Source organism: Pyrus communis, chromosome 15 (genome assembly GCF_041283825.1).
Source record: "Pyrus communis isolate YQ-2024b chromosome 15, ASM4128382v1, whole genome shotgun sequence".
NCBI lineage: Eukaryota > Viridiplantae > Streptophyta > Magnoliopsida > Rosales > Rosaceae > Pyrus > Pyrus communis.
In genome coordinates, this window is record NC_142579.1 from 38,888 (window position 1) to 110,976 (window position 72,089).

Consider the following 72,089-nt stretch of genomic DNA (forward strand, 5'->3'; position numbering starts at 1 on the left):
GGGAGTTTTCCGGCTGCCAGGCCCATATATTGTAGAAAATTAATATGAATGAAATAATTATTGAATGAATGACAGACATATTAGTGATGACAGGATCTGAGGAAGCCAAATTAACCAAAAACAAACAAACATGATCCAGATTTGACAGTTACACTTTATGTTTCTGAGGGTATTGAATGAGTCTTGTATTTTTTGTAAAAAAAAGAAGCACCAACCAAAAATAGAAGGAAAAAAGAAACATACATCGCTGGGCGTTGAAGAACATTAGGGACTTGCGAAGCGCCAAAGTGTAGTTGTCGGGGGGAGGGCGGGAGTGGCGGTGACGCGGTACAGTCTTGACGATGAGCGTGATGAAGCCCGCCAGGAAGGCCGAGACCAGCAGCGTCCCGACCGTCCACACAAAGATCTTACGGCTGACGATGATGCATCCCAGATCCACATACTTCTTCTTCTTCTGCTCGCCGGAGGGACCCAGCAGCCAGCTCTGCTGAGTCTCGTCCAGAGGCCGCGACGACAGCGCCGCCCTGTCCAGATCCTGTAGGTTCCGGCTGCGGTCGTCGTCGGTGGCAGAGTCAGCCGTGTTTATCTCCAGCGGGCCCCCCCAGGGGTCCCTGCCGTACATGCTCATAGCTCTAATAGAATGCCTGCCGACCGACAGATGTTATTGAGTTCCACCGACACCGACACCCAAAGCAAAGCGATCAGATCTGATGAGTAATGAATGAACTGAATTCACAAAACAAACAAGCTAGTTGCTTTGTCTTGCTGTTGCTGGCAATAGAAAGGAAAATGTGGACTGAGTTTGGACTTTTTCTGTTGTATTATCTATTAATTTATTCAATAATTGGGAATGTTGAACTTGGATGGGTGACGCTGGGAGAAGCTCTTGTTTTCTTTTTCAACCCAGAAAGAATCACAGCAGATTACAGTTGTATTGATTTCCTCATATTCTTCGTACCATGTGGCTTCCAGACTTCCAGTTTTGTGATGGGATGGAATTTTTTTTCTTCCTTCCCCTAATTATTTTTCTTTTTATTTTTGTTGATTAAGTTTAAGTAATATAATCAATTTAATATTTATATTTATTTAGTTAATGACACTGACCACTCCACTGCTGCGACAACGACACCTTGCCTACTTTTTCCTATCCCACGCGCCTATGCCAATTTGCCATTGACTGGCTGGGATAATAATAGGAAAAGGGATCCACTAATTTGAATTCTTGAAATTTGATTAAACGGTTAAAATTATTATAATTTTAAAAAAAACTCTTGTTTTTAGCAGTTTGATTAAATTTCATAAATCCAAATTGATGGATTTGGTAAATTTGATGGAAGGAATTTGAAGATGATCTCTTTCCAATAATACCATACCGAACTTCTTTGCTTTGTTTACACTTCACCACTGGTACTATTCCTTCCATCCACCCACCCAGTTACAAACCCAAACCCAAACCCAACCAATGTTAGATTGAAATTCTTTTTCTCCACGAGTCCATGTTATTGGCTAAAGAATGTCCCTCTTCTATTACTCCTTACAATAAAACTCAAATTTCTAAGTTCTAAATTTATTTTAACTTACTCTAATCTTTGGGGCAAATACGAGTTTTAACCCAAAACTCAACTCTAGAGCAAATTTAGGCCGAAATTCATCCCCTGAGTTAGTATGGCTGACCAACCATATATGCGTATTTTTTTTTAATTTTATATTTATAAATTCATTGAATTCAATGGTTAAGATCTAATATGATCAAATCCTATGGTAAAAAAAAAAAGATCTAATGGTCCAAATTTAAATTCAACTTCTAAAGTAATTAAAAAAAATTGTTGTATGTGTTTTCATATTCTTTCATAGTGTTTTACGAGTTTCATAGTGTCGGTTTAATGATTTTTCAATATTTATCGGAATCTAAATATTTTTAGATTAAAATGTCCATAAAATTAAATTAGGATAGTCTACATAATTTTTTTTTTTTAAAGTTACTTTAAGAAGAAAAAAAATTATCCTAAATTTATTCTTTAATAATATCGGGCTAAAAATTTAACAAGAAGGGTTGGAAGAGAAAGAGTGAAGTGCCAATTTAGTACATGAACTATCACCTCAGTGAAAATTAGGTCTTGAATTATTTTTCAGTAAAATAAGTCCCTAAATTCTTAAAAAATTGCTAATTTCATCCTTACTACTATATTCAAAGTTATTTTATCTAATTTTTCGACAACTTAAGTCACTTGACACACTTTAGAATATAATACCGTCATTTTCTTGCTATAAGCCCTTAACATTTCATATATGTTATGAATTTAACATCTAATTTACCCTTTATACACTATTTCTTTATGAAAATTACCAATCTACCATCCAATGTGTATGACATGCAAGTAACATGACTTAAATTGACGAAAAATTGAATATAATAGCTTTGAATTTAATATTAGAGATGTAGTTGGCTGATTTTTATAATTCAAGGATTGATTTTTCTAAAAAAAATAGTTTAGAGACCTAATTTTCACTAAGGTGATAATTCAAGGACTAAATTGGCAGTTCACCCGAGGAGAAAAATTGTTTCTGAGTTAAAACCTAAATTTTTTGGGTAAAAAATTTTAGGTTTTAATCCAATGGTTGGAGATGGTAAAACAATCAATTTTTTTGTCATGTTTTACTTCAGTTTTATAGATTGGGTGTGGATTGTTTTGATGGTCATCCTCTATTGACTAAGATCATCTCTGGAGCTTTGCCTCCGGGATCGACAGATCCATTAATCTTGACCATTAAATTTAATCATGCAACCATGAAATCATAAGGGAAAGGTGCATGCGATGGAGATGGACAGGATGGGGTGGGATCATGGCAGTCATGGCGTGGGAGAGGAAAGAGGAGGGGATGGGAGTGGGATGACAGCAGTCATGGCGGTCAATGATCGATGAGTGGTGAAGATGTGAAAGTGAAAGAGAAAGTATGGGGAAGAACTCAGTTTGGTTGTCGAACTCTTTTAGCGCTGCGAACTTAGTTGGTGGTGGCAATGCTCTTGCTGGAACCACCATAGACAAGAAGGGGAAATAATTCTAGGAAGTGTTGTGTGTGAAAAAATAAAGAAAATTTCTAACCGCAAGATCAATTTTGAACAATTAGGATTTGTTGATCCCCTGGATCCATATAGAATTAACCCAGAGATGATGCTCTTCCATTCTCTACAACTCATTGGTTTTGAATTCAAACTCTCATTTTAATGTAATTTAAAATAATAATATTACTTGTAAAAAAAAAAAAAATATATATATATATATATATATATCTCTAATATTAGATATTAGAAAGCCAGCAATCAATTTTGGTGTCTCAAGCTTCACCAAAAATTTGAGGACAAAAACATCCCTAAAACAAAAAAAATCCAAAACTAATCCAAAATAACACATCAAACACAGCATGGGTAATTCTGTAAGAAAAGCATAACAAATAAAAGATAAAAAAAAAAAGGAAAAAAAAGAAATGAAACGTGCAAAACTCTGATGTCGTGGGACTCCAGAGAAAAAACCATAACCGAACAAAAAAACTGTATTGGAAATTTTCAAACTTCAGAAAAAAAAAAATAAAAAAAAAAATTATAATTATCCTCTAAAATTTAGCAGTATTGCGGTTTTGACAGTAAAACAAAGAAAAAAGTGCGTCCAGTTCCTCATTTTCTTTTAAGACCCTAAAATACAACATTTTAATTAAAAACAAAAATCAACACTTTAATAAAAACAAATCAATTAAAAAATAAAGTGGAGAACACCATTTTAGGAGAGAAATATTAAAAAATAAAGTGAAAAAAAGGCCACATGGTTAATAACTGCTCTCCATTTTAGGAGAGAGATATTAAACAGAAAAATTAAAATTTGTTATGTTGGAAAAAAAAAACAAAACAAGAACGGAATAACTTCTCCTCCATTTTAGGAGAAAATATTAATATCTATATTAAAAAAAATCTAATAAATTATACTAATATATGCATATGGTCCGACTAATTTAGACGGATTAGGATGTTTCAACTAATTTCTATCAATTTTAGGAGGAGATAAAAAATCATGATAATTATCCTCTAAAATATAGCAGTTATGGAGAGGAGGGAGAGATAAATGATAAAGGCAACAAAAACAAATTAAAAAATAAAGTCAAGAACATCATTTTAGGAGATAAATATTAAAAAATAAAGTTAAAAAAAGGCCACATGGTGAATAACTGCTTTCTATTTTAGGAGAGAGATATTAAACAGAAAAATTCAAATTTGTTATGTTGGGGAAAAAAAACAAATAAAACAACAAGAACAGAATAACTTCTCCTCCATTTTAGGAGAAAATATTAATGTCTATATTAAAAAAAGTATCTAATACATTATACTAACATATGCATATGGTCCAACTAATTTAGACGGATTAGGATGTCTCCAACAAATTTCTATCCATAGGACATACTAATATCTTATAAAATGATATATAGATTAAAAAAATAAATGAATAAAAAAGCGAAACCAACGTGGGAGAAAGAAAGGGGTAGAGGTTGCCGTGGGTTTTCAAAAAACCGTGAAGCTTGCCCACTACAAGCACTAACTTCCCCGTTCGTATAATCCCATTTTTTCCGTTCCTACTTATTTTCCCATATCCAAATTCAAATGTTAATTTTCCCCTCAGTTATACAACTGCTATCAACAGTTGTTGCTTGGTTTTACAGACTCTCACACTCCAACGTAGGATAAAACGGGTATTAAGCAACGCCCGAGTCATCATTCTTCTTTATTTCAATTTTTTCGCTTTTTTGCTTTGCCATTCTTCTCCCACTCCCTCTCCCCAGGCGTAAAAAGAAAATTAATCTAGGTGTAAGCTTCTTCTTTTTTCACTTTTTTTCCTGCATGGTTGTACTCATTTTACACATTTTCATGTAAGCATAATATGTAATTGTATGAATATCCAGGTTTAGCTTCATATGGGTTCTTTTAACTTCTTCCTTTGAAATCTTCATTGTGTGTTTTTTTAAATTTCGGTCAGATTATGAGTTTCACTTTTAATTATCTTAATGTGCTATACGTTTGCTATGGTAATTTTAAAAATTATTTGTTTTCATTCTTAGGATATTTACAAGAATACCCACAAAAAATGAAGAAGGAACCTATTGATAAGATCTCAAACAGACGTGTCTCTATTTTTACACCTGGTTGGGAGATATCTGTCGGAGTAAAAACTACTGATCTAAGCCAACTGATTCTCAAAGAGTGGAAAAAGAAGAAGCATGAGCAGTATGTATCCTAAATTATATACAAATTTGTTACAAGAAATCTAACATTATATATACCTTCAATATATAGGTGGCGCATGAAAAAGGCTGTGGAAGAATTAAAACCTTCAACAACTCCTCAGATCATACGTATTTGGAATAAAGTCCAACAAATTAGGTACAACACCATTTCTTACCTATTTATTTTTAATGGCATTCTCCATATCATTCTACAAATTAATTATCTCAAATTATAAAATAAAATAAAACAATTTATGGGTGCAGAAAAAAGATTAACATTGGCCAAAAAACTTTTCTAAATACGGTAAGTCTTCTCTTATTTTCATACAAAAGTATACTATAAATTCCAATTGCATTCAATTTTCAAATATAAATAAAATTGCATTTTTTGTCAGTTTTACAAGCATCACACCCGTCTCAAAGTACAAAGATTGAAGTACAAGATTAAGGTAATATTTCTTATTATTTAATTTTGTAAATATGGTTACAATTTGTTACCTCAAACTTGACAAATATATTTATCTTTCAGTATTCTACAAGTAACTGGAGTAAAAGTATTGCCATGAGAAAATTGTCAAACTTAAAGGTATTTAGGTTAAGTTGCTGTCAATCTTTATAGTTGGGATTGTGCATTATAGTTAGACTTCTTATTTTATCATCATTGCTTGCAGATTAACCATGAAAATCTAAAGCATCAAGTGCAAGCAAATGGGTGGCAAGCATGGCTTTGATTTCACACGTAGGCGCTATGTTTACATATGTACATGTTGTCCATATTTTGCTTTGCTTCATATATTAGGAGTTCATCCCTAGCTAGCCTATAACTTTGATTGAACTACGTAGCCTGGCCCATGCTCTAATGTTGAACATCTCGGTCCCAACCCAAAATGGCACACACATAATTATGTACTCACTCCTCTAACCGCATCAACTATCCCATTCACACAACCATTAAACAAATGATCTGCCAACCTGCTCGAATGACGCCAAATATTGCCCATAATACCTTTTTGTCCACCATAATAAAAAAAAATGTTGTTGTGCACCCTTTTAATACAGCCACTAATCCTCATGTTACAAAATATATTGATCATTTCATATTTTCTATACAACATTAAATAATTAAGCATATTTTTTAATTTTTTATATGAGAGTTTAAGGAACCTAACTCTTGATCTTCTTCTGTACAATATATAAGGGTAAAATGGTACTGATGGAGATACCAAAATTCTAACTAGACTAAGTAACTTAATTACCAAAGTCATAATAAGGATCAAGCATAGCTCATTTCGTGAAATCAAATTCTATCAACCAAACAAAAAAAAAAAACAAAAAGACACCATAATAATTAGCAAGCAAAAAAAAAAAAAAAAAAAAGGTGGATTGGTTAGTGTACAATTCATAAATTTCATTTTTTGGGTACAATGGGCAGGTGCAAAAAGACTAAGTTAGATGATTGAACATAATAAAAAATTGAAAATAATAAGAAATTGTTGTGATGGACACAAACACAATTTATAAAATAATCATTTAAGAAATATAAGAATATTTTAAACAACACATCTTTGGAGCGCGTAGCGCCCATAATGCAAAAATGCCTCTCGCACACACGCTAGTGCGTGCAGAGAGGCTAGTATATAACAAAATGTATTGATTATTTTTCCTACCTAGTCTTGATCGAAGATGTCAGTCGGAGATTATTGTCCGTATCGTCTTTTTCTCCTCCACTTCATATTTCACCGCCGATTGTAACTGGTTTCGAGGGAGGAAAAAGAGATGAATAGGTCGGGTAGATTTCATTGTTATGGCATTGATTCGTTATGACATTAATCGATTGCTGCTCCATCATTGTTTATTGGTATGTTTATTAGAAGTGTCCTTAAATCTAATCATAAAATGATTTTTTAATAGACATTACGTTATATATTAATTTAAAAAAAAAGAAGGAAAAATTTGAAATAGGTCCAATTTTATAAACTACCTTTTGAAATAGGTTCAATTTTTAGTGACTTTTGACTTTTGAAATATGTCCAATTTTTAGTTACTTTGACCTATTTCAAAAAACCCCTTAAAAGAACAAAGATTATTGGTCATAGACATCTCATTAAATGTGACATATGCTTAAACAATAAATCAAAGAATATTTAATAGAAAGAATGTAATCTAAACAAGTTGGATTTATGAGACTTTTCTCTTTCGTACACATATCTGAAATGTTTGAGGTCATTCTCTCTTTAGATAGTGACCGGTCTCGAGTCATTATGTGAAAGACAACAAGACAAATGTGTAGGTGCTTAATAGAGAGTGAGTTCACTGGACACACGATCAAACATGAGTTCTCATACTCATGTCACGTGATAACTCACTAGCTGGAATACCTGCAAAGTAGTCATTTGACTTAAGACACCGCAATTATCTTGTGGATGCATTTTTTGTCACGCCCCGATCCCATGATACGTCCAGGATTGACATGTGACGTTACCACGTACCTCTTCAACTATCGTGCATCGCTCACGAGACGTGACGAAAAACAAATTAACAGTTCAATAACGTAGTAACTGTTTTTATTTATTTATTTCATGGCTGCATCTAACCCTCAAGTTAAACTACCTACGTACCCTAGACAGAATCAAGTCATTCACAACTCACCTTTCTGTTAACCTCTTAATATTCTCAAGAAACTAACTAGCAAGAAACATATAATTCCAAACTACACCCAACATGCATGATGCACCTATATGCTATTTCATCACAAAATCACAATCAACAACATATAACATTTCAAGGAACCAACGATGCACAATATTAACCTTTAACCACCTTGATTAACCAATATGATCAAAATAAAATATATAAAAAAAAATCATTCATAAACCATACTTCACAAATTATAAATAAACTAGCTAGAATTCCTGAATGTCACCTAGACATCCATCGCCCTTCCTAAATCATACCACAAAGGTTCCCAAATCTTTCGTTCATAAGCATGCTGAAAACTAAGGCTAGCACAACACAATTCAGTCGAAACCTACAACTTATATATTTTCGCATTCTAGACCGAATCTAGTTCAGACCAATTCAGTGGAACCGAATGGAAAGAGGGTTTCTAAACCACTCAACGAATTTGAGACAAAGCAAGGTATCTGGACCACTTAACGGAACTACAGCGAAACACGATTCTGGACCACTAAACATAACACGTACGGGAAGGGATTCCGGACCACTCAACGAAATCCAAGCAAAACACGATTCCAGACTGCTCAATGAATCGAGATGAAGCAGGGTATCCGGACCACTAAACAAGACCCTAGCGGAACACGATTTCGGACCACTCAACGAAACCGAATAGAATTCAAGGAACTTAGTTTAGAATGGCTCAACGAAACAAGACATGACACGTTTTCGATGCGACAACTCCCCATGGCAATGGGTTAACGGTTCCTACTAACCCTCATGTTTCATAAACATTTCAATTATGCATTTCAAATCGCCTTTCATAAATAGAATGAAATTGGGTACTAGGCAGAATATCTTGCAAATAAAAATTAACTTTGCACTTGACTAGTCAAATGAGCTAGTCAACTAGTTACAAGTTAGTCAGTGATATAAAGTGCAATTGTAAGAACAAAACCTAACTGACCAATACGTCCAACTAATCACAAAGTCTGCCCAGATTAGTTTCACAATAATAATTCCTAAGCTTGAATACATTTACATATTGGTTCATTATGCAAACAGCAATAACAAAGCAATTATAAATAAAAGTATGCTGGATTGACTAGTCAAGCTCACTAGTCAACAAAGTACAGATTCGTCAGTTAATCAAAGGTAAATCTACGACAAACTTAGTTCACTAAGAGTTATTATAGTCAACAACAAATCAGTTCATTGCTCATAATATGCAATGTAAACTTAGTCTCAAACACATATCAAATAACAATTTATAAGATGCGTGAAACATATGCAAGTAAATAAGACATGTGGACAAGCTTAAGAGACAAAGAACGCAATAAGTTTTTGGCCAGAAAAAAAAACCCACCTCTAGGTTAAAAAACCCGAGACTCTCCACTGAGTCTAATCCACTAGTGAAATCAAGATTTTTACAAAGTAACCACACAAGCTCAATTCCTAGATCCTGATCTATGGAACGGCTTGTACCTTTGTGCAACCTTGCCTTTCACAAGATGGATTCCTTCGGTCTTCACGAAGTGCTGGCTCCTCCTAAGCACTTCACCTTGTGGCACCGAAATCAAATCAACTTATGCAAATGATGTTATGATGAAGTTGATGCAAATCTGGATTCGATGTCAAGTCAGTTTCACCAGTCAAACACTTGAAAGATGAAACTGATGCAAATCCAAAAGAAAAGTTATGAAGGTTAAAGAAATTGCAAGGAATGTAAATTAATTGCGAAATGATTTTTTCTCCCATATTTTGTCATGAAATGATTTAAAATGAGTGACATGCCAATTCAATTAAACAAAATAAATAATATGTCAATTGAGCTCATGAAAGAAATATCCAACCACAAACAGAAGTAAATAGGAATCAACAACAAGGACATAACATAACAATGAAGTTTAAGCACAAGGTACAATTCTCGGTACCAACAATTCCAAGCATAAGAACATGTCAATGTAATTAGTTCAAATCACCCATTTGTTTAGGATAACTAACAACAGCTAAACTAGCAGAACAACATATAAAAAAATGGAGTTTCAAATTACAACTTAAAGCACAATTGTCAAAAAGTAACCTAATAGAAGTTGAACACCCCCAAGATTAGTACTTTCCTAAAAACAACTCCCCGACAAGCAGTACCCCAACAACTTTCAAGTTAGAATGTATGAGAGACAGAATTACATAACTCTACAGAATAGAAATCGTCATCAGAGATATAGTCATCCAACCCAAATTGACCAGAGATTAGCACAAACAAAGTTCAACAGAAGAGAGGTTCAAATACAACAAGCCAAAATAGATCATGATTACCTATAAAAATTTGAACACCCCCATAATTAGCATTCTCCTAGACACAAACTTCCTTATAACCTTAAAGTTTACAAACTAAGTGGCAACACCAGATCGGAAATATCCACATTTGTAGTAAATACACAATACAAGTATAGCAAAAGCACATTGGATAACAAATAGTAATACATCATACGAGTACGCCCAAGCAAAGAAGCACAGGTAAGTGAACCAACTCCCCACAAAGGATGTATGCATTATAAATGAACTCCCCCATAAATGATGCTCTTCATACAAACAAACTCCCCCAAAAATCAAGACCACAACTTGAAATAAGCATTAACAGTGAAAACCTTAAAAGATTTCACTTTTCTAACGAGGGATAGGGACTCAGCAAAAAAGGAAGATGTCCAATTACAAATAGTTATGTGCAAAAGCAAAAAATAATGTACCCAAACATATTTTTGCAAACACATAAAAAGATAGATAACATGATAACAATTGTAATCATTGCACCAATAGATAACAGCAAAACCACAAGCCCTGAAAGGAATAAGTAAAACTAGTTTAAGACTCTTTTGGAAAGTATAGACCGAAAAATTAAATATCTAAATGGCACATCAGAGAGAGAGCATAGCATGCAAAACCTTTGGCAACATCAAGAATGAGATTTCCATTGTTCAAGATATGACTTAGAGGCTTGCCCTTTGGACAGAGTAACAGTGGGGGTCTTGATAGGCTTGACGTTGGTAGGCTTCTATGTCATAGCGACAAATGAACAACTCAGAAGGGTGCATAGTAGCAGCGGAGGTGAAAGTGAAACCCTAGAGATGTTAGAGAAGTTAAATGCCTAGGATACCATGGAGAAATTTGAACCAAGGGACACAAACGGTTGAGATGAGGAGGTTAAAAACATAAAGTGTAATAACATACATGCCCTTAAAAATCTTCACTTTTCTAACAAGAACTAGTGGCTCGTCAGAAAAGGAAAGTGTCCATTTTGAAAACAGATAGTGCAAGATCTTACAACAATGAAATCAACTAATTCGGACACCATACAAAAACCATGATAGATCACAAGAGAATAACATGATCTTAGCACCAATAAGCTGCATCTAACTAGACAATCCACAAAGAAGATGAGTGAATAAACAACTTCATTATCTATGCTTCCATGAGAGGGAACCAAAAAATAAGTAATGACTTGAAATTTAAACATGCAAAGCAATTCTCACATAACAGGTCTTTAAGGTCACACATGGACATTAAAGCATAGATTATGACAAGCTCATAGTGCAACTGTGATGTGTTAAGGTACGGGAATGGAATTGGTGATGGCCATCTTTAAATCAAAACTCCAAACCACTAAACTCAATATTAATTCGGAGGTTAACCAAACTTTTAGTAATTCATTGAGTTTAAGAAACAACACATAAATCGAATAAGGAGCAAAACACAAAACTACGCACAAGGAAAAAAGCCAAAGCCAGATGAAGATGTAAGATGAAATATGGCAATAAGGTACACAAGTAATTTGATATGGTTGGTGCAAAAAGTATTCGAAGCACCTCGAGAACCTTTTGAGCTTTTATGATAAATGGAAATAATTTGATGACCCATGACATTGCAATGGATAACCCTTTTGAAGGAATGAGAGATTGAGATTCCTTTTTTTATTTTATTTTATTTTTATTTTTTGAAATTTTTGAGAAAGTTGCTCATAACTAATAATTTAAAGGCTTATATTTATGATTTTATTTTAAGGATCCCTTAGCACGAATCTAAGAGATAAATAGGTGGTGTTTTGCACTGGAATTGATAATAAGTTCAATTTACAGAGTAAGTAGTGCCACTACACCTCAACTAAGACCAAAGTAAGCCTAACCTCTAAATCAACACAAGTTTTTGTTAAATGAAACTATGATTCTTTAGAGGCTATCAGCCACAGTAGGGAGAACCTTTGACATCACAATGTAAAGATTATCTAAGTTTAATCCACAAAATACTAGCAAAGTATGACATTTAAGATATGCACATAGAGAAAAATAGGATTAACTGATAAGATGTTTGACACGACATATATAATAACAAGTCTAAATAGGCAACAAGAAATTGGAAGCGTAGCTATTCAACCTGTTCAATTGATGGCACAAAGAACAACAGAGCTTAGATGATTTTTAAGCCATCGATTGTCCAAAGTACTTGTAAGATAGTTAGCCAGCTGTTTCTCAAATGGCGCTAAGATTAGCACATGCATTTCTTTCCATAAACTCACCAATGAAATCAAATTGAGTTCCAAAATGATTGGATGTTAATAGCTGAATAAGATTCTTCCAAAAGTCAATTTCTCACATATGGTCAAATTAAAGATGAATGGCCAATTAATTCACACCATGGTTATTGAACATATACAATAACCACAACATAAAGACACAAGTAATCATGACGAGAGCAACATTTGCATTCACATAAGAAAGAGAAACATACCTTTGATTTTCAATGCATCCAACAATCAAATTGTCTTCGTTTTACCACAAAACATCATCAAAGTTTGAGCACTAAGGATCATTTCAACCAGATGAGGAGTATTAGAAATTCTAGTGTAGGAGACTCCTATGTGAGACATCACAAAATGCATTCCGATGTTGCAAGATTCAAAAAAAATAATATTCACAGAAGTAGAGATGTGGCAGCCCCCTTATGAACATTAAATTATCAATTTCTTTGTTCCAATCTGAGCATTCACCACCTTTAGAAAAAAATCAAGAATGTAGCAATTGTCCTTTGATCTTGGAACAACCAGCAAGTTCGTTCCATTTTTATCAATAAGTATGCAACATTTCTTCAAGAAACACACTTCATCAACAATAACAACAGAAAGCTGGTCAATGCTTAGAAAACTTGTTGTCAAACTAGCCACTTAATAGACTTTTTAAAGCCAAGATCAGGAATCTTGACTACCCCATTTCCAGCAATTTGAGCCATGTATCATTCACCAAATTCGATTTCATCACTATTAACAGGTGTAAAAGACAGGAAGACATCTTTGTTGCTAGTCAGACGACAAGAACACCCACTATTAAGGCACTAAACATCTTGGGGACGTAAAGAGCACAATAAGTTACCAGACATTCGTTAGAATGTCTTCAAAACCATCTTGAACAAGACTTGATATTGTCAGAGCTACAGGAATTAACAATTTAAGTCATTTTGTTGACTTCCATGACTGGTTGATCTACTTAATCTTTCAAGTCAATTTTCTTTTCTGAGAGACGTTTTTTGCACTAGGCCATATAAAACCAAGTTCACCACAGTGAAGACACATGGGAATAAATATTGTCTTTGCAGAAGTAATGGCCAAATGAGTCATATGCAATGATTCCTCCATAATCTGTGTGCTTATGCTTATAGAACATGAACCACTTTCCACAAAACCAAGAGCATTCTTGGCATCACATGGAATTCCAACACTTAGAATTTTGTTGGATCTTTCAATATCAAGAGTTAGACAATCCATTTTGTATATAGCCTCAATCAACTCAGACGGTAGCTTCAAGTGTACCTCATGATACATTTCATTGTTAGCACTCATCACAATAACTTGTTGTAGTAGCCTTTCTTGAGATATCATCAATTCCTACACCTGAGCTTCAAGAGAAGCAATAAGATCATCTATTTCATCTTCATCATCACAAATAAGCGCCCTTCCGTTTAGTCTATAGAGTTGAGCATCAAGAAAAGTAACTTTCTCACTCAGTTCCATTCTGACTAGTTGGAAATACTCAACTTCTTTTTGTAGCTCAAAAATCTTCTTGGTCAGCTCATCATTGTCTAATTTACAAAAAAGTCACATCAAACAGAGAGTCATACAAGACAAATAGATCACGATGTGATATTTCTTTAGAATCATTAAACACGAGTTCATCATCACTAGGAGACACTTCTTCAGTGGTTTTTGCTCATCATCTGATGATCTGCCAGAACAAACAGATTCTTTACTCTCGTTTTCACATCAAGTAGCCACCATTGCATTGTCACATTTCTAATTTGGTTTCTTGTTGTTTGCACACTCAGCAACCCGATGTCTAATACCACCACAAGAGAAACAAGGTTTAGGTTCACCAGTAGAAGGCTTATCTGTACGACTTATTATTCTTCCCTACTTCCTACCAAAAGTGAAATTCCCTTGAGATTGAAACAAGGAATCTTTTGAAAACTCTCCAGCCTTTTTGACATCCCTTCCTTTGTTCCTGAGAATCATTTTGAATTGTTAACAAATAAAACTAGATTATCTTCAAAAGATTGATTAGATGAATCCTTGGTGACCAAAGCTTCTTCAACACTTTGAAGGGCAAACCTCCTTCCTCCTTTTTGAATCTCTTGTTTTGCCGTAGTGCAATATCAAATGTGGCTTAATTAAGTCAATGAGATGGCAGTGACGATATCATTCCTTGCTTTCCTATTAGCCATAGCTGATGTGACTTCACTGGGGTCTAATCACACTTTGCTTTTACAAATTAGTTAGTGATATAAAGTGCAGTTGTAAGAACAAAACCTAACTTACCAATACGTCCAACTAATCATAGTCTGCCCATATTAGTTTCACAATAATAATTCCTAAGCTTAAACACAGTTACATATTGGTTCATTATGCACACAAGAATAACAAAACAATTATGAATTAAAGTATGCTGGATTAACTAGTCAAGCTCACCAGTCAACTAAGTACAGATTCGTCAGTTAATCAAAGGCAAATCTACGACAAACTTAGTTCACTACGAGTTATCTTAGTCAACAACAAATTAGTTCATTGCTCATAATGTGCACTGTAAACTTAGTCTCAAAAACATATCAAATAACAATTTATAAGATGAATGAAACATATGCAAGTAAATAAGATATATGGACAAGCTTAAAAGACAAAGAACACAATAAGTTTTTGGCGGGGAAAACCCACCTCTGAGTTAAAAAACCGAGAATTCTCCACTGAGTCCAATCCATTAGTGAAATCAAGATTCTTACAAAGTAACCACACCAGCTCAATTCCTAGATCCTAATCTACGGAATAGCTTGTACCTTTGTGCAACCTTGCCTTTCACAAGATGAATTCCTTCGGTCTTCACAAAGTAGAAGCTCATTTTGAGCTCTTCACCTTCTGGCACCGAAATCAAATCAACTTATGTAAATGATGTAATGATAAAGTTGATGCAAATCTGGATTCGATGTGTAGTCAGTTTCACCAATCAAACACTGAAAAGATAAAACTAAGATGAATCCAAAAAAGGTTAGTTTGAAGATTTGAAACTTGAAAAACTTGACCACAAACTTCGAACAAAATCACAATGACAATGCTACCCTAATATGCAACTATTTGAGTGTTTAATGCATGAGTGTGATTTTGTGGCTAGGGTTTCTGATGAGGAACTCAAAGAGGCAACTCCTGTTAGGATGCCAGATGGCATCATTTTGTGGTGACTCTACATCTTCCAAAATTGCACAGAGAGATAGTAACAGAACATGAGGACAACAATACAATTTCATTAACTGCCTTTCTTCTCTTACAATGTACTATTTATGCTAATACTCAACTCTAGCTGTCACCACAAGATGATGCCATCTGGCATCCTAACAATACCCCTCCCTTAAAACCAATCTTACAAGTAAGATTTACAATTTCAAACTAAGTACAATTGAAAACCAGCAACAAAACCAAAAATAACAAAATCACAAGAATGTGTTAAAGGTTCACAATTTTTGGAACTTAAGCTTCAGTTCATGGTGTAGTCCTCTTCAAGACCCTTGAAGCAACGAAATCCCGCATCAAACATTACCCTTTGCCGCACCTTGAGGTGAAGATCATCTACACGTTGTTTTCAAGCTCAAAACTTGAAGCAATCATTTAACCGTTCGTCCAAGATCAAGTCATCACGACCCTTGGATCAACAATCACACATCTACATCAAATTTGAAGACTGAATTAGAGGAAAATTGTAAACAGAGATTGTAACCCTACAAATTCATCAATACAAATCTACTTCGTACACGTGTTCTCGTTTCATTCAATACATAATTTTTGTGTTTACAGAAATTATTGAGAGGGATTTGGTTTCGTGGAATTCCATGATTTCTGGGTTTTGCAAAATGGGATATGCTGGAAATGCGGTGGGGTTGTTCTGGGAAAATGAAGGGTGATAGATTTGAGCCTAATGAAACGACTTTGGCGACGGTTCTTGAGCATGCGGGGACACGGGAGATTTGAGTTTGGATTCGTGGGTGGAGTGTTTTGTAGTTGAGAAGAAATTGGAGATGAATTCTTATGTAGGCTCTATGTTGATTGGCATGATAAAAGTCCTGAGAAATTCATGAAAAAATTTATACAAATCCATAGAAATCTATAAGTGAAATCCATATAAATTTGTCAAAATCCATATAAGATTGTAGAATCTATTAAAATCCTTTAAAATATGTCACTTAAAAAGGTCTATTAAATTCCTCTGAAATCAAAGTTAACTACACCCCTAAATTTTTTGAGGTTTTAAGTACTTAATTTATAAAAAAATGAAAGTGTTATTGACACTTCAAAATTCTTATTCTACACTCCCTACAAATATATTTTTCTTTTTAAATATAAAAAATTTGGAAGTTAAATGAAAAATTTTGAGTGGCAATAACAATCCCCAAAAACAAAAGCGCAAACGGCGAGAAACTAAAGTAAGTCAAAGTAATAGAACAAACTGTGGCTCAACTCAATCCTCGCCTTGGTATCTGTCTGTCAGAACTCAAAACGTAATAGAATAATCTGTCTGTCAAACCTCAAAAGTTGAATACTCAGGGTGGGCTGAGGCTGATGCTGCTCTGCTGCGTTTAATTTATCAAAATGGTGAGTGAATTTCTTTTCTGCGTTTAATTAATATTCGGTTGATTGATTTGATTTGATAGATAACAATAACCCTAACAAATGATAACAAATGATAAGATGGAAGCACAGGAGGTGGAGGTGGAGGCGCAGGCGGCGACCGAAAGTGGCGATCAACAACTCAAGCTTTATTCCTACTGGAGGAGCTCTTGCGCCTACCGTGTTCGAATTGCTCTCAACTTGAAAGGTCAAAATTTTCCCCTTTTTTCTCTAAAAGAAAAAAGTAAGTATTCATTCAATTGTTGGTTCATTCATGCAATAATTTATTATGTACTGAATTAATAATAATTAGGGTTGAAATACGAGTACAAAGCTGTAAACCTACTGAAGGGAGAGCAATTCAGTCCGGGTTAGTTTAGTTTAGTCCCTCCCTCTCCCTCCTATGACAATTGACAAACACCTAACTCTTTTGTTGTAATTCTGTTTAAATTATTTACTATAATTTGGTTGTTTGCAAATTGCAAATTGTTGCAATAAAAGCAGAGTTCAGAAAGCTGAATCCGCTCGGGTATGTGCCTGTGCTTGTGGATGGGGACACCCTTGTTGCTGACTCATTTGCCATCCTAATGGTAATTGGTACCTCTTGTTTCTACTTTCTCCTTTATCTTCTTATTACTTGCTTCTCCTCCATCCAAATTCCAAATACCCAATATTCCATTGCATTGCATTAATCTTCTTCTTTATCTAGTATTTAGAAGAAAAGTACCCGCAACATCCATTGTTACCGCCCGATCTTCAGAAAAAAGCTATCAATTACCAGGTCAGGCCTAACTGCTTCTTTCTCTTCTCCTTTTAATTGTTCATTCCTTTTCTCAACTATTAGTATTACCAATGCAAAGGAGAAAGAAACCAAACAAAAATAGATGTATGCATATAGTCCTTGAAAACTCCCCTTCCGTTATACTATGTTTTTCCATTTAGAACTAATTGGGCGCATCATGCACTCAATGCCTTTAAAATAGGCGGAGTGACTCAATTTCTTGGTGCAATACAAGTAATTGTGCTAATGTCACAATGAGAACATAAATGCTTAACAAGTTGCGGCCACGGCTTAGCCAATTGGTAACCATACATCTCGTCCGATCATGAGGACCCCAGCTCAATTACTCTCTCTGCCAAATGTTGTAACTGATGAAGATATTGTCGTCAGTGTGCCTGTGACAACCCTCAGTATCATTGGCTGAGTTCATTAGTTATATTATGGTTTCCAATTTTATCCTTTTGACTTGGCAAAACATTTGCAACTTTCCCAGAACTGCACTGATGAGTACGCTATGGCCTACACGGCTACACACATGATGTGGATCAGTTGCTTTTACTGTCATTTTGAGGAATGGAAAATTAATTTCACCTGTAGTGGTGCTTAGTACTATATTGTGTTTAGCACACTGAGTGATGCTAATTCAACTAAGGAAAAAGCATCATGCCCTGCCCGTGGGATATATTACTAGTAATTTAAGTTTCCAATTATAACTGTGGAATGTTCATTATTCTGACCAAATAACTTATCTAAATTATGTTATAGTAAGATTCTTAAATGTATGTTCAAAATTCTAATGCTATTAGCATGTCCCTTATCACCTGATATGCAGGCTGCAAATATTGTTTCCTCAAGCATACAACCTCTACAAAATCTGGCTGTACTGGTAATTAGCTGGATCAAATATTGAGTTCACTTCTCATGATACTATTATAACCTAAATGATATAGATCTTGTTTTGCTGCTTTTCCAACTTACAGAAGTACATTGAAGAAAAAGTTAGTCCCGATGAGAAACTTGAATGGGTTAAAGTTCATATTGGAAAAGGCTTTTCAGGTATGATTTTACAAGGCTATCAATTCATCCCTCCCCTAGAATAGATATAATGATATTTCCACCTCAAACTTGCTTCTCTATTCCCCAACTCACCCCAAATGTGGAAGATTTATCAAATCATAATTTATGTGATACTTTCATGTCTTTCAGCACTTGAAGAACTGCTGAACAACCATGCAGGAAAATATGCAACTGGAGATGAAGTTTACATGGTCTGTTTGCTCATTTTGTCCTTTTTCTTTTATTCTTCCTTTTCAGAAAAAGACTCACAATCCTTTTCTATGTTGGAAAATAAGAAAACTGATAGAAACATTTTGAAATAATTTGACTCAAAAACTAGAGTCTAACCACAAAAAATCCATTTTTGAGGCAGGTCTCTGAGGGTACTGGTTTTTTTTATTTATTTTTTATTATGGTATGTTTTAGATTGATGGAAGTTTGGGTTTGGGTAACCAGAAGAGTTTATGGGGAATGAATGTTTTGGGGTTTCTGTGATTCTAGAGAAATAAAGAATAATAGAAGGTGAAGAGAGAAGAAAGGACATACCAAGGCACCAAAAGATATACATATTTATAGGCTTATAATAGGACTCCCAAATACTCCTAGAAGTACTAAAAGTCCCATTAAGTATGAGAGCATATGGAAATTGATGGGTTTTACAAAAAAGATGGTGGAGTAAAGAAGTTTAGGTGTATATGATGTAGACTTTTGAAAAGTCCATAGCAGTTTTGTGGTATTCAATCAGAATTTTTAGAGATTCCATATAAGTCTTGTGGTATTCATTGAAGATTTTTAGAAAATCTATGGAAGTGTAGTGATTTTCAAAAAGTCATTACGTGAACCCTAAAATTTGAGTAGCATGTTTGCACGGCAATGTCCACAGAACAAGTGTTAGTGTGAAATTACTTTATCTCTAACATGTTGACAAATATTTGCAGGCAGATTTGTTTCTGGCACCCCAGGTTTATGCAGCCATTAGGTTCCAGCTAAACATGGTACTTACCATTCGATTCTTGTGCAAGTTACAACTGTTGCAAATGAACATTTATTCACTTGATTCGCATGGTGATGGAAACTATCCGATTTTGTGGTGTTGTAATGTTTTCATCACATGATCAAGTTGTTGTCCTTTTGGTCAGAAATCAAGCTCCTTTCTGATCCAACTTTCAGGAGCAACCTGTCTTTCTTCTATTTTTAGCTATATTTTTTTTCATAAGAAACAGTAAGAGCTCGTTTTTGACATTCATATCTGTTCTTATGGTACGAACGGTAGCTTTTCACATTGAAGTGGAAATTGTAGTGTTCATTAATTAGGGGTATATATCAAGGTAGGTTTACCACAACTAAGGTACTTACAGGGACTTGGTTAAGAAAAGATACATGCAGAGAGTGCAACAAACGTCTCTTTCCTTCAGAATAATACAAACAGCTCATCATTCATATTTCTTTCTCCCTCGATATGTAAACTTAGAATAACCATATCTCTCTCTCCCTGATATGGGACTTTGTATCATTTGCTAGAAATTTTGACGTGGGTTGGTGCGAAGAACTCAATTCTACTAGTTCAAGGCCTAGGTTGACATTTGAAGTCTAATCGATGTGTTCAGTGTAGCAAGTCTCTGTTCATCTCTTAATTGGCTTGTTTGAGCTAAGGGGTTTCTCTTACCCTTGCTTTTTTGAGAATTTATGGTCCAACTTTCAAGTGGCATTCTCCATCTGCATCTTCTGATTAATTTCTTTATACTCAATGTTTGTGCAGACTCAGTTCCCCCTTTTGGCCAGGTTGCATGAGGCATACAAAAAGATACCGGCATTCCTAGATGCTATACCAGAAAAGCAGCCGGATGCTCCTTCTCCATAGTTAAAAAATTGTGTTGAAGAGGTTTGAATTAACATTTATTAAGTTACTCTCTTGGTTAGAGTATAGCATATATCTAATATTCTGGTTAAATCTGGCATTTGACGTATATGTGAGGCACCATACGAACGGAATGCTTATTGTTGCTTTTGTGTTGATTGGTGCTTCAGGGACCCTGTTTGAAATCGTCGGTTCCATTCTTCTTAAACTTCCTTTTTAAAATCAGATGAAGCTTGTCCATCCCAAAGTCCAGCATAAAGGGTCGACAATTAAGGTCTGAGTTGAGGCATTTGAAATGTTGTATATCACTCAGGTGTTAGTCCTGTCCAAATAAGGATTATCCCATGATGGAACAATGATGAAACTGTAGAATGTTGTGTTTGAAACGTTGACTGATGTAATGGTTTGGAATGTCTGTAAAACCAGTCTTTTGAAGTACACATCAAATGTACTTGGACGATACAGCTTCCTGTATTCTCGATACAATGACTTGTCAGTTGTTTAGCAATCGGGTGTGTATATATATACACACACACATACATTGGCTAAATGATTTAATGACTTGTCAGTTGTTTAGCAATCGCATGTGTATGATTTAAATGATTTTGTGTGCGTGCTCTTAACAAGGGAAGAATTCCCAACTACACCAACCCAACCCCAGGATGAAATGAAGTTCTTCCAATTCGTCCATCTCTCGGGTCTTCTGGATTGTGGACTTGAATTATATTTCGGTTTGTGTCTAGTGTCCCATGGGGAGGATACTGTTGCCAATGGCGTTGTTCAGTATTGTGTAGTGATAAAGCTGCGTTGACGATTGCGTGGGGTTCCAATGCAGGCTGAGAGATATTGAAGATTCTCTAATCTCTAATAAGATAAAATCATCTCAAATTTAATAAAGGAGAAGAGAGTGATGGGAATATGATGCGAGAATTATACGCACACAAATTAAACCCTCTTTTTGACAATTGTAGTAAGTATGTAAGTAAGGATTGTTCTGGACCGGGGATTAGGAGGGATTGTTAATCACTTGGATTTGACTCAAAAACGTAAAAACACAATATAAAACACTACACTAGATTCAAAGAATGCAAAACTAAACTTTAAAACACTCAAACAAACTAAAAGACTCAAAACAGCACAAATACACTCAAATCTGCCTAAAAACCACTTTCTGGGCAGTTTTGAGTCTAAACACAAATTTGGACGAAATTAAGTTGTAACTTGACTCAAGACTCTTAAAAACACAAACTAAATTGATTTCTAACTAATTTGACATTAAAGTAAAGGGGGATTTAGGTTTATACGAAATTAAATTAAATTGCACAAATTGTAATTAAAGGCAAAACGTAAATATGAATGTGATGAAAATATGGATGATGGAATAGCCAAGGGGTTCTTCTCCACACATGTTACACTTGCATACAAGATTGATTCTCAGTTGGTCTTTCGATAAATTATGAAACTCAACACCCCGGGTTAATTAGGTCCGCTTAAATTAACCGTCAAGTTCTCCTTTAAGTTAATGAATTGGATGGGTTTGCGCAACGCAATTCACAACATTCTCCAAAAGTCCTTTACGTGAAAAGCACAATAAAGATACAATCAAAGATCATTAAGCATTATGAAAACTATAAGTGTTGACGAGGCATTCGTTACTATGATGAGCATGAAACTCGTGCCAAGAATTCATTTAACGCGATTGTTTATAAGCAACCTCCACTACTTATGAATATAATTTCATAACGATTAGGTGAAACTCACTTATATTCTAGCGTCATATTCATGCATGAAAATTAAGCGCGCATTCTTAATAAACATTCATAAATAAGTTATCAATCAAATGGTTAAACAAATTGAATCCACAACTTATGAAATTCCAACGAAAGTTAATCAATTCATATTGCAAATATAAACATAGTTTCGAATCACCCCCTAGCTAAAGGGGGTTTAGTTCCTCATAACTTTGAAATCAAAGAAACACCTAAACATTCCAACAACTCAAACTTGAATTGTATGAACGTTTAGGCACTCTTCTCTTCCATTCCTCATACGTACAAAACAAAGAGAATTGAATTTAAACATTGAAATCAAAGAAACACCTAAACATTCCAACAACTCAAACTTGAATTGTATGAACGTTTAGGCACTCTTCTCTTCCTCGTTGTTGTAGCACAAGGTCTAAGGAGATGTTTAGGGCTTTAGGTGTATGTGGAATGGAGTGGCTGCAATGGAGGATAAAAACTGCACAGAAATGGAAGGAGATGCACGGCAAGGGTTGGTGTTGGTGTTGTGTGTTGTGTTGTGAATGGAATGAATGAATTGTGGCTGCAATGCATGCTTATTTATAGGTAAATAAGAGGGAACATGACAGCTAGGAAGTGGATGGAAATGTGGCTGCAATGTTAGTGAATGATTAAAGGGATTGCTAGGTTGGAAATGCATGTGGAGTTGTTGGAAATGGGATGGGAAAGCCACGGCAAAGTGTGTAGTTTTTGTGGCTGCATGTTTGGGTTTGTTTAAAGGGTGCATGTGGGTGAATGTTAGGTTGAAATAATGATGGAAAAATAGCTAGGAAAAGAGGGAATGCATGTGGAAGTGTGGCTGCAAAGAGAAGGAAAGCTGGAATGTGGAATGGGATGCACGGCAAGGTGTAGTAATGATGGCAGGTTGTGTATGTGATTGGTTTAGGGTGAATGTGCATGTGTTTTAGGTTGTGAAAGCATGTGGATTAGGTGGAAAGAGGTGGGTGTGCATGTGAGTTGAAATGCATGTGTTTAAATGGTTGAAATGTGTAGATGATTATGAGTATGATAAGTGATAAGTGTATGGTTATGATAAGTGATAAGTGAATGATATGATAAGTGATAAGTGAATGATATGTTAAGTGATAAGTGAATGATATGTTAAGTGATAAGTTTGGTCTTCAATTTCGTCCATTCCTTTTTTTCCAAACATAAGCTATCCATTCCAAGTCCGATTTTGCTCCAAAATGCTCCAAAATGCATCTTTTTGCCTCCTTAGCCATATAAACCTAAAAACACACGAAAGAAGCATAAAGGACTAAAATAACTAAAGAAACATAACGTAAATGTACGAGAACAAGCCATTTAAGTCGCATGAATATGCTCCTATCAGAATACCCTCAAAAAATGCACCCTTCAAAAATGCAGGCAGGCAGCATGTTAGATCAATCTTCATAAAAGTTTAGGTAAAACTAAAATTCAAATTATTAGTTAAGGAAACAACGTGGAACACGCGGAAGAAGGGAAGGAGGGAATAAGGTGGGCCGGCGGAAGCCATGGAACAATGGAGAGGGTCAAACGTAAGACGACAACCACTGGATTTCTTTGAACGGTGCCACAACCATCACTTCCGGTAGGAAGAGAGAAGATGGGTTGGGTAGGAGTAGAGAGATTATGCAAGGCATCAGGGTGATACCAGCCGATAAACCTTGGATGCCTACGCTAGCTAACCAAGTATGGAGGCTTAATGGTTGAGCGAACATTCATTCTCTTAAGAGCAATGTATTAAAAGGCGGAGGTGTGGGCGAGGCATTCTATAGATAGCCCCCACCTAGGCTTGAGGCGTGAGGCAAAGCCTCACAGAACTTAAATTTTTGTATATAAAATATTATACTTTGTAAAACAATTAATCAACAATAAAACAAGCAACCAAGACCAAATTGAGATTAGAATACTAAAAAACTTACTTGAATTTTAAAACAAATGTGGTGTTGTGGAGAAATTTTGAAAGAAATTGAAGTATAAGATTGGGGTAAAATTGAAGGGGGTGTATTCAATTGGAATTTTGAGAGAGTTTCAGGGAATAAATAATTCTAGGGATATTCAATTAGGAATTTAAAGACTCCATAAAAGTTTTAGGTGTATTCAATTGAGAATTATAAACACTTTTTAAAAGTCTCTAGAAATATAGGTGTATTCAATTGAGATTTCTAGAGACTTTAAAAATTCCTACAAATTGTGTATTCAATTGTGATTTTTTCGAAGTCTTTAAAAATTTAAGTGTATTGGTGGATTTTAGAGGATTTCAAGGTGAGACCTATAAATACCAAAGAGCCTGGGAAATCTCATCTCACCCCTAGAAATTTTGAGCGACTTTGTGTGCTGCTATCCTCTCCAGAGAAGGGTGCCTTCTACTCCAAAAACAAAGTAGCTTGAAGGTAAAACTTTTCACCTTGTACATGTTTTCTTCGGATTTTTCTTGTTTGGATACTGTAATCTTGTTCTAGGGTTAGGGTTTTCTAGTCTAGGGTTTATCTGGATTTGAAACCGTATTGTTGAATATGTGTGTGCGTTTATGGTTTGGTGGTTTGTTGAATATTTTTTGCTTTTGATTGTCAAAAAGATCAATTGGGGTTCATAGAAATTTTGAATTTTGAATGGAAACTTGCTGTTGGATATCGAAGTGATGTTTGATGTCGAATTGGCGTCAAAAAGGTTTTTCGTCTTTACAAATTCACGATCATTACTTTAGTCTAAAGAAAGCATTGTAATTGGCATTGTTCTTGATTGTTCATCCTGAATTTCAGTTTATTTACAAAATTGCCACTCGAATGCTTTTAACCCACTTTCACTTAATTTACAAAGTTGCCACTGAGGCTTAAAAACCTTCTTTTAGCCGTTCCCTGCATTTCATGTTTGACTCGGCAAGAGAAAGAGGAAGAGGACATCACGCCTGACAAATTGGAGAGAGACAATCGCTCCCATTTTTGACTCGGAGAGAGAGATGGGAGCTATGGGTTTGGACTGAAAGAGAGAGATTTAGGTAGGTGCTCTGTCAGGATCTATAGGATTTTCTCCCATTTTAGAGAGAGAGATGGGCAGGGAGAGAGATACAGAGTGGAAAGCATGGGTGTGTGTATTCTTTAGGGTTAACATGTTACGCATAGAGGTGGTGAGGAGAGGATGGGTGAGGGACGAATGGCAGGGTCTGGGTTTTCAATTTTCTCCATTGATTGAAAAGGTAATGCACCACTTTTTTTTTTCATTATTTAGTGTCTAATTGCCATTTCCTTTGTAAAAAATTTCATTTATATTTTGTTCTTTCATTCAAATGGTAATGGATGTTTATAAATTGTTGAGTTGGGTGCTAGGATTATGTCTCTATTTTTGTGAATTAGGGTCTTCCACTGCTTTAATTTGTTTGTTTCTTGATTACTTTTTGTCTCATTGATCCTTTTTCTGTTTTAGAATTGTTACAAATTTTTTGTTCTTTAATTAAAATTGTCATAGATCTTTGTAGATTGTTTAGCTCATCTTAGGGTTAACTCTTTTTCAGTTTATTGTTTTTAATTGTTGTTTACTATTTGATTAGCCATTCCCTTTATTAAAATTGTCATAGATATTTTTTCTATCATTAATGCTATCATAGATATTTTATATTGTTTACTTAGCTATTAGGGTTTGCTCTTAGTCTTTGTGAATTAAGGGATTACACTGTCTTCATATTTGTGTTTTTCAGATATTTTTTTTCCCTTTGCTTATAGGTAAACAAAATTCAAACTCCTTTTTAAGTTTATTGTTTTTAAATTTGGGAGTTTAGATTGTTTAGTTCACTGTTCAGTTCACTGTTACAGTCAGATTTCTGTCTTTATAAATAAAGGGGTTGCACTGTGCTCATTGTGTGTTTCTTCATACTTTCCTACTAATTGCTTCTCACCAAATCACCTTCAGGTTCTTTTTCCATTTCACATCATTCGAATATCTCTATGTTGCAAGGTTGTTTTTCCATTTCTTGGTTGCTTCTGTATTTGTGTGATGCACTTTTTAATTTTATTTTTCATATGCATGTAGATCCAACACAAGCATAGAGATCAAACCATTCATTCACACAACAGCCACCAAATCAACCATTACTAAGGTATTTGTCTATCCATTTTAAAATTTTGTTAAGTTTTGTTAATTGTACGAACTAAATTATAATGCAAATCTCTATACTGTGTTTGAAACTTTCTAACAACCAATGGACAACTTTGTGGGGATTTCAAGGTCTTTCTGAGAGGTGAATGTTTTGGAAGGTAATATTTTGTGTGTGTGTTTATATATTCTCATTGCCATGTAATATTTTGTGTTTAATACTTTTGATTCTCCTTTATTTTTTAGTTGATTCTTACCCACTATCACTCTGCCCCAGATGTAAAATGCTTAAAATCAAGTCAAAACTTATGAAAACTCACATATATCACTATCTTTTTTTGCTATGTTAATACCAATCTGTGAGCATTTAACAAATACCTTACTCGCTACCAGTTTTGATTGTTGTTCACTTTTTGCACCAGTGCATACCTAAAGTACCATAAAGATTAAAATTTGAATATCTTAACCAAAGGCATCCAAGGTATGATGGGTGCATAACTCAAGATTTAAAATCATAAATAGGGGAGAGCGGGGAAAACAGAGGGTGTATATCAAGTTGAAAAGGGTCGACAAAATAGAATGCAGTAGTTACCAAGGTTGTGGCATGAATAAACTTACCAAATTTATTACCATAGAAGTTTAGTAAATAAACATGCTCATAAAAGGATCAGTCCATTACCAAATATATATCTTAAGCATCAAAATTTAGGAACACTGATGCTTGCTTTTTAGCTCTTGAAGTATTGACTTCAGGTGGTTCCACCTTTAGGGCTTGGGTTAGCAATGAAATAGATGAATAATAGCTTGAGTAATTACAAGAGATAATGTTAGTGGTTAAGACGGGTTAACATGCAAAAGCTTCCAGTCTTTACAAACGTGAGATTTTTCAGTAGGTGTGTTTTGTAATTCATCATATTTGTAAATTTCCTTTTTTTTTTTTTTTTTGGGCCTGTCTTTGGTCATTTAGCTAAAATTTCTTTAGATTTGCTCTTCAAATTTGAAAGTGTCTAAGTTGTTAATTGATCTACATTGTTTGCAGATTTTATAAATTTCGATCTTTCAAGGAAGAAGTTGGTTCCATGCTGTTTTGAGGTATATAATTATACGCCATCATTTTTGTTCAAAGCCTATTTAGCTATCTACCTTTTTTAATTTATATTTGTGAAGCTTTGATGCTTATATTTTAAATATATAAATCAATTTTTGTCATTTGAGCTTATATTGGAAATGAGTTTCTTTCTATTTAGTGTGCGTATCTGTATTGTTCATTAATGTCAAGGCTGAGATAACTAAGCATCCATTGAAGTTTCGGATTGCTTCAAACCGTAGAGTGAACGCTTCAGCCAAATTGAGAGTGTGTTTCAAGGTTTGGAAATATTTGATCCAATCAATGTAAGTCATTTGGGAACTTTCATATAGATTTTCGTATCAAGATCCCTATAAAGATACACAGTTACTATGTCCATTAGCTACATACTCAGTTTTTCAGAAACTACCAAACTGTTAAGGTAGTGAAAAGTAATCACATCCATAACGGGTGAATAAGTTTCATCATAGTCAATCTCGAAGCATTGTGAGAAGCCTCGTGCAACAAGATGAGCTTTGTAATGCACAATTTCGTTCTTCTCACTACGCTTCCGAACGAAAACCCCTTTATAGCCAACAAGCTTCACATGTAGAGGAGTAGGAGCTACAGGTCCAAACACCTTACGTTTCGCAAGAAAATCGAGTTCGACTTGGATTGCTTGTTTCTAGTTTGACCAATTGGTTCTACATCGACATTCATTAACGGAACGAGGTTCAATGTCATCGCTCAACATGATCGGCCAAAGTGGCATCCTGGGTTTCCAGGAGTGAAGTCTGTCTTACATTTGGTACATCCATCTTTGCAGGAACATTCGCAGCTAGAATATGTGATCTTGTCACTCATGCTAGATCGGTGAAAGTATTTGGCATGCTTTGAGCTATGCTCTGAAGATCTAATATGCGCTGCATTTCAATCTCAGACTGAGCGGTGCGGGGATCTAAATGAGACAAAGTGGGAGTCGTCCACGATAATTCGTGTCGTTCATGTTGACGTTCTTATCTCATTCTAACGACAGGAAGATTGTCTTATAGAAGTGACAATCCGCGAAACGAGCGGTAAACAGATCACCTGTCAAAGGTTCTAAGTAACGAATAATCAAAGGAGATTCATATCCGACATAGATTCCCATCCTTTGATGAGGCCCCATTTTGTACGTAAGGGCAGCGAAATCGGCACATAAATTGCAAAACCAAAAACGCGTAGATGCGATATGTTGGTTTCGTATCTGGTAACCAACTAAAAGACGCTATATGGTTGGGTCGTAACAGGCCTCAGGCAGACTAACATGGCTGTGTGCAATTTTGCATGGCCTTAAGCAGCGATTGGGAGCTTGGTACGTATAACCAACGATTTGGGAGCTTGGTACGTATGACCAATGATTGAGCAATCATTTGTAAGCGCTTAATGAATACCTCTGCCAGGTCGTTTTGGGTGTGAACATAGGGTACATGATGTTCAATTCAACCCCAATCGACATGCAATAGTCATCAAAAGTTTTAGATGTGAATTCTCTAGCATTATCCAATCAAATAGATTTGATCGGATAATTAGGGTGGTAAGCCCTAACTTTGTTAATCTGAGCCACCATTGTGGAGAAGGCAACGTTCCTTGTGGACAACAAGCACACGTGTGACCAACTGTGGAAGCGTCAACCAATACAATAAAATACCTAAATGGTCCGGAGGGAGGGTGAATCAGTCCATAAATGTCCCCCTGAATCCTTTGTAGAAAAATAGAAGGGTTCAAATGAATCTTATCATAAGAAGGCTTAATAATAAGTTTTCCCATAGAACAGGTTTGACATGCGATTCCTTGTATCGAACCTAAACTTCGGGTTAGTGGATGCCCGTGTGATGATTTGAGGATACAGCGTATCGCTGTTTGTCCAGGGTGTCCCAAATGATCATGCTAAAGTGTAATTTCGTGCGTGGTCCTTGAGATAGGGCCAACCACATAGTGGCTTTCTATAGGGTGTATGGTTGTAGTGTACATACCACTCGTGATACGCTCCATCTTATTTAGAATACGCTTCTGGCTATATTCGTAGGAAGTGATGCATATAAATTTAACTTTGTTTTCTCCATATGTCTCATCGTGGTAGTTATTGTCTAATTATTGTCTCAAATATCTTTAATGCTCAAGAACATTCTTCTAGAACGTGGAGAATAAAGTGCCTCTTGAATTGTCAAAATAATGTCATTGAACAACATTATACAAGCCTTTCCGTATCCTTCGATCATGTTGGATGCTTGAGAGGGTTGTTAGAGGTGCATTGTTAGGTACGAAATTAGTGAAATAGATGCGTTCACGTAAAACGGTGTGTGTGGTTGCACTATCAGCCAGACAACTAACTTTTCTACTAGTCCTACCTAGAAATAAAATTAATTGAACCGGTCACATGCATAAAAGTTCGAAAACTTAAAACCATTCAATTAATTTTTTTCGAGAAAAGTTTATGAACTTCAGGTTCATAGTACGTGCAAGCAAACGCATGTATATAAAAAAATATGTAACAAATACATACAAGTAGATCTTAGGGGCCTATAATTATAATTGAATTAATTATTTGGACTTTAGGCCAAAATTAAAGTTTGGGCGAAAAAATTAAAACCTAGAAGGCCTAAAAAAATAGGCAATATAATTGGTGGTCCAAAGCATTGGACCAAAGCCCTAATGGGCTTTTAAAAATTATAAAAAAGAATGGGATCCAAGCCCACAAATGGGTTGGAATGTCACGGGCCAAGAGTCAGGAAGCAGGCCCAAAACTGGGTAAGATCCAGTAGCCCAACAGAGGCAATGATCATGTGCTTCGCAGGCATGGATGCACCAATGTGTGGTTGTGATCCGGTGTGGCACGTTGTAGTGGAGTGCCACACAACTTTTAAAAATTGTGAAAAAGAATGGGATCCAAGCCCACAAATGGGTTGGAATGTCACGGGCCAAGAGTCAGGAAGCAGGCCCAAAACTGGGTAAGATCCAGTAGCCCAATAGAGACAATGATCGTGTGTTTCACAGTGCACTGAGACACCATAGCCCCACGGGCAATGTCATGCGGACCGATCCAAAGCAATAGGCCGCTGCAGGTGAGCCCAAAGGAAAGAAATTTATTTATTTATTTATTTTTTCTTCAGGCCATGAAGAAACCAAAGCCCAACTAGGCTCGGGTTTTAGCCCAAGAAGACCCCATCTTTGCTGGGTATGGTCACTTGAGAAGAAGGCCGGCGTTGCCATTTTAGGCAGCTATGTTTTGGTCAAAGAACTCGGAGCGAGTCATGAGTTTGACGTGGAACCTCGATGGTGTGACGAAGAAAGAAAAATCTTGATGTCTATAAACCAAAAACGCTCGAATTCGAATTTGGGTTTTCGAAATTCATGGAGATTCTTAAGAATCTTGGCCAAAATCATGGTCGGTGACGACTGCAGATCATCGGAGATAGTTACCGTGATGGCCGGGCATAGCTGCGGCCCATGCCTGTGATGTCGTGGAAAGGGTTAGAATTTTGGACGAGTGGACGACGTCCAAACGACATCGTGGGTTTAGGTTCTAAAGGCTTTGAGCTCCTGGCTCTGCCTTAAGCTCGGGGGTCCGCGGTGTGGCTCGAGGTTGCTGCACAATGTGGGTTCTAAAACCCTAATTTTCAATTTTTTTTGTTCAATTCAATTCAATTGAATTCATGCATAATCAAACTATACAATTAATGCATGAGCAGATATTCAATATGAATATAATGCATATACAATTCATGTAGAATCTAAAATTCGAAAAACGTAAAGTTGGGTCATGCATTATGGTGAATGTTCAGGCTATCAGGGTTGTAAAAATATCGAGATAAAAACCGTTGTTTTGGAAGAATCTGATTGCATGATGATATTGATGAACTGGTTTGATGCATAAAATTTTTCTTCAATTTCGGCTTTTCATCTCCAAAGCTTGAATCATGTTTAATACAAAAAATTTAAATTGAATCAATAAAATCAAAATTGAATCAATTAAAAATAATTGAAACGTAATACTCCTTGATTGAAGACGAATAATTTTCACGTCAGATTCCTAAACGCAGCGGAAGGAGCGTGCTGTTAACGTGTTGTGGCTTATTTTATCTGACAGGGAGAGAGAGGGTCGGCGACACAGAGAGAGAATAGAGAGAGATGCGTTTGTAGGGTTGTGTAGATGATGTGTTATTCCCCTAGGCAGAATTGTGTAGATGATGTGTTATTCCCCTAGGCAGAGCCTTTATTTATAGTAATAAATGAGGGAAGAATCCTTCTCCTCCAAGAAATACAAGTTATAATAGGGAAGAATAATTATTATCAAATCTAATATATAATTTATATAATCACACTTGAATACAAAGTTTATAATAGAAAATATTTTTTGAACTAAATTTCAAAAATTATATCTTAAAAAAAGTATTTCAAATGTTTTTAATATTCAAACATTTTCACCGATGCACTTTTAGTCGTTTAAAAAAGTGTTTATCCGTGAAAACAGAAACAAACTGATAACTTTCGAGCAAGCTAATCGGTGAAAAAGATTCAACAAATTATGGGCGGAGGAAGGGAAAAACAAAAATAGAAAAGAGAAAAAGAAAAGAAAAGGAAGATGCCAAGTGGATAAAGATTGGTGGCGGCTAAGGGGGCTGGATGTCGTGGGAGGTTCGGATGAAGGTGGGGAGTCTGTCTGCGTCTGGGCAGTAAAGGAAGGAAGAGAGAGAGAGAGAGAGAGAGAGAGAGAGAGAGTAGTGAAGAAGAAGAAGACGAGACTGGAATTTGGAGGAGGAGCCGGGAGATTGAGAGTCCATGAAATGAAATCGGCGCCATGGTCGTCCTTAGTGTTTCAGTTGCCACGAGGTTGCTATGGCTGTTCTTGTGCCCAGTTTCAGTTTGTTGTAATGGCCAAGGGCAAGAACAAGTCTCAACAATCATCGCCTCCTCCTCCTTTGGTATTCTCTCTCTCTCTGCATGTTTACTTGTTTCTTTGTCAAATTTTCAAAAAATGTTGTGTAATCAATCTGGCCTGGCGAATAATAAGACTGATTTATTAGTTTGAAATTGAATATTGAATAATGATTAATAGGGGTCGGAGGCGCCAACTCCTCCGAGGATTACATCAAATGTGAGGCAGAATTTACAGCTTTTAAAGTTATGGAAGGTTTGCCTACTACTACTTCTCCATTCTCATTCATCATTCATTTGGTAAATGTAAATAAACTACTTGTACTTGAACTGTAGGATTACCAAAACAGAAAGTCTAGCACACCTAAGCACTCTACTAGATACCGCCGAAAGAAGGTCCCCAAGGAACAGCTTCCCCAAGACCCTGACCTCTACCGCGATCCAACCACCACCCTCTATTAGTACTACTACTACCACGACCACCCACTCTCTGCTTTCTTCTCTCATTCATCCCTCCTCTCCCCCTTTAAGCTTCTTCCAAAGCTCACCTATATTTTGTTTTTCCTTTTCACAGTACTAACCAGGGTTGGGACATTGCTGTGCCCGTCTTGCTTGTTGATGGATATAACGTCTGCGGTTACTGGGCCAAGCTCAAGAAGCATTTTATAAATGGGAGACTTGATGTTGCTCGCCAAAAGTTAATCGATGAACTTGTTACTTTCAGCATGCTAAGAGGTTTGCACTTTCTTTCTACCTATTCAATAAACATTCTCTGGATTTAGGAAGCTTGAGCCATTTTTCATAGACTGCTGTCAAATGTTTTCTTTAAGAAATAAGGGTGGAAACAAGAACACAAAGGCCGAGCTGTGTGTTGTTTTGTCTTTGGTCACTACATGGTGTTTGTGAGTACGTTTTGTAATTGAGTGAGAAAAAAGCTAAGGCTTTGTTGGGTTGCTCGGTACTGGCAGATTTTCGGAACATCTGGGTGGAGGTTTGTAGAAGAGTTTTCAGGACCGAGAAGATGAAATCTGGGACCAAGTTAGATACTAGCATCTCTTTGGGCATCAGTTTCAGCTGAGCTTAGGGAAATCTCTCTCTTTTTTAATGATGGACGTATTAGCAACCGTGATATGAGTTTAGATTTTGAGTTGTGGTTTTTCTAACTTAGCTTCATTGAGAGGTATGGTTGTGTACTTTAGGTTCTATATTCAGGGTTTAGCTGTAATATCAAGTTTTGCTGTAGTATCATATTTGTAAGAAATATTGTATGATAACGTTCTGCAGGGCTCATGTTATGTGTGCCATGTTAAATTATTTCAATGAAATGGCTTTCCTGAAGTCCTTTGTCTTTTGTATATCTGAATTTCCATAACTCACCTATTTATTTCTGGAACATGTACAGAGGTGAAAGTGGTAGCTGTATTCGATGCCATGATGTCTGGACTCCCCACACACAAGGAAGATTTTAATGGGTACAGTTTATGAACTCGGATATTGACATATTGTGATTTACTACCTAATGAAAAGCTTTTCTTTTGGGTTCAACTGTCATTTTGTCTTTTGGTTTTTTGGGGTAAAGATGGCAGAGTAAAACTGCACCTTATCTTACTTCCCTTTTCGTGTGCATGTTCCTCATTTTGCCCACGTTCAGTATACTTGTGTTATAACTTTAAAATTTCGTTGATAAGCCTGGTGTGGACGGGCTTTAATCTTCAACATCTAGACCTCAAATGACTTGAATGCTCTGGCGTCAAGCATATGCAATGCACGCAATCTAGTGACATCGGTCACATCTTGAACATCTCAAATCTTGACTAAACCTGATGCGTGACATTTAGGATAAATACAATTAAGAGTTTTAACATGGTTTTGCAGCTGAGTTTTCAATGCGAGTTCAAAGAATCACTACTTGAAATGGTTTTCTTAAGGGAAGAATTTCCTTTTTGTTTTCTTTGTATCCAACAAATCATTTTTGGTGGCATTGTTCTTACAAACAAGGTCAGATTATATCGAAGATCGAAAATAATATTTTTTTTTCCAAATAACTCTTGTGCCTCTTTAACAGTTTTCATTTTATGGGCCCTGTCTAAGGACATTTGGAATCAGATAACAGGAGATTCAGGAACACATTCACAAACCAAATTCACAAACATTCTTTTATGCTGCCTCACTAGACACCTTAAGAGATTAACCTTTTTTTTGGTGAACTTCTGCTGATAGGTGAAATAGCTAACCTTTTTTTTTGGTGAACTTTTGCTGATAGGTGAAATAGCTTTCTGTTTTCTGATTCTCCAGAGACGTTTCCCTCTTATATTTATTATTTGGTGGGAGAATAGGCGTATTAGTTACTATATTGTTCTACAATTGGTCAAGGTCATACTAAATGGGAAGTTTAACTTCTTGAAACATCGTTGTTTAACTTAAACAGAAATGTTACACTCAGCTGTTAGTTTATATATTTGTTTAAGTCCCCTTGGCACTATATAAATTCATATAAGGAATTGTGATCCTAAGAATTCATAATGTTGCAGTGTTGATGTAGTATACTCAGGTGAAACCTGTGCTGATGCGTGGATTGAGAAAGAGGTGAGGAATAACTTGAAGCTGAAACCAACTTTTGAATTTTTCTCACTTTGAAAGTAAAAGAAAAATGTTTGTTTGCTTAACTGATTTGAGTTTGCGGTTCCTATTTTGTGGGTAACACAAAATCCTATGCTTGCTTATTTTTCATTTGAACTAGGGCACCCATCTTTTATTAAGAGGTAAAATATGTGATGCAGGACAGAGAGATGTTGTAGGCTCGAATATCTAAGCTAATAAGGATCTTTCAGCTTGGTATATAACTATATATTAGAGTTACTTGACTAGCTAGGTATTTTTTTGAAAGTTTTTTATGGCAGTAAGGATTGCGGTGAAAGATTTAAAGTGAAGGGTCAAAGGTCAGAAATTAATGTTTTAAAAGGCTCGCCTCATGGTGCGCCTAGGCGCCCTTTGAGGCTGGGCGTGAGGGTTGCTGCCTCTGTTTTGAGGGAGTGGGTGGAAGGTGTCGCTGGAGCCACCTAGGTGGCGGAGGCGCGCCTCAGGGCGTCCAGGCTTCTGTTTGGCTGCTTTTTTTATATTATGTTATATTATATTTTTATTTATTTTTTTAAACTCCCAAACCCAAATTTTAGGTAGGGTTTTAACTGCCTCATACCTCTTCCTTGCACTATCGTCTGTTAGCCTTTTTTTTTCTTCTGATTTTTATGTTTTTATATAATGGATGTGTGTGCTGTCTGCATGCATTGTTATATGTGTGCTCGTTGTGCTTTTTATCCTCTATTATATATATATATATATATAATATAATATATGTATATATATGTGTGTGCTCAGGGTGATTATTGACTAATAATCTTCGTTTTTTAAATATAATATATGTGTATGCTTAGTGTATATATTAAAAAATTTAGGTCCTGTGAGGCTTCACCTCATGCCTCACGCCTCACGCCTCACGCCTAGGCCAGGCCATCCCTTGGACGCCTCGCCCACGCCTCACGCTTTAATTACAAAGAAAAAAAGGAACCCAGGTCAAGGGTGCTGTCTCTGGCTCCCCAAACGAGAGTAATTTTGTTGTTTTAGAAGCAAGAAGTCACTGTTAAGGGAAATGTGGCTAGGTTTTGGTGTTTAGGGAAATCGGGCCTTAGTATATTAAACACATCTATTACACAAAGCTTGGTGGCAAAAACAAAAGTAGAATGGAAAAGAAAGACTGCTCAACGATTCCATCATTTTCTTTTGTTTGATTAATACATGAGAGTGCTAAAGAAAACAAAATGTGTGAAATATTTTATATTGCGACGATTGTTTTCAACATCGCTATGAGCAGTTATTAGAAATTTAGCTTAATGATTGATTATTGGCTTATAATAGCTTAAAATTAGGTCTAGTTTGTAGAGTTGGTTACCATAGGAACTTATGTCCTAGGGTTTTATGTAAATTGTGTTTAATCATTTCATTTCAGTATGCAACTCGATGTTCTTCATCTCCCTTTCTAAAGTTCTTTTTCAAAATGGTATGCAAGAATCTGCTCCTGGGACCTAAACCAACTGTTATGGGGTATGTTATAGATGCTGGCTGCAAGCTTAGATGGTTGGTTAACAGTCTGTGGAGTTGATTACGAAATTCAGGTCTAATTTCTGGAGTTGTTACAAGTGCAATTTTATGTAAATTTTTGTGCTCCTTTCATTTGAATATGAAGTATAATGATTTTCTTCCCCCTTTCTAAAGTTTCTTCTCAACAACCAGGAATAACCAGAATGCCCTATATTTGATTAAATCCCTCCTTAATGGAGGACAACTATCATATGCAAAGTATTTATCTAGGAAAGCAAGAGGTTTTTTTCTAATGTAGTTGGCAGTATAATTCTCAAGTCAATGGCATTAAGAGGAGAGTGTCTAGATCTTCACTTGGGAGACTATTAAAGGAGCTTTGGAAATCATTCTAGTCATCCGCAACTAAGAATCTAGAGTCACGAATGGGGGACTGGGTTCTTCTTAGGAATTTGAGAAAGGTGTACGAAGAGTGCGGAATTTGGTACAAAGTTTGAGTCAGGGATTAACTCTTGAGTAGATTACTCATAGCTGTTTCACTCTCTCTTACAGTGAAGTCAGATACTCTTCTTGGACGTAGGCAGGATTTTCCCAAGTCACATAAAATTTTGTGCATTTTTGTGATTCTTTATGTTGGCTCTATTATTTTTATCATGACTAGGGTCATCATGAACATTTTTGTTATAGTAAGACTAGCACAAAAATATAATATTTGTTGAAGGGCTTGATGGAGAAATATAAGGGCATCAGTTTTAAGGAGAAGGTTTTTCTTATATATAAAAGGGTTATTACCATGTATAGCATCAGTGACAGGAACACGACCTTATGGGTGAAGTAGGGAAATACTCGGTTGTTGTGACCCCAATTTCTCTTCTAATCTAAGGGTCTCATATTTCTTAAATATAACTTGGTAATCTGTAAACAAAGAGTTACATCATATATGCAGTACAAAATATTGAAATAATTTGATCTCCTGAATATCACTTCTAGTACACCACTGCATTTGTGCACTGCTTTAGGCCTGGAATGGGTTAAAAATACCGTTTTGAATTGCACTCCAGAATTTGTTTATCTGTAGTTTCTTTTCCTTTCTTTACTCTTTTTCTGATCTGTAACTTGTGATGTTTCTGTACGCAACAGGTTGCAGCCTTAAGGGAGGATGGGTGCCCTAAAGTTTGGGTTGTGACCTCTGATCATATTCAGCAGCATGCAGCACATGGAGCAGTATGTGTTCTCATAACCCTGCATAAATGAGATTTGTTTGTTGACCTGTTTAGTAAATTTGGACTTTTATCCTTGTTAAACTATTATAGTAATCAAGGAGGTCGGATTTTAGTGCAGAAAATATAAGCATATAATATATTTGTATTTCCCTGTAAGTCCCGTTCTAGCTGCCACAAGTTTTTCTGCTTGTGCAGCATACCATTTGCAGTCAGAATCTTGAGTTTCTGGCTGGGTCTAAGTTGTGATTTACTAATCTTTTTTAAGTATACCCCTTCATAATTCCATTATTTGCATGTTTTCTTATAAGGAAAACTAATGAGAAGGGCTTGAAAACTTTGAGTTTTAATGATAAGGACAAAATAAAGGGTAAAGTGAATAGTACCATGTTGACTTTTTAGTGTAAAAATGTGGTTTTTCGTTAAAGTAAACAGTACCATGGGCTTTTCGTTAAAACTCCCTTTCTTATAATAGTAATATTGTTCCATGATTAAGTACAGCACTCTTGCAACCTCATTCTTTTTATTTTTATCTTAAAAAAAAAAAGAAATGAATTATTATTTCATGCCTCGAAGTGTATTATCTGATCTTTCTCCTATGTTTCTTTGTCACTCATAAGAACTAGTCGTGAATAAGAATCTATGTGATCATTTATACAGCCTTATCTTTTATTATCTTTTAGGGGGCTTTCATTTGGAGTTGCAAGGCATTGATTTCAGAGGTGATTATTTTTAATCCAATGATGTCCAATAGTCTTCTAAACTATTGTCCTAATATCCACATGTTAGTAACTGTTAGATTTATTCAGAACACGCCTTAGTGTGTAATTGTCAGAGTGGAATGATTTATGAGTTTCTTTAGATTTGTAATCCCTATTATCATGTTATGCATTTGTACTGTCTCATTGTTTTATGTGTTTGGTTGTTCAACTACAATTCATGTGTATAGTCAAAATATATCATCTGCAAGACTGCAACACATGTGAGCCATTTTTTAAGGGTTTTTTTCCACTTAAACACCCCTTTAGATGACTTAGGGTAGGAATTCAGTTGACTAAAGCTATTGGGACATGTCTTCCGTATGCTTGAATAACAAAATTTTTACTCCAATTTGTCTAGGGTTCTGAGAGTGGGGAGAACATACTTGAAACAGTGCTCAAATGCCCAGTACACGATGAGTTTTTGATGGAATTTTTAGCAGAAATTGATAGAGGTGGTGCATCTACACTAGAATTTGGGTTGGTAAACGGGCAAGATTTTTTAGTTTGGGTAGTATTTGCGCACACCCCTAATTAGTTTGGGTAGTATTTGCGCACACCCCTAATACTCTAGGTGGTGTTTGTGCAAATTTTCCTTGAAAAATAAATGAGATACACAAAATATTTTTATATCTTAATGTTGTAAGAACTATGTTAAACGGGATGAGAGAATGCGTAGGGCTAGAGTGCCTATAATATGACGTATGAATCTCCCTATTGATGTACCACTGTTTGTGTTGATGCAAATTCATTTCTTTTGTATAGATTAAAGCATCACAGAAGGAGTTTGAAAGGATGCTTGAAGAACATAGGTTAGTTGTATTTCATATGAAACTTGGCATGTTAATGAAACTTTTCTGAGGATTCGAGGAAGATCCTGAGTGTCATGTTCTTGGCTTTTTTCCTTTTTTTTTTTTTTTAATTTTTTAATTTTATTTTATTTTATTTTTTACGGAATGTCCTACTGTTTGCTGGTCAGCAAAGAGAAAATGTCAGTTTGATTCCAATGATAAATGATTTCTCATTTACCTTAAAACAGGTCTACATCTTTTCAAGGGAGGTTATTAAAACACAATCTTGATTCGGAAGTTGTTGACGCTCTGAAGGATCTTAGGAGGAAGTTGTCTGAAACTGAATCGAAGTAGTTGATCAGGTTTTGTTTCAGTTCAAGCTCTCAAGTATCTACGAAAGATGTTACGTGATGCTTATGCTGTCCACAATTATAGGATGATGTGCCGGTGTCATACATCAAATTGTGGTACAAATCAAGAGTGTACCTGGCCGTAGAAGATTTATGTAAGGTTGTGCCAGTGGAAGGGGAGGGCTTCCGTATGTTTTCAATTAGTACCATGTAATATAAAGACTCGAACAAAAAATTGAGTTCTCTCATATCAATGAAATAATAATAAGTTCAAGTTAAAGAAAACAAAAGGTATGTTTTATGCTTTAATTTGTAGAATTGGGTGACGTGTGAGTGATGTGTGCAAAATATATGTGATATGTTTCATTGTATCTTACCAGCCAGTTAAAGAGAATTTCGAAAAGAAAAGATGACAAAAATGTCTCCAACACCAAATAATTGACAAGAATTTGCAAAGAAAGAGAACTTGATGAAAAGAATTGCCTGTACTTCTCAGGTCGATGAATCAATTAATATATACTAAACCATAAACAAAAGCCGCTTCCAATGAAAACCTATAGAGTAAAAGAATCAATGGAGGAGTTACAACTGAAACAAATGGGACGAACTTTGGCCACATGCACAAGAGTTCATTCAAGCAAACAATAATCACATTAACCAGAGGCAATGACAATTACACATTAATATCGGGGCGCTTTGATCTGGCTGCACTGCTGATTTCTGAGTAACTAGTATGGGAAAACCTAGGAAGGCTGTAGTTTTCAGAAACCAAAACTGGTTGCTGAGGATAAAGCGTGGGAGGTGGCGTCAGATTGCGTTGCGCTGGAAGAGGAGGGAGCATGTTGTACTTGTAAGGGTCAGCACGCAAGCTGCCAACAGAGAACACTTGGTAAGAAACATCACTCGTCCAGACAGTAAAAAAAGTCTATTGTGAGGAGAGATGATGGTGAACAAACCATTACAGATTAGTATTCAAAACATCATGACTTGTGTTGGCATATAACTGGCATGCCCATTGTTATAGATTAGTATTCTAAACAGTTATAGATTAGGACCCACAACACTTACGCATCTGAACACCAAAACGCAATCAATTGCTGTTTACATTTTATAACATGAAAACTATCTCACTTGTGATCCAGCATACCCGCCATAAATTATTTAACGATGATGATAAATGAAGCAAGTTGGGGAGAACAATGTAACTGGCTGAACCTACCTGGCATTCCTGTAGGAATGATCCTCATCACTCCAATTTTCATCTAGAGTCTGTGCAGGTCTTTGTACTGGTGAACTAGACCATGGATTCTGTGCAGGTAAATCATCGGAAAAATATCTTCTTCTGATCAACTGAAACAACCGAGACAAAAGTTGGATATCTTTCGTAAGGCAAAAGGAAAAAGCTAACAGCAAGGGCACGAATACAGACCGTACGGAAAAATTTCATCACAGCTTCCTTGTCATATCTTGCTTCTTTGGCAGCCTGTCGATGTTTAATAGACCAACATATATTAGAATATAGAATAACTACAGCTGTAATAAATGGATTAACAACCATTTGTAATTCTACATTACCAACGATTCCTCAACGTGACAATCATATTCCCCATCAAGAATTAAACCTTTTCTTTTGTGGACAGAAAACAATGACTTCGTTGATTCATGAGAACAGATCCACAATCTAGTCAAAATAATAAGTTTGGCCTATTACATCCAAGAATTGACCTTCTCTCTAACCCCAGAGCACCAAACTTAAGACCAATTTATAGATGCGTTTATAAATGAAAACATTTTCTGCGGGATTTTGGAACCAATTTAGAATAACATAAGCAACCTCATTCCCAAGTAAATGACATGTAAATAGGACAGAAAAGAATAAGAATCCTATTCTGACCTTGCAACCCAAGCATCTAAACAAAGCGTTACAGTTGTGGAAAAACCTATTCAAGTACAAGTACCTACCCATTTCCATATGTTATCTCCTCTTCTCTTATTAAAAAAAGAAAAAAAAGGTGATCTAATAACATCTACCAAATGTCATGGATACAACAACTACCAACCAAAAATGAATTCTTACACGTGCAGAAAATGAATTCTTAGTGATCATAGACATCTACCAAATGTCATGGCTGAACCTACGGTGTTCTCTCTTATATGGTGAATTTGGACCACGTATGCAGGAAAGTATCAACTTGAGCAATGACCCATATTCGCAATCTATAAACATAAGCAGCCAGCCTAAAAGATAACATTTTCCCCATATATATACAGGAATAAAAGAAAAAAAAACAAACTAAGTAGCAGGCAGAAGCCTTAAAGAGTAAAAAAATAAGGCCATCCCAAGCACAATAAGACTTGGGGTGTGCTATCCAAGCAACCCCTTGTACTTCTCACACACCCCTTGTTAATTTATGTCATTTGATCTTCTTTAATTCACTCAATCCAACAGCTACAAATTAAAAGAGTGTGTAGGAAGTAAAAAGGGGTGTGTGAATATCACAGCCCTTAAGATTTCAGACATAAGTACCTTACACTTTTTTGTAGCGATAAATGCAATTCATACATGTATTCTATGTGTTATATTAAGATTATCCCTATGTTACATGATCACGTTTACTATTTAAGAGTGGTTAAATGTCTTTCACATGTATTTGCAGCAGTGATCCTTGCTTCAAAATTTCCTGCGACCCTCAAAGTCGAAGGCTGGGCTGGTTCTGTGTTGTGCTGCGATGGCATCTTCAGGAAGAAGACGACTGCAAAGAAGAAAATAGAGTTTTTTTTCTAAATGACTTGGCCCAATCCAACGTCGTTTTGGCCAAGTCTTTTATTTTTTTTTAAGTGACTTGGCCCAAAATGACGTCATTTTGGGCAAGTCACCTTTTTTTTTAAACCCCCCGGCAAGTCCCCCCTCTTGTTCTCCATCCTAATACCCGATTTTCCCATTGATAATTCACCCAATTCCCCAATCCTCAATTCGCCAACTCCTCAAACCCTAAATTCTCCCCAATCCCATATTTCAATTTACCCCAATCTCATACCTCAATTTGATTCAAAATTATCCACACTACCACAATTTGTTTCAAAATTCAAGTAAGTTTTTTAGTATTCTGTTTACAATTTTGTTACTGGACGGTTTGATTGTTTGTTTGATTGTTGATTAATTTGTTTTAAGTAGTATTATATTATATACATATAATTATAATACAATATATATATCAAAAAATTTAGGTCCCATGAGGCTTCGCCTCACACCTCAAGGCTTTCACCTAGGTGGGGCTATCCAAGAAACGTCTCGCCTATGCCTTTGCTTTTTAAAACATTGATTTTCAGTGATTCGCATACACATGGTGCTATAAAAAGAAATTTAAATGGCTACTTCAAGATTTTAACGTTAATAGTGAAAGGAATCGGAGTTCTTGTGATTTCCCGCTTATGTGTGTAGAATCAGGAATGAGTTGGAATCTCTTCTCTTTTATTTTAATTTTGTACCAAAGAACTTAATTAAAGTTCTGTCTACTTAGGATACAACAGCTTTTTGAAATACATGTAAAGTTTTCACTTTCTACGTCATTTGGATTATTAAAGCAAAACCTCATACTAAAAATCTAATGCCATGTACCTAATGAGACAGCAAAACAAGGTCAGTTGCCTACAAACATGTCTCATATGACCACAACCATATACATTGAATGCTAAGTTACCATATACTAATTTCATTTTCATTATTATAATGTGTACAGCGTCAATCAATAAACAAGGAAAAAAAAGGTAGGAAGGAAAACAAGAACAAAAAACCTGCTGCTTACCGCAATAAGGCCTCCAGCACCAGGGAAACTCTCAGTCAATGGAAGTTCCTCACTGGATGGAAGCAAACCTTGTTTCTCAACCCACTGCCGAGCTACGTCAACAAGATTTCCACTGCTCCCCCTTGTACCCTCGTTTGCAGCAATATCAGCTTTGTTACCTATAACAATATACGGGACAGGAAGGCCACCAGGACCTCCAGATCCTAGAGGAGCTGAAAATGTCCCAGTTGCAGCAATCTCAGCTGCCCACTTCTGTAAGCCAGTTTTTGTCCTTCTCTGGGAGAGATCATGAACAAAGATTACACCTGCATATGAATGTCAAGTGTATCATGAGCTGAAAAATCTAAATCTGGCTGCAACATGCTGGTTCCTTTGCTTTTGATAGGAAATAAATTGTGGACGATCATATTGATCGTAACTGTATACCACCATGACTTACCACTAAAACTTTGTCAACACCTCTCATGCTTGTTTCATCAATGCATATAGAACATGGATGCAACAAGAGATGCAAAATGGTTAAATTTATGCAATTACAAGCCCAAGAAAGGCTGATGGTTTCTAAATTAAAGATAAAAACTCAATTAAATTGTCCCTTAGACTTTTTTTACTTCACGGCCTTTTCTTTTACTTATATTAACATGCATAGTATTTGCCAGGAGACTAAAATGTTTACAGAGGGAGAGAGGTCTCAAACTTGCCATTAATTTGGGAATAAAAAAGAGACCGGCATTCTTTGTATCTATCATGTCCAGACACATCCCAGAGTTCAATAAAGAAATCTCTCTCGGAGTCACCTTTAATGCTGCTTGACGAGCTACCCAAGTTTCCGTACGTAGTATGCTGGACAGAAAAATGGTAAACAATTATTTAGACTTCAAGTTCAGCAATAGTTCTCAATATCCCATCAGAATCAACTTAACGGTAAATTCTCACCCTTACACCTACTGTACACCCTACTGTCTGAGGAGGACGTGTGATGGAAGAACCCTTGACAATCAGATGAACAAGAGAAGTTTTTCCAACACCTGCCAATATGCCACCAATATAAAGACAAAGTTTGATACTTATAACTGATATTATGAGATGTAATGTACAACCAAGCAGAGTTTGGATAAAGAAAATCCTCCTTGATGCATTATAAAATTGTTTTTCTACACACATTAGTGGGTGTTAACTTACAGGTTTATAGGGCTTCAATTCTGCCTACCAGATACTAATTTGAGCAATGCATTATCATAAACATTTAAGCAATTACTCTTCTAGTAAGCTAAGATGATATAAATTTAACAATAAAGCACATAAAAAATTGAGCTTGATAAAACTACTTGAAACTAACGCATACAGAACCACTCCATGATTGAGTAAGCATCAAAACATTCCATGCTGGTTCAAGGTCCAAAGACGTAATAGGAACTTTCTCAATCCACAAATGAAATGTGTAGATATCTATTAATCAAGTTCCAAAAATTCCATGTCGAGCGACTCTCGGGGGTCACTTAAGCCTCCGAGTTCAATTGCTTCGGCTAACTTAGCACAGTTGTACTTGTTAATCCAATTATTCTTTCATCGAACTAGTTCAGAGAGCAGCAACCACTGTGGCCAGAACTGTCCTGTCCCCAAACTCATATCTACAACAATTTGGTACGAAAGTTGTAATGAAACTTTATTCTCACTATCCATATTCTTCATCAAATTACATAGAGCAGGATCAAGAAGAAAGTAATCAATCAGAATTGGGAAAACCGACGCACAAAGAAATTAAAAGAAAATCAAAAGTTAGAAAAAGAAAGAAATACCAGAGTCGCCAACAACGAGCACTCGAACCTGGCCACAAGGCGGACCGCCGCCACCGTTTTGGTCTTTGTTGTCCCTCTGACGGTCCCTCCAGAACATGTTGTCCTCCGACTCGAAGCCCTTTCGAACAATTATAGTCACCTCACCTAACCTCAGAATGAAATCTCAAGTCCCATCAAAATCAAACACTCACAAAATCCAACATTTTCTCCAAATCTCTACTTTAAATCTAAATTCCATCTTTCTTGCATCACCACCAACCCACCAAGCCCATCTCTGAACATGTCCCCAAGCCAAAACCTAGTTTCAAGTTTCACCCACAGATCCAAGTCTCTATGAAATCAAAGTAGCAACTGGATTTGGCGTAGAGTTCAAGCACTGAATGGATACAACAGGATCTGAATTTCTGAAAAACGTGAGGTGACTGAGACGTTAGTAATTGAACGTAATCATCCGTTTCTTTGCTTTTGCTTGTATCGTGTCTCTCTCTGTGGATTGATTCAAAAAACAATTTAATCAAAACAAGGTGGGGGCAATTTAGTACCAATATAGTACGTTTGAAGATTTTGCACCAAAACACCGCCATCTCGTGAGATCTTATTTCAGGTGCAATTTAGTATTTTCAACTTCAGCTTCGGTTAGAATTTGTTTTCATACAAAAGATATATTAACATTAATCGAATGGGGAATAAACTGATTATGAGCTAGCACCAAATAAAAAAAATAAAAAAGGGGTTACGAATCATCATTTATGAGTTTTGAATTTAAAATTTTTCTTGGGCTGAATCGCTATAGATTGTAGTACTAAAAGCATTTCTATTAAAAATATGAATTGCCTTCAAATGGGCATTTTATACTTTTTTTTTTCTTAGATACAAAGCTCTTCAATTACTAAATGTAAATTATTTATCTTTGCTAAAAAATGTAAATAAGATGTATATCTAAATCTTAGGACCTGGTTTTGCTAGTGAACTAGAGTAAAATAAATAAGATTTCAAATTTGCATCTTTTCTATTAAAGAATAAATTTTATTTACAACTTTCAGAGATGTAAAGTAAGATTCAAATACGGTGTTTATAACTTAAATTTGCATCTTTCCATTGTTGATGCTCTAAGTAGTGGCTAAAATAATTAGTTGGCCTATAAAAAGAACATACACTATTTTTTTCTCTTACAAACGTATGTTTAATTATGTCGTTATTTATGTTGATTTATATAACCCAATAATCATAAATAAAGAAGAGTGATTGAGACTAATAAGTATGAACAGGGGAAAATTTTGTTTAGACCCAACTTAAGAACAAACTCTACAAAGTTAGACATTCAGCCCAAGACAAATTGGATATAGCGGAATAAGCACATTCAAACTGAAGACAATAACTAAGAGGAAAAAAATGCTAAACTACAAGCCGGGGTGAAAATTGTCATGGTAAAAATTTAAAGAAAACTAATTAAAAACGTTTGAAAGCTTTGAGTTTTAACGATAATGACAAAATAAATAGTAAAGTGAATAGTACCATAATTGATTTTTAGTGTAAATATGATTTTTCGTTAAAGTGAACGGTATTAGGAGTTTTTCGTTAAAGTTTTCAAAAATTTATAGCCTCTGATTCGGTCGAGGGGGTTTTCATTTACTAACGCGCAGGTGGTCACTCTAGAGAAAGCCGGGAGCAAGTTTGGTGCTTTGTGTTGCTGAATGCTTCCTGAACTCCGACACCGTTTCTTCCTAAGTCAGGATCAACAACTAACCTCCATCAATAAAAAGCAGCCCCCTCCTCTCAATTGTCGTACATTTTTCGCTAGTGACCATCGGAGTAGCTGTCATGTAGAAAGCAAATCGCAAGTAGAACCGCGGAACGCATCAGAACACAAACAAATCAATCCAAAGTAAAAAAGAACACATGAACCAAAAGACAAACTATGGAGTGTCGGGACTAATTAAGTCACCTAAATTAATTACACCAAGAAAGTGAACACTAAAATAGCACAACAACCAAAACCTTAACAAATTATCTCCAGTCGCGATCCCTTGTTAGGGCTTTGGGTTGGCTGCAGCCCTCCTTCCTCTCCCTTACTCTTCATTCGCCTTTACTTTTCAAGCCTTAACTGCGCGTCACCCTTCCTCACCTTTCTACCCACGAATTAGTGAGCAACCTTCCATGTTTTATGGAATGTCATTCCCAAATTCCTCTCTTCGCTCTTTTTTTGGGATAGATCAGTGGGTTTAGTTTGGTCCTTGTGGTTGTGGTGGGTTGAAAGCGCCCTTTATAGCTTGATTTCATGTTGTTAATGCACTCCTTGGCCGTTTTGGTGGCTGAGCGGTCTTCCACACCCAGATTTGTGCTAAATCTGCCATGCTTGGTGACACGCCCCGATTCCGGTGTCCGAAGGATAATGGGATGGCCATGTGCTGGTTGATACCTGAGGATGACGCAAGCCATTTCATGAATGTATATGCCGAGAACATGTGAAACATGCATATAAATTTCGCGCGTAATGACGCAATGAAATATTTAAATGCCAACCTTACAAAAGAATATAATAATATTCAACTGCCAACAAAATAATAGTAATAATGCATGACATGTTTAGAGCATACTACTAATTCACAATACAAGCGAAAGGTATAATAGAAGGTGCTATTACAAGAGATGTCCAAAGTGGAGAGGAGGACACAAGTTCACTGATATGGGAATGCCTCGTAGTTCGGATCGTATGCCTCATTCCTAAGTCATGAGGGGATGCAAAACAAAACATGAGTGGACTAAGTTTATATATATAGTAATACTAAAACAGTTATACATCAACTTACTAACCCTCAGTTTAGAAAACTCATATAGTATAATAAGTAATAGGTTTTCCAAAAACCCTAGCATGCCATAACCTTTGACACACCCCAATCCCGATGTCCGGGGGACAGCGGGATGGCCACGTGCTAGCCGACACCCGAGTGTGACGCAAGCCATTTAATAAATGCATATGCCGAGAACTGATGCGAAAATTATACGCACACAAATTAAACCCTCTTTTTGACAATTGTAGTAAGTATGTAAGTAGGGATTGTTCTTAACCGGGGATTAGGAGGGATTGCATAATCACTTGGAAACTAACTCAATAACGTAAAACAAAGTTTAAAACACTAAACTAAACTCAAAGAATGCAAAACTCAAAATAAGAAAGATTGTAATGACTAAACAAAATATGGGGGGGGGGGGGGTGATTGTGTTTGGACGAGATTAAATTAAATGGACAGATTATAAATAAAATAGATTGTAAGACAAGTTGTGATAGAAAATATAGATGATGGAATGGCTAAGGGATTTTTCTCCACACATGAAATATATGCAACGTCAATCACTTTCCAGTTATCACTTCAATAAGTTATGAACCTCGACACTCCAAGTTAATTAGGTCCACTTAAATTAACCTTCAGATTTCCCTAGAATCATTGAATTGGATGAATATGCATCGCAAACAAATTATTCCTAACAAGTTCTCTATATGAACAGCATGATAAAGATACAAGTTAGAATCATTACGTTCTTTGGAAATCATAAGCATCGACAAGGCATTTGTAACTATGAAAAGCATGATACTCTTGCCAGGAATCTACTTAACATGATCGTGACTAGCGACCTTCACTACTTGTGAATATAAATTCATAACGATTAGGTGAAACAAACTTATATCCTAGCACCAAATTCAAGCATGCAAATTAAGCGTGCACTCTCAATCAACATACAAGAATAAGGTCTAAATCAAACGGTTAAGCAAATTGTATTCACGACTTATGCAACGATAACTGGAAGTAATCAACTTATTTCACATATATAATCATGGTTTCGAATACACCCTTAGCCATGGGGGGTTTAGTTCCTCATGATTACAAAACAAAGAGAATTGAAATTAAACATTGTAATCGAGGAAAAGAAACACCTAAACATTCCAACAACTCAAACTTGAATTGTATGAACGTTTAGGCACTCTTCTCCTCCTCTTCGTTGTAGCATAAGGTCTAAGGGATGTTGTTGGTGTGTTGAATGGATTGGGGAATTATGGAAATGGATGAGGAGTGGTGTTTGGATTATAAGGGAATGGGAGCTCACGGCAAGGAAGAATGGATGTGTTTGTGGTATGTTGTGTATGAAAAATGAGATGTCCATCCTTAGCCCAATAGTGCTCCAAAAGGCCCCAAAACACTCCATAATGCATCCTTTCGTCAAACACGTCTTATGATCCTGAAAACACACAAAAGAAGCATAAAGGACTAAAATAACTAAAGAAACATAACGTAAATGTACGAGAACAAGCCATTTAAGTCGCATGAATATGCTCCTATCAAATACCCCCACACTTAGCCTTTGCTAGTCCTCGAGCAAAACAAAACAAAAGAAACCAAAAACAAAACAAAACGAACAAGTAAAACACAACCTAAACCTTCCAACAATCGTCTCAGGGATTTCCAATGCACATGACAAGTTAAAAATCATTATTCCCACAGATTTTAGCCATCTTTACACTTAAGTACATTCTTAATCATAGTCACCACATACTAGTTCACAATTAAGCATTTAAAACACATTTCGAATGTAGTAACATGCCTTAGAGAATTTCCTCAATTCCTTACTAGAATGCACTCTATTTTCACACAGATTTTCTGACTACACACCCTACACTAGTTATATGTGAGAAGATTGATGTAAACATGTAGACGAACACTCACATATGTTATAACAAGGAAAGCATTTTCTGGATTTACGATAACGACATGAATATGATCTCATGAATGGAATGCTACTACTTAGAATGAGAACCAGTGATTCCATAAGCTCATATCAATTCCAAACTCCACATTATTGAACACATAACGATCAAGATAGAAGCATAAGGGTTGAAACGGGGCTAAAGGTGTTTGGCTAACAAAGAAGGGATATGGAAAACAAAGGTTCTTAAAGAAATAGCGAGCAAAGCATTTGAATTAACTTAGAATTCACTTTTGAATGAAAACTCAACTTTTGAACAAAAAGGGAGAACAAGCTCTTTTTTCTTTCTTTCTTTCTTTCTTTTCTTTTCTGTTTTTCTTTTTCATATGTTTTTCACAATTTTTTTCTTTTCTTTTGACTCTCAAAACATACATAAATGCTTAAGAACAAAACATTCTCCCCCACACTTATTTTCTTTCATAATGTACTCAAAAGGAATTCATTTAAGTCATGCTCACTATCATTTAAGAACAAGGGTGTGGATTGTCCTAAACTAGGCTAGGTAAGGATAATGTGGGTTAACGAAGAACATAGGCTAAACAAGGCTCAAAGGGGTTAAAACTTACAACAAATACGAAATATGGGAAGTAAGGCTATTTGGCTATGGTGGCAACTACACAACTTCATCTTGATATATGTTATGCAAATCAATGTCATGCTTTGAATGAAACGGATATAAGTTCTAGCATTTAGTTCTATCATGATACAATTGCATTCTAAGTAGCAATCAAGCAAGGAATAATGAGATCATGCAACAACTTTAGAAAACAAGGAATCACAGAATATAACTCTCCAAAGAAGGTATTGGCTCGAGTCTCACAGGGTTGTAGCGTTTGTTTGAGTTCCTTCCTTCAAGCATGTTACAAAAACGAATTTTTCTTTTATGATTGCATGTGAAGTCATACATTATAACCATAACCAAGCATATACCAAGAGTAAATCAAACTTTTCTCTATGTTTATAACTCTTTTTAATCGTCATGCAATTACAAACCAAATCCTTATCATTGTGTTGGAAGGTACCTTAAGACACAAACACACAAAAACGACTCAAAACACTCTTTTTAGGCTTTTCAAAACATTTTTTTTTTCAAATTTTTATGTGATTTTCGGAGTTATAAAACAAAACACACTAAAACACTCTAAAACAATTTAAAAACACCTTAAAACAGCAAGGAACAACATTTGAAGTTATGGGTGATAAAATCCCACGAATTTGCATTAACAACATTAGTTACCCCCCCCCCCCCCGCACTTAAATCAAACATTGTCCTCAATGTTTCAAGCATAGATTCACACAAAACATAAGTAAACACACAAAAAGCAACTAAACATACTAAACATGGCAGAATGTAACATAACAAAGAGAAGAGTTTAGGGACGCAAATCTGGTTGTGGAGTGTAAATTCCATCTTCTCCTTGGTAATTGCATTGAGGCATTGATCTTGGTGATTCCACAGGCTTTCTCTTGAACTGGTTTCCGCCCATCGTTGATTTTCCTTTGTGCTACTCTTGAACTGGGCAGCAGGATTCTTTTGGTCTTCCCCCGAAGGTCTGAGCTTCCTCCTTTTATCTGTTTCTTTGTTCAATCTTTCCAATTCGTATTGAAGAGGGTTAGAGGATAGCTCAGCATATGCAGTTGTTGCTTGTCTCCACATGCTTCAATGTATCATTTTCACTTGCCTTACTTGCTCCGTTGAAGATGACTACTCGAGAGCAACGCTAGGTAAGCAACCAGGAATAGATTCCAGGCAGTCGGCTCCAGATCGAAAGACTGACTCCAAGTGCCGGCTGATTGCTTCTTTCACTTTGCCATGCGAGTCAGAACAAGGACAAAGAAAAAGACAAGGAAATAGCATGATATGAGATACTTTTGCTTTTGACCTTGATGATATGAGATACCTTTGCTTTTGAAGAAGCGGTGAATGAATCAGCACATGTATTTGTTGTGCTGTTTCCTCCTGGGTCATCTGTACTCCAGGCATCTGGTATCATCTTTGGGGAAGAAGAAAAAAATGAGTATTTCGAAAGGCTTTGCGGCCTCAGAGGTGAGGAAGAGCTGGGCATTTTCTTCAGGTCTGCCTTGCCATAAAAGATGAAGGTCGACATATATAGAGATAATAGCAAGTGGTGGTACTGTTCTTTTACCCTTGTCGACAAACGTTTTGATCCCGCAAATCCGGCTTTTTGAAATAGTGGCGCCTCTTCGATCTTTGAAGACGCCTCTTCGATTTCTGAGCAGGCGCCCCTTCACTTTCTGAACGACACGTAGTAGTGCGGATGCGGCTCCTTTTGACAAAGCTGCACGCGTCTTCTGAAAAGCAGAGAAAGCGTCGCCGAACTTTGCGCTTGTCTGCTAAAGATGTGTAGTTGCGATGATGGCCTCCACGTGTTTTCAGCTTTGTCAGAAATCTTTTGACAAAGTTGAACGCGTCTTCTGAAAAGCCAAGAAAGCGTCGCCTAAATTACGCCGGAAAATCCGGCTCTTTGAATCGGTGGACGAGTCGCCTTGGCTTTTTATAGAGCTATCGATCACCGCCAACATACACACTCTGAAGATCTCCTATTCTTGAAAATCGTCTCCGGCCCTTTGAAAATTTAATCCATCCACCCCTTCTCTTTGAACACTTTTGAAAAAATGGCAAACTCATCGAACCTTAGCTTAGATTTGAGTCTCAGCAGCGATCCGGTTGCGCCCCGTCAAGGTAATGTATGGCGCCTTTCTTTTTTATCTTCTAACGGTCTTCTTACAGGTGAAGACTCCGTGATGCAGGACGCCACAACAGCTACAATAGTAGCTAGGAACCTCCTCACTCCAAAAGATAGTAGGCTGCTGTCAGGACGGTCCGATGAGTTGGCCGTTCAAGAGTCCCTCGCACTTAGTGTTCAGTGTGCGAGCTCTGTGTCTAGCATGGGCCAACGCCTGCTTGCCCGCTCCCGTCAGGTGGAATCATTGATGGCAGATGTGGAAAGTCTTAAGCAAGAGATCCAGCAGCTTAAGTACGAGAATAGAAGTTTGCATGTGCTTGCAAATAACTATTCGTCGGGCATGAAGAGGAAGCTTGATGAGCTGCAAGAATCTGAGGGTCGAATTCACAGTGACCGTCAAAGGCTTGCGGCTTATCTCCAGAGGCACCTTTTTCCTGGGTCATCCAGCGTTTGGCCAAGTATTGAGGCCTGGAATGCTCTAGCTCCGATGCCTTCCGCTTCGATGCTTTCCGCTTCTATGCCTTCCGCTCCTATGCCTTCCGCTTCTATGCCTTCTGCTTCGACGCCTCGTAGTGGGGCTTCACGTAAACATCCTTTGTGAAGGCTCCATCTTTCTCTATGTTTAGTATCTTTTTTTTTTTTTTTTTTTTTGAACATGCTTTGTTTTATTCAGTGCATTGCGTTGCCTCCCAAGTAGCGCTTTCTTTTACGTCTTGCAGCCGGACGAAGAACCCAATCACTCCAGGATATGTTCACGAATCGGATGAGAACTCCGAGTCATAAACTAGTACCTAGAACAAAAAAAACAAAACAAGATTAAGAATCTGGAATAAAATAAAAACAAACAAAAATAAAACAATCCAAGGGATTAGCAAAGTTGCTAATCCCCGGCAACGGCGCCAAAATTTGATGCGAAAATTATACGCACACAAATTAAACCCTCTTTTTGACAATTGTAGTAAGTATGTAAGTAGGGATCGTTCTTAACCGGGGATTAGGAGGGATTGCATAATCACTTGGAAACTAACTCAATAACGTAAAACAAAGTTTAAAACACTAAACTAAACTCAAAGAATGCAAAACACAAAATAAGAAAGATTGTAATGACTAAACAAAATATGGGGGGGGGGGTGATTGTGTTTGGACGAGATTAAATTAAATGGACAGATTATAAATAAAATAGATTGTAAGACAAGTTGTGATAGAAAATATAGATGATGGAATGGCTAAGGGATTTTTCTCCACACATGAAATATATGCAACGTCAATCACTTTCCAGTTATCACTTCAATAAGTTATGAACCTCGACACTCCAAGTTAATTAGGTCCGCTTAAATTAACCTTCAGATTTCCCTAGAATCATTGAATTGGATGAATATGCATCGCAAACAAATTATTCCTAACAAGTTCTCTATATGAACAGCATGATAAAGATACAAGTTAGAATCATTATGTTCTTTGGAAATCATAAGCATCGACAAGGCATTTGTAACTATGAAAAGCATGATCCTCTTGCCAGGAATCTACTTAACATGATCGTGACTAGCGACCTTCACTACTTGTGAATATAAATTCATAACGATTAGGTGAAACAAACTTATATCCTAGCACCAAATTCAAGCATGCAAATTAAGCATGCACTCTCAATCAACATACAAGAATAAGTTCTAAATCAAACGGTTAAGCAAATTGTATTCACGACTTATGCAACGATAACTGGAAGTAATCAACTTATTTCACATATATAATCATGGTTTCGAATACACCCTTAGCCATGGGGGGTTTAGTTCCTCATGATTACAAAACAAAGAGAATTGAAATTAAACATTGTAATCGAGGAAAAGAAACACCTAAACATTCCAACAACTCAAACTTGAATTGTATGAACGTTTAGGCACTCTTCTCCTCCTTTTCGTTGTAGCATAAGGTCTAAGGGATGTTGTTGGTGTGTTGAATGGATTGGGGAATTATGGAAATGGATGAGGAGTGGTGTTTGGATTATAAGGGAATGGGAGCTCACGGCAAGGAAGAATGGATGTGTTTGTGGTGTGTTGTGTATGAAAAATGAGATGTCCATCCTTAGCCCAATAGTGCTCCAAAAGGCCCCAAAACACTCCATAATGCATCCTTTCGTCAAACACGTCTTATGATCCTGAAAACACACAAAAGAAGCATAAAGGACTAAAATAACTAAAGAAACATAACGTAAATGTACGAGAACAAGCCATTTAAGTCGCATGAATATGCTCCTATCAAGAACATGTGAAACATGCATAATAATTTTGCTACGCTACATAATGTAATATTCAAATACAAACCTCACCAAAATAATATAATAATATTCAGTCATCAATAAAATGATAGTGATAATGTATGACATGTTCAGAGCATACATCTAATTCAGAAGACAAGCGGAAGGTGTGATAGAAAGTGCTATTACAAGTGATGTCAAAAGCAAAGAGGATGACACAATATCACTGGTAGGGAAATGCCTCGTAGCTCGAATCGTATGCCTCATTCCTATGTCCTGAGGGGGCGCAAAACAAACATGAGTGGACCAAGTTGATATATAAGTAATACTAACATAGTTATTCAACAACATACTAACCCCCAAAGTTTATGGAAACTCATATAGCATAATAAGTAATAGGTTTTCCGAAAACCCTAGCATGCCATAAAACCTTTCATAAAACATATATCATATAATGTGCTTAATAGTGGTATCGTATATCAATATCTCCCGGCTGAAGCCACCAACCTACGCTAGGTCGAAGCCAATATAACTATCATCCCGGCTAAAGCCACCAACCTACACCTGGCCGAAGCCAATATAAGTATCATCGCCTGTAGGTAGAACAATGACCACTAGATAAGCACAAAAATCATTGAACATAATATTTCCAAACATAATATATATATATATATATATATATCTCATCGGAGCTCAATAGCTTAAACATCATATCTCAAAACATCTTAGTAGTATATAGTCATCCATCATATATACTACAAAGAACAAGAAAATCGATAAAGTATGGTATTCCAAAAATATTCTCAGTAAAGCATGATATCTCATAAAGTGTAAATCTAGCTTACTCATAAACGTTTCATAAAACGTAACCATTAAATCATGCTTTCCATGAATTCATTTCTAATAGTAAAATATGCATTTTTGAAGGGGTCTACTTACAGATACTCCGTCGTCGAAGAACTGTGTGAAATAGGAAGGACATAATCGCCGCTAATAAACGCACCTAAGCACATAAAGGGTCAAATTAATAAAACTCTACCATAACGATTGAATTTTGGAAAGCAGACATCATAAACGGATTCATGACTTCGAAAAACATAAGAAAGAACCTTGGGTACCCCCATGCGCCGAGATGGGTCGTTGGAAAGTTGGCAGAAAAGTTGCCAGGGCCACCGTGGACGATGGCAGAGCACAGTACCTCTGACGGAGGAGCGTGTGCTCCATATGCCGGCACATGCAGCCTTTCATGTGCGCCCACACGCAGGTCCACATGACATTTATGCGCGGCCTAGGTTCTAGGATTCGACTAGGTTTGGGCTTCAGCTTGGGATCCTGGGCTTGGGCTTGGGATCCTAAGGTTCAATGGGCTGAAGGCCCGAGTTTGTACGACCCAAAGACCTCGGTTAAAATGGGGTTTTGGGCTTGAAAGCTCAGCCCGAAGCTTTGGGCTAGAGGACCCGGGTTTCCAGGTTTAGATTTAGCTGACCTGGTTTCGTTAAGGAAGAAGGTTGGAGCTTCACGAGCTTCGGTCAACGCCAATTCATAACCCTACCCTACGATTTACCTACCACAATGAAGATAAAGATGAGAGGAATAGATTCATCCCTTTGTGGTCCTTTGCCATGGCCGGGAAGTGGCCAGAAAATGAGCTTGAAGTCGTCGGACTTGCGAAGAGGGTTGGGTGTGCTGGGTTCCAATGGGTGTGCTCTGCGCTTCACGGAGAAAGGGGAGAGAGAGAGCATAGAGTGAGGGTGATGGTAGCGGGTGGCGTCGCAAGCGTGGTGTGGGTGGGTGTGTCCTCAGGGAAAAAGAGAAACTTGAGAGAGATATATGCGAGAAAGAAAGAGTGTGTGAGCTGAAAAAAGAGTGTACTTAGGGGAGGGGAAACAAAAAAGAATGAGAGAAAGAAAAAGGGGGAGGGAGAGTTGCTAAAGAGAGAAGGAGAGTTAGGAGGAAATCCAAAAAGGGGATCCAGATTGGGTAGGGGATAGGGGACAAAAATCCTATATGGGTCCCATGGTTCGCAAAATAATAATCATAAAAGACAACCAAATGTTTGAAAATGTTCGACGTTAAAAAGGTACAATAAAAGTGGGACGGGGTTTCACAATCTACCCCCTTAAAAGAATTTCATCCCCAAAATTACAATCTCAAATAAATAAGTACGGATATTAACTCCTCATCAATTCCTCTGTTTCCCACGTTGCTTCTTCGACTGCATGATTTCTCCACAACACTTTTACTAATGGAATGACTTTATTCCTCAGAGTTTTATCCTATCGGTCGATGTTCGCCACTGGTGCCTCAACGTAACTCAAGTCCTGACTCACCTTTAACGGTTCCAGCCAAATAACGTGTGAGGGATCCGGTACATACTTCTGAAGCATGGAAACATGAAATACGTTGTGAATCTGCGACAGCTATAGTGGCAGCTCCAATCTATAAGCGACCACACCAATTCTTTATGTGATTTGGTAGGGGCCAACATATTGAGGACTCAACTTTCCTCGCTTACCAAAATGAACCACACCCTTCCAGGGCGACAACTTCAGAAAGACAAAGTCATCAATCTCATACTCCCAATCCCTGGAATGTCGGTCTGCAATGCTCTTCTGTCGAGCTTGTGACGCCTTCAGGTTCATCTTTATCAACTAGATGTTAGTAGTAATGGTGTTGACAATTTTTGGCCCCATTAACACCAGCTTATCAACCTCAGTCTAACATAACAGCGTCCGGCACACCTTCCCATACAGTGCCTCAAACGGTGCAATGCCGATACTAAAGTGGTAGATATTGTTGTAGGCAAACTCGATCAATAGCAAATAGCCATCCCAACTACCCTTCCACTGGAGAACAGATACTCTCAACATGTCCTCCAAAGTCTGAATCGCTTTCTCAGATTAACCGTTGGTATATGGATGATAGGCAGTGTTGTATAACAGTTGAGTATTCATGGTGTCATGGAATTTTCTTTAAAATCTGGATGTGAATCTTGGATCTCTGTCCGAAACAATGGTGATGGGTACACCATGAAGTTTAACAATATTATCGATGAACAACTATGCCAACTTCTTTAGTGTGTAGGTATGTCGAACAGGTAAGAAATGAGTAGTCTTGGTGAGTCGATCCATAATCATCCAAATGCTATCAAACCTTGACCGTGTGTTCGGCAAACCATACATGAAATCCATGGTGATGTCTTCCCATTTCCACGCTAGTATAGGGAGATTCTGCATTAGCCCTTTAGGTCATCCCGTTTCATCCCATACTAGTAGTAGAACGGACGGATATTGTGATACAATTTGGTACTCCCCGGATGTATGGCATATGCCGAAATATGGGCTTCATCAAGAATTTCCTTCTTTGCCACTTCATTGTCTTTAGGCACAAACAACCTATTTCCCATCACCAAGGCTCAATCTCTCCAGATTTTCAGATCTCGTTTAGAACCATTATGCACCTATTCCTTTAGGTCTACATACTGTTGGTTGAGCTCCTAAGCTTCCCGAACCAAATCCGTCATGACAAGCCTAATTTGCAAGTGTGCCAACAATGCTTCATGTGAATCTGGTGTCACGGCAACGCCATTCTCTCAAAGGGAAAATAATAGCAGAACATGGATAGCTCGAAGGGTGACAAGCTGTCTATAGGATTTCCAGTTAAGTGCATCTGCTACGACATTTGCATGACCAGGATGATGCTCAATAATGCAATCGTAGTCACCAATGAGCATCATCCACCTTTTCTACCTCAAATTCAACTCCTTCTGGGTGAAGACATACTTCAAACTCTTATGATTAGTAAAGAAGTGGCATTTCTCACCGTACAAGTAATATCGCCAGATTTTTAGATAAAAAACTACTGCTCTGAGTTCCAGGTCATGAGTGGGTAGTTTGTCTCGTGAGTTTTAAGCTGTCTGGAAGCATAGACAATTACTTTCCCATGCTACATCAGAACACAACCCAATCTCGACAATGATGCATCACTATAGATCTCAAACTCACCGCCATTGTCCAGAAGAGCAAGGACGGCGGCATGAGTAAAACGTTTTTTAAGCTCCTGAAAACTCCATCCACAATTCTCATCCCATTCAAATTTGACCCCCTTCCAAGTCAACTTAGTAAGAGGCAAGGCGATTGCTGAGAAATCCTACATAAAACGTCGGTAATAGCTAGCCAATCCCAAAAAACTCCTCACTTCAATAATGTTCCTTGGCTGTTCCCACGTAGACACTGTAGAAATCTTATGATGGTCCACACTAATTCCCTCAGCTGAGACCACATGCCTAAGGAAACTGATTTGGTCTAGCCAAAACTGACATTTACTAAACTTCACATATAGCTGATTCTTCCTCAAATGTTTCCTATGCTCAGCATTACTCTTGGAGTAGATCAGGATGTCATCAATGAACACAATCACAAACCCATCAAGATATGGTCTAAAAACTCTGTTCATCTCCATGAAAGCTGCAGGTGCATTTGTTAACCTAGAAGGCATGGCACATAACTCATAGTGTCTATACTTAGTGCAAAAAGCAATCTTTGGTACATCATGAGTACTTCTTGAAAGACTTCTTCCAATAGTGCACTACCATTGCTTGTCACATGGTTGAAGTAGAGATAGAAGAGCTCTCAAGAGGCAAAGCTATCACCATCGAGGAAGAGAAGACCCTTACGCACAAAGAAAGCCTGCCAACATACTTTAGCATCGAGGAAGCACTACGATTGCCCAAGGAGATGCGAAAAGCACTAGTAGCGGTCTTGGCGAGTCCCGAAGACCATGAGGTGCAAGTAAGCAAGGACAAAGGCTTAAAGCTTTTGCCACATGAATATACCATATGCTGTGCACCACATGACGCAATCAACTTCATTGACGAAGACTTGTTGTTGGGATCAAAGCCTCACAACTATCATCCCTTCGTCTCTGGGTACATAAGGGAGCACAAAGTTAATCGCATGCTTGTGGATGGTGGATCGGCCATAAACATTATGCCAAAGTCAACAATGACCACAATCGGCATCAAGGTGGATGAACTATCTCGAAGCCGCCTCCTAATCCAAGGTTTTAACCAAGGAGGACAAGAGCGATAAGCATGATTCGAGTGTAGATGACCATTGTCGAACTCAAATCAAGCACGCTATTCCACGTGATTGATGCAAAACTTCCTATAGTTTGCTCTTAGGAAGACCTTGGATCCATGAGAATGAAGTAGTGTCGTCCACCTTCATCAATGCTTAAAGTTTTACCGAGAATGAGTAAAGGTGATACAAGGAGACACCAAGCCATTCATTGAAGCTGAATCACACTTTATGGATGCCAAGTTCTACATGGATGAAGACATAGTGCCCAAAGCTCTTTCAAAAGAAATCAAATCCACAGACAAAACTGCACCTAAGAAATAAGAGTGGCAAGCCGTGTCCAAGAAACAAGAAAGGGAAGTAATGCCATATTTAAGCAAAAACAACGATGAACCTATTAAGCCCACAACAATCCAATGAAGTGTGATGCGCTCAAAATGACCAAACACATCTGTCTTTTGATACATCTCAATGTCCAGAAGAAAGAATGGGCAATCCCCATTCGAAACTGGAACAAACAAAGTCGATACACAACTGCACATAATGATGTAAAGCTATTCAAGACCAATGAAGTTTTACCTCTAACACAACTAGGCAGTGCTAAAGTTTCAAAACCACCACAAGGTTTTGTAAAACCCCTGCCAAAAGGGGCAGAACCAAGCTCTTTTCCAACCAAGAGGACCAAAGAAGGTTTCGACCCAAACGCCTACAAACTTATGTGAAAGGTTGGGTACGATTTATCCTTCTCTTCAAATCTTGGAAAGAAGAATGCAAACACTGTCAACGACGAAGAACGTGACTTCACCGAGACTCAAAAGAAGTTGAAGGAGTATGATTACGGAGTTGACAACAACAAAGCTGGACTTAGCTTCACACCAAACACACCCGTGAAGGTTTAAAGCAAAGCAAAAAACGTTAGCGCTCAACACATCAGCGTAAGCATTGAACAAAATCAAGAGGAGCCTAAACCCACCCCTCGAACGTCAGTCTTTGATAGGCTGAATCGTTCAAAACCCAGAATTTCGGCACTTGATCACATTGGTGGTCAAGATCGAACTTCCGTCTGCGACCTCAACGATACTTGCTAGAAGAATGACTTTCCCTTACCAATCATCGAAATCATGGTAGACACAACCATTGGCCACAAGACATTATCATTCATGGACAGCTCATCTGGATACAATCAAATTCGCATGGCTCTCAAAGACGAAGAACTAACAGCCTTCTCCAACTACAAGGTAATGCCTTTTGGCTTGAAGAATGTTGGATCTACATATCAACGCGCAATGCAAAAGATCTTTAATGACATGCTACAAAAAAAGGTAGAATGTTACGTGGACGACGTAGTTGTTAAGACCAAAAAAAGATCCGATCACTTGAAGGATTTACAAATGGTGTACAACAAACTACAACACTACAACCTTAAAATGAACCTGTTGAAGTGTGCATTTAGCATCACTTTTGGGAAGTTCTTCAGCTTCATTGACATACACCATGGCATTGAAGTAGACCAATTGGAGATCAAGGCCATCCAAAACATGCTTGAACCAAGGAACTTACATGAGATGAAAAGTCTACAAAGACAGCTAGCCTTTATCAGATGCTTCATCTCCAACCTCGCTGGATGTTATCACCCCTTTAGTCGACTTATGAAGAAGGATGCTCCGTTCATATGGGATGATGCATGTTTCAATGTCTTTGAGAGCATAAAAAGGTACCTGGCAAACCCACCTGTCTTAGGAGCTCATGTGCCTGGAAAGCTGCTCATACTATACATTGCCGCACAAGAAGGTTCCATTGGAAAGAATACTTTACTACCTAAGTAGAACCCTCACTAGTGCCGAGCTTAACTACTCACCAATCGAGAAGATATGCCTTGCCTTAGTCTTTGCCATCCAAAAGCTTAGACACTACATGCTTGCTTACACCATCCACTTGGTTGCTAAAGCCTACCCAGTCAAGTACGTTATGTCTAAGCCGGTTCTGACTGGGTGACGAGCTAAATGGACGTTGCTTCTCAACCAACACGAGATCATCTATGTCTTAGCTAAAACTGTCAAGAGAAAAGCCCTAGCAGACTTCTTTGCCGATCATCTAATCCCAGCCTATTGGAAAATCTCGAATGACTTGCCAGATGAGGAGGTGTGTTCTATATTGACATCTTCCCGACGTGGACAATGTTCTTCTATGGATTTGCACGAGCAGACAGAGCGGGGGCAGGAATAGTATTCATGTCACCACAAAGACAAGTACTACCTTATTCCTTTCAATTAAGCAAGTTGTGCTCCGTCAACGTCGCTAAGTACCAAGCACTGATTATTGGACTCCAAATGGAAATTGACATGGAAATCACAACGCTATAAGCGTATAACTCCAAGCTCATAATCAATCAACTCTTGACTGAATATGAAATAAGGAAATATGATCTCGTCCCATACTTCTAGCTAGCAACTCAACTGCTACAAAAGTTCGAGGCCGTGACACTAGAACATGTGCTAAGAAATGAAAATCAAATGGCGGACGCTCTCACTAACTTAGCCTCAAGTATGGCGCTAAGAGAAGATGAAGCTGCAGACATGCTAGTTTGCCAAAGATGGGTGATCCCACTTGTCACTGAAATGCTACTAGATGACACAAACGTCGTCTCAGTACTTCCAGTCGACACTGAAGAGTGGAGACAGCCGCTGATTGACTACTTGGAGCATGGAAAGTTTTCGGACGATCCTAGACATCGCTTTGGAATACGTCGATGAGCACCTCGCTTCCTTTACTCCAAAGGAACACTCTACTGACACTCTTTTGAATGAGTATTTCTATGATGTCTAGGTAAGGGAGAAACTAATCAAGCCATGGAAGAAGCACACTTAGGAGTATGCGAAGCGCATCAGTCTGGACCAAAGCTACACTTTTAGCTTAAAAGAATGGGCTATTATTGGCTAAGCATGGTAAATGATTGCCTGGAATATGCTAAAAAGTGCCAAGCCTGCCAATTCCACGCGAACTTCATACATCAATCGTTTGAACCATTACACCTTACAGTTGGTTTATAGCCGTTTGATGCATGAGAATTGGACGTCGTAAGACCAATTACACCAAAGCCATTTGCAGGAAAAGCCTACATCCTAGCCGCAATGGATTACTTTTCCAAGTGGGCTGAAGTCGTACCCCTAAGGGAAGTTAAGAAAGAAACTGTCGTCCGTTTCATCAAACAACATATCATCCATCAAAATGGTGTGCGTCGCTACATCATCACCGACAATGAAAAATAGTTCTTCAATTGACTTATGGACGAGTTTTGCGAGAAATACAAGTTCAAACAGCACAAGTTTTCTATGTATCATGCTTCGACCAACAGTCTTGCATAAGCTTTCAACAAAACGCTGTGCAACCTCCTGAAGAAGGTAATCGGTCGAACAAAAAGAGACTGGCACGAAAGAATAAGTGAATCACTTTAGGCATATTGGACTACACATATGACTCATACCCATGCTACTCCTTATGCTCTTGTATATGGTGTGGAAGTTGTTCTACTGCTCGAAAGTCAAATCCTTTCACTAAGGATGGTTATACGAGAAAGCTTGACTAAAAAGGAAAATGCAAAGTTATGACTTCAGGAGTTGGAAGCACTTGATGAAAGGAGGCTCGAAACTCAACAACACTTAGAATGCTACCAAGCAGGGCTATCCAAGGCATTCAACAAGAAAGTCTGCCCAAGGTTTTTCCAAATTGGAGATCTTGTCTTGTCATTACGAAGGCCTATCATCGCAACTCACAAGACAAAAAGCTAGTTCACATCAAAGTGGGACAGACCTTACGTAATACAAGAGCTTTACACCAATGATACTTACTTAATCATGGTGGAATACGGCTTAAAGATTGGCCCTATCAATGGCAGATTCTTGAAGCATTACTACCCCTAAACCAAACAAGCAATGCTCCCCGCCTGCATGAGCCTAAACTGCACATGGCATAAAGCTCCTCACTTGCATGAGCCTAAACTGCACACGGCAACAATGCTCCTTGTTCGCACGAGCTTGAAAGGTGACACCCAATGCTCCTGACCCGCAAAAGCATAAACTGTGTACGGAAAAATAAAAAGAAAAAAAAATCAAAATCACCATCAAAACCATCAAAAAATAATCCATCATTCATTTGAACTACGTCATGACTTGATCCCTCCTCAACCAAGGGTACGTAGGCAACTTGAAACTTCAAAACTTCAAGTACAGTCACATCATCAACAAAAACACAAACACTTTGAAGAATAAAGAGCAAATTCAAGAATGTGAATACTTTATTTCTTTAAAGGAAGAATTTAGCTACAAAGTCGTATTTCAAAATGAGCAAAAAACAAAGACGGCTTCTTCAGTAGTCGACAAAGTGTTATTCCAAGTCATAGCTCTGCTATGGATGCAATCGCCAAGAAGCTCAAACGAAGCTGGTGGATTGTCATGAACATGGTGCGAAGGGTTCAAGATAAGAATCCTTGATGTATACGCATTATTCTTCATATTTGGTCAACCAAAATCTATCACCTCCCAAGATACTTTAGAAGACCACGACTTGATATGCATTGAGTTGTCTTTTGTAGGAAGAACAAGCGCCTTAGGGCTAGACAACGACGCACAAAGTTTCAACATCATTCCCTTATCTTGCAAATCGCCTTCCTTCGTAAGAATAGTGATAGAGACAAACCTCGTGAGTGTTGAAAAATGATGATGACAAAGTCACAACGATGAAAATAAATCAACCACAAAGCCTGAGCAGCACAATAAAGAGGGCAGCTACAAGATGATCCTTTAAAGCACGTTACAGTAGCAAAGAAAACCAAAATGCTATGCAATCGCACTAAGCAACCCCGCATCGATTACGCAATCAGTTTCTTGCACTACACGACAACATCACCACCGAGGGAAATTACGACCAAAAGGCACTACACAGCGTAATCTTGCTACAATCTTTTGCATAGCACCATATGGCAGCAAACAGAGTCTGAAGGAAAAAATTTATGAAAACAAGTTCATTTCAGTAACATCTATGCATGCAATTAACAATTAAAGACAGAATCATGCTTGTATGCACTCAAAAACAAAACTTTACCCATGAAATTCGAGGCCTAGTTGATGTGGTGAACTAAGACTCAACTCAAATCTTAAAGAAAAGAGTTGAGAAACTTTTATACCTTTGAAGCACCTCTTTGCTTAGCAAAGGATATTCACCCATTTGTGGGCTTTCTTTCCTCAGTCTCCTTGCTCCTTGGCTCCATGGATGTGGATGGAGGAACTTTGCTTCTTGGCTCCACGACTTCTTGGATATGGATGAAGGAATGGATTCTCCAAGTTCCTAAGAAAGGGAACCTCTAAGTTTCCACACCAAGGAGAGCATTGAGGAAAAGATGAGTGGCCTAGGAAGAAATGGATGCTAGTCCATTCTTCCTTGGGTGGCCGGCCTCTTAAGAGAAGAGAGAGCCTTTTTGTGTTTTTCTCTTTTCTCTCTAGAAAACCCTTATGAGGGAATATGTTATAATTTCTTTTCTATAACCATTTACATTGAGTGGCATAATTGAAATTAAAACCAATTCTCCCTCACACTCTCTATGGTTGGCCATGTGGGTTCATTGGGCTTTCATGCCCTTTGTGTTTTCAAGTTGTCATACAACTTTAGTTATTAGACTTGACATTCGAAGCCCATTGGGCCTTGAGGCCCAAAACTAACCCGAGGTCTAAAACGAACTTATTCGTTTGATTAATTAACATATTAATTCATCCTAGCCTTAAATAATTAAAATATTTAATTATCCTTACTCATCTCCATTGTTTCTTCAATCTATACCTTACACGGTGTAAGATCCATTAGGTTCCTTTTAGCAAGGCAGTGGTCGATTAGAACTCTTCAAATTGATTGTGAATTGAAACTTACTTTTCAATTCTCCCTTTAGTGATTATACACCTTTAGGGCTTCTACAAATCATGAGAGACACCTAACAGTATATCATGGCTATCCAAGCTAATCAGAAGAGGTGGAGAACCTATTCAGTTTGGGATTACAATGCAATACGGTATTTCTCTAATACAATACTCATGACCACATTGTTTGATTCGATAGTTTATTCATGTCTACTATCCAATGTCATTCTTTTATTTATATGATTACCTTGAATGTGATTTGGAACGAATTCCTAAATCTCATTCATACTTTGGCCAGAGATTCTTAATCATATCATAGAGTATTCTCCCTCAAACGGTTTGAAGGTTAGAGATCCCTTGTTGTGCATTCACTTGCCTCTATGGCTAAGTGGCTTAACCCCAACTATGTCATGGACACCCTCTAACGAAGTGACTTTGACATAGTTAAAGATCAAGGACCTAACCATAAGACAATTATGATGGCTCAGGTCAAAGGACTACTTTGAATTATCCCAACCATGAGTTTTCATGTGACATGAGTATGAGAACTCCTTGTTGATCTCGTTGAGTGGACTCATTCTCTACTGAGCACCTACATGCTTGTCTTGGTGCCAATCACATCAATGACTCGAGACCAGTCATTCTTTATAAGAGAAGACATAGCACGTACTAATCTTAATGGACTGTCAATGCCCAATTGGCAATCCTATGATTAGGAACGTTTAGGATATGTATACAAAAGAGAATGGTCACATGAATCTAACTTCTTTAGATCACATTCTCCCAATTACATATTCCTTGGACTTATCGTTTAAGCATATAACATTTATATGAGATGGCTTTAAACAATAATCTTTGCCCTTGGAAAGTACCTTTCCTTCCCAAAATACAAAAGGAAATCCCTCCAAAGCAAGGATAAGTTTTCAAGTTTCCCAAACCAAAAAGGAAAAACACCCTCTTGCCGTGGAAAAATAAAGGGAAGGAAAAAAAAAAATGCAAAACCTACTTACCCAAGGACAAGCATTAAAGCTTTCCAAAACCTTGAAGGAAATCACCAAAACTTTCCAAAAAGGATCACCAAAGTTTTCCAAAATCTTGAAGGAAATCACCCTCATTACCAAAATTGAAGGGGATTCCTACCTAAGGGAGGAAAAGCTTTTTTTTCCATGCCCACAAGGAAAAAATTCAAGTCCCAAAATACACCAAACGTATTTTGCCAAAAAAAAATTATGGAAAATCAATATGCACAATAAGTGTGTGCCGATTTATCCATTTTCAAAATTTTCATTTCAGATCAAGCCTCTACGACCCTTGAATTAAATTTTCATTTCATTCAATATCAAGCCTCTATGGCCCTTGAAGAAAATTTCCATTTCATTCAAGATCAAGCCTCTACGGCCCTTGAGGAAAATTTTCATTTCATTCAAGATCAAGCCTCTACGGCCCTTGAGGAAAATTTTCATTTCATTCAAGACCAAGCCTTAATGGCCCTTGAAGAAATGTTTCATCCAAGAAATACGCCTCAACGGTCGTTGACGAAATTCATCATTTCAATTAAAGAAATATGCCTCAACGGCCCTTGAAGAAATGTTTCGTTCAAGAAATACGCTTCTACAGCCCTTGAAGAAGCAAATTAATTCAAGATCAAGTCTTGAAGACCCTTGAGTTAGAGCATTCACATTGCAGGACTTCAAAACACGTTTCCTACATGTGACAAGCACATGCCTACAATGTGCCGTGAAGTGAGGGCATTTGTAGACATGTAAATTTCATTGCATGCAAATGATGCATCACAAAGCTTCACGTGGCATATGACTCATAAAAAATGGACAAATCATTAATGAAATGTGGCATAAGTCAAGCAAAGGAAGCTCAAAAGCATTCCTAAAATGCGGCAAAGGGGAAGAAATCTCCTTAAAATCAGCAAAGGGCCCAAATTGCTCCCAAAACCGAAAGAGAGCTAGATCATCTTCACAAAATAAGCAAGAATTGAAGATTTCCCACAAAATAGGCAAGAAAGGCCTATAGATTTCGGCCAAGCAAGGGAAAGTGGCTGAAATTAAGACACAAAACATGCCTAAATTCTCCCATGGACAAATCAAGACACAAATCAAAGCCAAATCCATCCAAAGGCAAGCTTTGAGAAGTCTATAAATACAAGGTCCTCAGACAAGCATAAAGGTGGACAATTTCTACATTGAAAGGCTGAAATTTTCATAAAAGGAGAACGTTTACCAAATCTTTGAAGACTAATATACTACCAAAGCTCTTTTCAAAGAACGTACAACCAAAGCCGAAGCTTTTTTTCAACCAAAGACGAAGCATTCCCTTGAAAAATCAACAAGCACTTGTGCCGATTCCTTCAAGACTTTGTTGCAAGCTTAAAACTTGTAACTACGTTCGATTCAAGATCGAGCCGCCAAGACCCTCTAATCAACAAAATCCCACATCAACATCACCTTTGCTGTATGTCATACGCAAACCTAGAGGTAAAGACTAACCATGCATTTTTTCAAGCTTAAAACTTGAAGCAATCATTCAATCGTTCATTCGAGATCAAGTCATCGTGACCCTTGGATTAACAACCTATGCATCTACATCAAATTTGAAGACCGAATCAAAGGGAAATTGTAAACAGAGATTGTAATTCTACAAATTTATCAATACAAATCTACTTTGTACATGTATTCTCGTTTCATTAGTTATAGAATTTTCGTGTTTACGGCTGCTGTAGACGACGGTAGAGCATAGTACCTCCGATGAAGGTTTACCCATGCGCCGGCTAAGACAGGCACTCACACGCACCACGCACTGACTAGAATCTGAGATCATACCGGGTCAGGTCAGATCTGGGTTTCTGGGTTAGGTTTGGTTGCATGGCCCAAGGTTTGGGCTGGGTAGTAGTTGGGTTCTACATCCGGGTTTTAAGGGTATGAGGTCGGGTTGCCTCGGTTTTAGGCAGTGGATTAGACAATTTCTAGGCAAAACTTTGAACACTCATAACTTCGTCAATACTCAACCAAAACGAGTGAAGATGAAGAGAATGGTACCTTGCACGACTGCTAACTCGCTGTTGTTTGGTCGGAAAATGGCCTGGAAGTCACGAGTTCTCGCCTGAAACTAGGGAAAGCTTATTCCGACTTATTTCTGCGTTTAACAAGTGTGTACAACTTAAAACAAGCATCAATATAACCTTAAAACACATCCCAAGGGTTTGTAGAACTTTACCTACGTCGGAAAAACCTTAAAAGTCGCCAAAGCTAGTTTGGGAGATAATGAACAGTGACATTGTCACTGTGGAGTTCCATGGTATGTGGCCTGGGGTTCTTGAAGCCTTTACTTCCAGTGGTGAGGTTAGATGAAGTTGTTATGGAACTTAGAGAGAGGAAAGGAAGATCGCAGATGAGAGGGCACAAGGGAGTTTTAAGAGAAAGAGAGAAAATGAGGGGGAGAGAGAGAGTTATAAAGAAAATATCCAAAAAGGAAAGAGGAATCGGGATTGGGTAGAAATATAAGGGGAGAAGAATCCCAAGTGGGTCCCCCTTGGTTTGCAATTTAAGAATGTATAAAGTGAAACACAAATATCCGAAAACGTTCGACGGTTCGAACGTAGAATCTTCGTTATACATCCAATTTCGAATTCGTTTGCGCCTACACGTTCGTGACGATGAGTACGATACGAATAAATTACTTAACTTAAGACTACGCATTTCAATGAGATAGTTAAAGCAAGTCAACTCAAGGGTACAATGGTAATTTTATAAATCTGATAGTACCAAATACAAGAAATCAAGGTCGGGGTTTCACAATTTACCCCCTTACAAGAATTACGTCCCAAAAATTTACAGCCCCAAATAAACAAGTACAAATACTAACTCCTCATCAGTTCTTCCGTTTCCCATGTCGCTTCCTCAACTACATGGTTTTTCCACAACATCTTTACTAACAATATGACTTTGTTCCTCAGAGTTTTATCCTATCAGTCAATGGTCGCCATTGGTTCCTCAACATAACTTATGTGCTGACTTACTTCTAACGGTTTTGGCTGAATAATGTGAGAGGGATCTGGTACATGCTTTCGAAGCATGGAAACATGAAATACGTCGTGTAACAGCGATAATTTTGGTGGTAGCTCCAATCTATAAGCAATCGCACCAATTCTCTCTGTGATTCGGTAGGGACCGACATATCGAGGACTCAACTTCCTTTGCCTATCAAAACGAACCACACCTTCTAGGGCGACGACTTTAGAAACACAAAGTCACTAATCTCATACTCACGATCTCTGGAATGTCGGTTAGCGATGTTTTTCTGTCGATCTTGTGCTGTCTTTAAATTTATCAATTAGATGTTGGTATTAGTGGTGTTGACAATTTCTGGCCCCACTGACACCCGCTCACTGACCTCAGTCAAATATAACAGTGTTTGGCACGTCTTCCCATACAGAGCCTTGAACGATGACATGCCGATACTGGAGTGGTAACTGTTGTTGTAGGTAAACTTGATCAATGGCAAATAACCATCCCAACTACCCTTCCACTGGAGAACACACACACTCAACATGTCTTCGAAAGTCTGAATTGTCCTCTCAGATTGACCATCAGTCTGTGGGTGATAGGTAGTGATGTATAACAGCTGAGTATTCATGGCGTCATGGAATGCTTTCCAAAATCTGGAGGTGAATTTTGGATCTCTATTCGAAACAATGGTGATGCATACACCGTGAAGTTTAACAATATTATCGATGAACAACTGTGCTAACTTCTCCAATGGGTAAGCCTGTCGAATCGGTAAGAAATGAGCAGTCTTAGTGAGTAGGTCCACAATTACCCATATACCATCAAACCTTGACCGCGTGCTCGGAAAATCATACACAAAATTCATGGTGATATCCTCCTACTTCTGAGCTAGTATAGGGAGATTCTGCATTAGCCATTCAGGTCCCTGTTTATTTGCTTTCACTTGTTGGCAAATTATACATCTCTTCACATACTTCGCCATATCTCATTTCATCCCATACCAATAGTAGAACAGACAAATAGTGTGCTGCATTTTAGTACTCTTTTGATGTATGGTATATGTCGAAATATGGGCTTCATCGAGAATTTCCTTTTTCACCACTTCATGGTCCTTAGGCACAAACAACCTACTTCCCATCATCAAGGTTCCATCTTTTTGGATCTCCAAATCTCGCTTCAAACCATTCTGCACCTGTTCCTTTAGGTCTACATACTGTTGATCAAGCTCATGAGCTTCCTGAACCAGGTCCACTGACACAGGCCTAATTTGGAAGTGCGCCAACAATGCTCCTTGTGAATCTGGCATCATTGCAACACTGGTTTCTCGAAGAGAAAACAATAGCAGAACATGGATAGCTCAAAGGCAGGCTATCCATAAAATCTCAAGTTAAGTGCGTCCACTACGACATTTGCTTGACCAGGATAATACTCAATAACACAATTGTAGTCACTAATGAGTTCCATCCACCTTCTCTGCCTCAAATTCAATTCATTCTAGGTAAAAGCATACTTCAAACTCTTGTGATCTATAAAGATGCGCAATTCTCGTCGCATAAGTAATGTCGTCAGATTTTTAAAGTAAAGAATATTGCTTCGAGTTCTAGATCATGAGTGGGGTAGTTTCTCTCATGAGTTTTGAGTTGCCTAAAAGCATAAGCAATGAGTTGCCCTCGTTCGGAAGAGCAAGGACAGGGGCATGAGTAAGACGTTGTTTAAGCTCCTGAAAACTCCATTCGAAATTCTCATCCCAGTCGAATTTGATCTCCTTCCGAGTCAATTTAGTAAGAGGCAGGGCGATCACCTAGAAGTCTTGCACAAAACGTCGATAATAGCCAGCCAGTCCCAGAAAACTCCTCATTTCA

At 37.3% G+C, this 72,089-nt stretch overlaps 4 protein-coding genes and 2 long non-coding RNA genes across 11 annotated transcripts in view; 4 read left to right on the forward strand and 2 right to left on the reverse strand.

The window, feature by feature from the left end:
• The window catches only part of LOC137714181 (endoglucanase 25), a 3,287-nt gene extending 2,331 nt beyond the window's left edge, over positions 1-956 (reverse strand). Inside the window, exons 1-2 of the mRNA XM_068453462.2 lie at positions 244-956; positions 1-13 (exon numbers count right to left, since the gene is read on the reverse strand). The exon at positions 1-13 is cut by the window's left edge and continues 295 nt beyond it. Coding sequence (XP_068309563.1) covers positions 1-13; positions 244-628 — 398 coding nt within the window. The 5' untranslated portion in view covers positions 629-956. The remainder of the gene's footprint in view (positions 14-243) is intronic.
• Positions 957-4,582: 3,626 nt separating this feature from the next.
• On the forward strand, positions 4,583-5,425 carry LOC148690307 (uncharacterized). Its single transcript, XR_015957249.1, has 2 exons — positions 4,583-5,269; positions 5,339-5,425. It is a non-coding gene; the product is annotated as an uncharacterized LOC148690307 (long non-coding RNA).
• A 237-nt stretch (positions 5,426-5,662) lies between these two features.
• Positions 5,663-6,085, forward strand: LOC148690308 (uncharacterized). The gene is made up of 3 exons (XR_015957248.1): positions 5,663-5,717; positions 5,798-5,854; positions 5,940-6,085. It is a non-coding gene; the product is annotated as an uncharacterized LOC148690308 (long non-coding RNA).
• Positions 6,086-16,890: 10,805 nt separating this feature from the next.
• Positions 16,891-21,432, forward strand: LOC137714157 (glutathione S-transferase zeta class). 4 transcript variants are annotated; one of them, XM_068453439.2, is made up of 11 exons: positions 16,891-17,119; positions 17,216-17,342; positions 17,448-17,504; positions 17,639-17,724; positions 17,844-17,915; positions 18,748-18,801; positions 18,896-18,971; positions 19,122-19,183; positions 19,910-19,966; positions 20,731-20,853; positions 21,000-21,432. In XM_068453439.2, exons 1-10 carry the CDS (start codon positions 17,117-17,119, stop codon positions 20,830-20,832), a joined length of 696 nt encoding a protein of 231 aa, XP_068309540.1. In that variant the 5' UTR covers positions 16,891-17,116; the 3' UTR covers positions 20,833-20,853; positions 21,000-21,432. The 4 variants fall into 4 exon arrangements, with proteins under 4 accessions (XP_068309540.1, XP_068309554.1, XP_068309545.1 ...); XM_068453444.2 differs by having other exon boundaries at positions 16,935-17,119; positions 17,228-17,342; XM_068453453.2 differs by lacking the exon at positions 17,448-17,504 and having other exon boundaries at positions 16,913-17,119.
• Positions 21,433-32,289: 10,857 nt separating this feature from the next.
• LOC137714106 (yacP-like NYN domain protein) lies at positions 32,290-40,189 on the forward strand. 2 transcript variants are annotated; one of them, XM_068453398.2, is made up of 10 exons: positions 32,290-32,735; positions 32,870-32,944; positions 33,025-33,149; positions 33,263-33,423; positions 34,091-34,160; positions 35,220-35,274; positions 37,921-38,004; positions 38,684-38,722; positions 39,524-39,570; positions 39,798-40,189. In XM_068453398.2, the coding sequence occupies exons 1-10, from the start codon at positions 32,598-32,600 to the stop codon at positions 39,901-39,903; spliced, it is 900 nt and encodes a 299-aa protein (XP_068309499.1). In that variant the 5' UTR covers positions 32,290-32,597; the 3' UTR covers positions 39,904-40,189. The 2 variants fall into 2 exon arrangements, with proteins under 2 accessions (XP_068309499.1, XP_088541772.1); XM_088685646.1 differs by lacking the exon at positions 38,684-38,722 and having other exon boundaries at positions 32,300-32,735.
• A 158-nt stretch (positions 40,190-40,347) lies between these two features.
• On the reverse strand, positions 40,348-46,133 carry LOC137714097 (small GTPase LIP1). Of its 2 annotated transcripts, none has more exons than XM_068453388.2 (7): positions 45,505-46,133; positions 44,642-44,733; positions 44,407-44,548; positions 43,706-44,010; positions 41,329-41,382; positions 41,119-41,249; positions 40,348-40,768 (listed from the first exon to the last, which is right to left on the reverse strand). In XM_068453388.2, the coding sequence occupies exons 1-7, from the start codon at positions 45,599-45,601 to the stop codon at positions 40,573-40,575; spliced, it is 1,017 nt and encodes a 338-aa protein (XP_068309489.2). In that variant the 5' UTR covers positions 45,602-46,133; the 3' UTR covers positions 40,348-40,572. The 2 variants fall into 2 exon arrangements, with proteins under 2 accessions (XP_068309489.2, XP_088541771.1); XM_088685645.1 differs by having other exon boundaries at positions 44,642-45,336; positions 45,505-46,131.
• Between the last annotated feature and the right edge of the window lie 25,956 nt (positions 46,134-72,089).

Bases quoted from the DNA above. Each gene is read 5' to 3' on its own strand.
- LOC137714157 (XM_068453439.2), top strand. The intron at 17,725-17,843 runs GTAATTGGTACC...TTCTTTATCTAG, and splicing joins ACTCATTTGCCATCCTAATG to TATTTAGAAGAAAAGTACCC. The intron at 19,967-20,730 runs GTACTTACCATT...ATGTTTGTGCAG, and splicing joins TTAGGTTCCAGCTAAACATG to ACTCAGTTCCCCCTTTTGGC.
- LOC137714106 (XM_068453398.2), top strand. From the start codon at position 32,598: ATGAAATCGGCGCCATGGTCGTCCTTAGTGTTTCAGTTGCCACGAGGT. The intron at 32,736-32,869 runs GTATTCTCTCTC...AATGATTAATAG, and splicing joins CATCGCCTCCTCCTCCTTTG to GGGTCGGAGGCGCCAACTCC. The intron at 35,275-37,920 runs GTGAGGAATAAC...TGTACGCAACAG, and splicing joins ATGCGTGGATTGAGAAAGAG to GTTGCAGCCTTAAGGGAGGA.
- LOC137714097 (XM_088685645.1), bottom strand. From the start codon at position 44,869: ATGTGTGTAGAAAAACAATTTTATAATGCATCAAGGAGGATTTTCTTT. The intron at 44,549-44,641 runs GTGAGAATTTAC...TTTTCTGTCCAG, and splicing joins GGTGTACAGTAGGTGTAAGG to CATACTACGTACGGAAACTT. The intron at 44,011-44,406 runs GCAAGTTTGAGA...ATTCATATGCAG, and splicing joins TTTTTATTCCCAAATTAATG to GTGTAATCTTTGTTCATGAT.